The sequence below is a fragment of the Bos taurus genome, chromosome 3 (genome assembly GCF_002263795.3).
Source record: "Bos taurus isolate L1 Dominette 01449 registration number 42190680 breed Hereford chromosome 3, ARS-UCD2.0, whole genome shotgun sequence".
NCBI classification, from domain to species: domain Eukaryota; kingdom Metazoa; phylum Chordata; class Mammalia; order Artiodactyla; family Bovidae; genus Bos; species Bos taurus.
The window spans coordinates 106,194,372-106,266,460 of record NC_037330.1 but is presented as its reverse complement, the minus strand read 5'-3'; the positions used below and the strand labels follow the sequence as shown (position 1 = coordinate 106,266,460).

General features: G+C 42.8%; 1 protein-coding gene across 1 annotated transcript; it reads right to left on the bottom strand.

Annotated features, from left to right (window-relative positions):
* Positions 1–17,637: 17,637 nt before the first annotated feature.
* Positions 17,638–61,614, bottom strand: TRIT1 (tRNA isopentenyltransferase 1). Its single transcript, NM_001192840.2, has 11 exons — positions 61,441–61,614; positions 32,444–32,584; positions 29,670–29,768; positions 28,797–28,942; positions 25,358–25,500; positions 24,445–24,556; positions 23,955–24,067; positions 23,628–23,705; positions 20,942–21,051; positions 20,504–20,621; positions 17,638–18,407 (listed from the first exon to the last, which is right to left on the bottom strand). The coding sequence occupies exons 1-11, from the start codon at positions 61,612–61,614 to the stop codon at positions 18,238–18,240; spliced, it is 1,404 nt and encodes a 467-aa protein (NP_001179769.2). The 3' UTR covers positions 17,638–18,237.
* Between the last annotated feature and the right edge of the window lie 10,475 nt (positions 61,615–72,089).

Here is a 72,089-nt window from a genome sequence, read left to right as displayed (position 1 = left end):
GTAAGCATGGCAAGGTACTTCCCCTCTGTGCCTCAGTCTCCACATCTGAGAATGAGAGATGACAGTGCTGCCTACCTCAGAGAAATGTTATGAGGATTTAACAAGTTATTACATGTAAAGCTCTCAGGCCAAAGTGTGGGGCAGGGTGCGAGGCGTGGAAGTGTTTACTGAGATGGTGACGTCAATGAGGTAAATGTTAGCCCAGACTCTTGGCTGCACAGAACAAAAACCGCTCAGCCAAGTTGAATAAAAGAGAAGAATTTAATACAAGTCTACCCCAAGGGTAGGGGGCAGCCAGGCCTCAAGGGAACAAGGTCAGGCTCTTTAAGCCATGGGGCAGGGGACTTCCCTAGTGGCCAGTGGTTAGGAATCACCTTGCAATGCAGGTGATGTGGGTTTGATCCCTGGCTGAGGAACTAAGATCCCACATGCAGTGGGGCAGCTAATCCCGCACGCCACAACTACTGAGTCTGTGCACTTCCGTGAAAGATCCTGCATGACTGAACGAAGATCCCGCGTGCCACAGTTAAGACCCAATGGAGCCAAATAAATAAATAAATACTGGTGTGTGTGTGGTGGGGGAAACATGGAGAGGAGAGCAAGCTTGTCTCCCTCTCTGGGCCTCACATTCTACTTCCTTAAACACATGGCCAAACGTGACCAGCTCTCGGTTCTCAGGGCAGATGAGCTCAGAAATGGACTAGCATATCTGAAGCCCAACAGCAAAAGCAGGGCAGGGAGAACGCATTCCCTAGTCTGGGTCATGCACCCAGAGCCCATCAGCTGCAGCTAGTGCCCAGAGACGGCAGCACAAGCGGGCTGACATCCCCCAGAGCATCCACCTGCCCCCCGTGGTGCTCCGGAGCAGGGAGCATGAGAAACCTGGGCACCAGTCCTGGTACAGCCTCGGGAAATCACTATGTCTCTGGACCCCTTTCCTCTTCCATCGTCTTTTATCTCAGCGCTTGGGTTGTATTATAATGATGTGCTTGTGGATCTGTCTTCCTCGCTAAGCTGTGATTTTCATTCATTCTTTCAACATAATAAATGTCTACCAAGTACCACCCATGTGTTAGGGGTACAGTGATGACTCCAACTCAGTGCTTGCTCCTTCCCAGGGGCTCAGTCTGGCTTGGGGTGTAGCCATGGGAAATAGGTCACAGCCTCAGTGTCTGTTCTGAAGACTGTCCTACACCTCTGATACTCAGTGACAGGATCCCTTATGAGGCTTATAAGGTTCCTGAGAGTTGTGGAAAATGAGTGTCCACAGGAAATGGCTCGGTGGGGCCATGGCATGGGTGGGCCCCAACCTCCTGCTGCGTGACTGATTCCAGGGCAACAGCAGGCAGCTGTTAAGAGAAGGACTTCACCGGCAAGTGAGGAGCAGAACGGGGACTGTGTTCCTCAGCACAGTGATGGCAGCGCGGATGCAGAGCGCCATGGATGGCGACGGACGTTGGCTTGACTGTCCTAGCACAGCCTGACCCAGCCGCTGGGCAGTCTCTTGACACTGACTGTGCTCCTCTCCAAGGGGCTGCCACGGAGTTCAGTGACTAAACAACAACTGCTGATTAACAACATTGTGATGGTTTCAGGTGGACAGCCAAGGGACTCAGCCATGCATATGTATGTATCCATTTTCCCCCAAACTCCTCATATCCCTCTTTGGACTGGGTGGCAGACTTGGTCCAGATGGCAGAGGCAAACTTGACTCCTCCCAAGAGGTGCCCAGTGTGTCAGCTCTGGTGGCACAGGCAGCCTCACAGCTGCCAGGGCCTTGCAGGGCAGCCCACAGGGCAAAAGTCCAAGTAGGTGAGCTCCGTGGCGCCACACCTGCGTGAGCTCTATCGGATGCACTGGCCCACTGAAGACGCAGTGTGATGCCCGAACCGGTTCACCTTGGGGCACCTGGGGACAGAACCAAAGTGTTTCTGACAGGGACAAAAATAACTCGATGGAGTTTCCCATGAGTTAAACCAAACATTCAAACTCTGAATACAAAGTGCATAGGGTGAAAGTCACATCATAGAAACACAGCAAACACCAAAGCCTGCTCTTCCTGCAAAACAAGTGGGAGCTGAGGCCTGGGAGCTGATGAGATCATTGAGATCATTCAGGGAGGGCTTGTGGCCCTGGAGGAGAGGAGGGCCCGCGAAACCAGCTTCCGCAGGGGGTGCAAAAGTGGGGGGCGGGGGAGCCCTGACAGCCTCAGCTTATATCCCCAGGGCTGACATCAGTGGGAAGTCCACAGATGCTTGATGACTGGCTTGATTTGTGTTTTATCTTCTGTAGAATATAAAAAGAGCATGTGGGGAAATACGTGTACCAATAAAAAAAAAAACACGAAACCAAATATATACTTATTTTTCAGATAACTAAATTAAGTATGTGTGAAACTGGATTTCACTCAGAGAGGGGTTAAACTGTAAACAAGATGAATACAAAGTTATTTCAGAATAATGCCAGAGAATAATGTAAAGAATTTGCCTATGCTGCAGGAGACCCAGGTTTGATCCCTGGGTCGGGAAGATCCCTGGAGGAGGGCGTGGCAACCCACTCCAGTATTCTTACCTGGAGAATCCCATGGACAGAGGAGCCTGGCGGACTACAGTCCATGGGGTCACAAAGATTCGGACATGACTGAGCGAGTGACACTTTCACTTACTTTCACTAGTGAATGAAGTGAGTGCAAATTCAATTGCCTTAAGACAACATTATAGGACTATAAAACTAGGGGGAAAAAAAAGAGGTAAGGAAGCACAAAGTTGGTGAGGCCGTGGGGAACAAGGGCCCCATGAGCTGCAGGTGAGAAGAGCATCATGGCCATCTGGACAGCAGCAATAGGGTGCACACCCTGGAGCAGGGCTCCTTAAACTGCACTTTAAAGAAATTCACATAAGCAGAACTGGGAGTTTTCAAAAGGAAATGGAGGTGTCCAGGAACCCAGGAAGTGCCTGAGGCCCTGGGGAGGGCCAGAAACCAGGAAGTGGGTGGGAAGCCTGCAGTAAGCTCTCTCCCCTCTGGGCCTCCCTGGCACATCTGCTTTTTTCCCTCTTTCTCTGCAGATCTTTTTTGCCATGCACCCATTCATACAACCAATATTTATTTTGGGTATGTGCTCAAACATTACATTTCCGTGTTTGATATACTCAGCAAAGATTGAGTTGTAATTTGAAATCCTCGGGAGGAGGAGTCTGATTGGCTCAGCCTCGGGTCCTACACTTGTGCAATCAGCTAGGCAGGGTTTCTTATCTCACAGTGGGCTGGACTCTCTAATTCCTTTTTCCACAGAAAGATGTCTATGTAAAAGTGATCTCTAATTTACATGATCACATCTAATCATGAATGGGATTAGAAAAACTGGAAAGGGGATGTCCCAAGGCAGGCAGGCAGGTAACATTAACCATCAACCCACCCAGAACTTCTGAACTGCAGGCTTCCAGCCAGAACATCTTCCCTGCTTCCACATTCCCTATCCTTAGAGTCCATGTTCCACACAGCAGCCAAATTGATCTTTTAACTTGCAAATCAGATTATATTCTTCCACTGCTAAAATCAAACAGACAAAACAACAAAAAACAAACCACAAAGTCCTTTTCAACCCTTTCCAGTGGCAATTAGAATTAGGCACGGACCACAGCATTCCGCACTCAGGTGTTGTCACCCCTCAGAGGGTCTTCCCTGACTGTCCCACCTGAGCTAGTCACACCTCCCTCAACACAAATTCTCTCCAGGCCCAACCTGAATGTCCAGTTCCATACAGTACCTCCCATTAGGATTCTCTGCAGACAGGTCAATCTCAACAAGGTCCAAAGGGAACTCGTCCGATGCCTGCAGCCAATCCTCAGGCATTCTCTTCCTCCAGTGCTCAGCATGTAACCAGTCATCAAGTCCTGTCAATTCTACCTGGTAAATACTGACGCTAGAACCATCCCCTCGCCTCTATTACCTCTAGCTGCCTCCAACCAATTCAGAGTGATTTCTCCAGTAAACCCATTGAGGTTATCTTGGGGTTAATGGTTTACAGGGCCCTCTATGACCTAAATCCTACAGACCTCGCCAGCCTTTCTCCTAACATTCCCCTATCTGACTCACTCCTGTCACTTTTTCTGGTGTTTGCTTACATGTCATTTCTTCAGAAAGTCTCCCCAGGCTCCTCTAAACTGGGTCAGGTACAATCATCTCTATTACAGACAGCATTTATCACATTCACTGAAGCAGCCTCGAAGACTTGAACTTCTTTGAAGGCAGGAATTGTCCTGTTCACTGATACATCTATAGCACCTAAATGGGGAAGAGTAAGCACCCAATGTTGTCACCCTGCTCATTTAACGTATATGCAGAGCACATCATGAGAAACGCTGGGCTGGAAGAAGCACAAGCTGGAATCAAGATTGCCGGGAGAAATATCAATAACCTCAGATACGCAGATGACACTACCCTTATGGCAGAAAGTGAAGAGGAACTAAAAAGCCTCTTGATGAGAGTGAAAGAGGAGAGTGAAAAAGTTGGCTTAAAGCTCAACATTCAGAAAATTAAGATCATGGCATCTGGTCCCATCACTTCATGGGAAATAGATGGGGAAACAGTGGAAACAGTGTCAGACTTTATTTTTTGGGGCTCCAAAATCACTGCAGCCATGAAATTAAAAGATGCTTACTCCTTCGAAGTTATGACCAACCTAGATAGCATGTTCAAAAGCAGAGATATTACTTTGCCAACAAAGGTCCGTCTAGTCAAGGCTATGGTTTTTCCAGTAGTCATGTATGGATGTGAGAGTTGGCCTGTGAAGAAAGCTGAGCGCTAAAAAATTGATGCTTTTGAACTGTGGTGTTGGAGAAGACTCTTGAGAGTCCCTTGGACTGCAAGGAGATCCAACCAGTCCACTCTAAAGGAGATCAGCCCTGGGTGTTCTTTGGAAGGATTGATGCTAAAGCTGAAACTCCAGTACTTTGGCCACCTGATGCGAAGAGCTGACTCATTGGAAAAGACTCTGATGCTGGGAGGGATTGGGGGCAGGAGGAGAAGGGGACGACAGAGGATGAGATGGCTGGATGGCATCACTGACTTGATGGATGTGAGTCTGAGTGAACTCCGGGAGTTGGTGAGGGACAGGGAGCCCTGGCGTGCTGCGATTCATGGGGTTGCAAAGAGTCGGACACGACTGAGCAACTGAACTGGACTGAACTGAAGCAACCATTAAGTCGGTCGGACAATTTAAACATATGTTGCTAACCATAAAGCTTTTATCTGTTTATTGGATTAGGCTCCCAAAGTTCTCTACTTGCCTTCATGTTAGTCCAATTCAAATTATTGTGTGCCTGAAGGAAAATACAACTACTTTGCCGGAGTGCTCATTCCAAATAGCTAGAAGCAGCATCGAATAGTAGAAAGAACACAACTCTGAAGCCGGGAGACCAGGCTTCCAGCCACGGCTCTGCTGCTCTTCGTGCTATCTTCAGGGACCCACTTAGCCTATCTGAGCCTCAATTTTTTCATCTGTGAAATAAAATGGCTGCTCTAGATTAGTGATTCTCAAAGTGCGTTCCACAGGGGAAGGGACTGAATCAGACAGTCCAGAGTCCTCTGTGACCCACCCAGACCCTAAGCCACTCTGCTCCTATCTATATTATATAGATTGGAGTTCAGGTGACATTTTCTTTAGAGAAAGAAAAAAACAAACAAAAGGATTCACATTCAAAGCAAGTTTGAAAACTGAACCAGATGCTCACTGAATTCCCTGCTCTCTTCATGGGCTCACATTTAGAACACCTGAAAGGCATGAGTGTCATTATCAAGAAGGCAGCGTCTAAGAAGCACGTGAGGGTTCTGATTGTGAACGTCTGAGGAGGTGGACTGGCACTTCTATCTGCCATCAAAAGCTCAGCGGTCTTCACGCAACTTTACCTCATTATGCAGATCTAGCAGGACACAGATACATTTCTGAATCCACAAATAACATTTATACAATGGTCTGTATCCCTCTATCCCCTTCATAATTAACAAGGAAGCTCAGACCAAAAATATAGGCCTAAATGGTTCTCTTTCTAGTCTCACTTTCAGATGGCTCATCACTCCAAATCTGGTGGCTCAAAGGCTGACCCCAGCCTCACATGTGAGATGCACTGTCCTGGGGGCCTTGCACACAGAGGGCCTTCGTCTGCGTGAAAGCATTCAGCAGTGTGTGTGTGTGTGTGTGTGTGTGTGTGTGCGCGCGCGCGCACGCGTGCGTGTCCATGCATGTGCACCACTGAGGACCGCAGTCAGATGACCTGAGCGTCTCTCATCTACCACCTAACTTGCTCGGTGTCACTGCTGCAGACACCAACTGCTCTCTCTACTCAGCATCAATCTTTCTGGAAACCGTTTTCTCCTCAAGCCCCATGCTAGTCACGTGGTTCTGTAATGAGCTGGCATGTTCTCAGGTGACCAGTCCTCTTGATTAATCTGGAGTGGGAGGGGGACAACAGAATTCAGCTCCACTCAGAGTCCTTCCTTAGGACTTCTGAACTTGGGGCTCAGGGCCACTTCTAATGTGAGGTGTAGAAGCTTCCAGCAATCATTTGAAGAAAACTGGTGGACGTGGAGGAGAGAGTGAAGTCAGCACACAGAGAAGGGGAAGGCGGGGCAGACCGTGCTGGTGGTGCCCGGGTCCCTGGCGGCACTTGTTCCTGATACCAAAGGCACCTGACCAGCCTTTCAGGAGGGCCTTGGCTTGTCCATAGGTTCCATGAGCCAGTAAACCCTTCTTTATACCTAAATGATTTCAAATTGGCTTTTAGTCCCTCACAGCTGACACCACCCTGACATTAAGTCACTTGAACAGTGTGAGTTTGTTTCCTCATTTGTGGAAACTACTTCAAAGATTTTTGGCAAAGACTAATGAGATATGTAACTCTGTTAAGACTGGTTCCAAATAGGAAAAGGAGTACGTCAAGGCTGTATATTGTCACCCTGCTTATTTAACTTATATGCAGAGTACATCATGAGAAACGCTGGACTGGAAGAAACACAAGCTGGAATCAAGATGGCTGGGAGAAATATTAATAACCTCAGATATGCAGATGACACCACCCTTATAGCACAAAGTGAAGAAGAACTAAAAAGCCTCTTGATGAAAGTGAAAGTGGAGAGTGAAAAAGTTGGCTTAAAGCTCAACATTCAGAAAACGAAGACCATGGCATCTGGTCCCATCACTTCATGGGAAATAGATGGGGAGACAGTGGAAACAGTGTCAGACTTTATTTTGGGGGGCTCCAAAATCACTGCAGATGGTGACTGCAGCCATGAAATTAAAAGACGCTTACTCCTTGGAAGGAAAGTTATGACCAACCTAGATAGCATATTCAAAAGCAGAGACGTTACTTTGCCAACAAAGGTCCGTCTAGTCAAGGCTATGGTTTCTCCTGTGGTCACGTATGGATGTGAGAGACTGTGAAGGCTGAGCGCCGAAGAATTGATGCTTTTGAACTGTGGTGTTGGAGAAGACTCTTGAGAGTCCCTTGGACTGCAAGGAGATCCAACCAGTCCATTCTGAAGGAGATCAGTCCTGGGTGTTCTTTGGAAGGATTGATGCTAAAGCTGAAACTCCAGTACTTTGGCCACCTCAGGTGAAGAGTTGACTCATTGGAAAAGACTCTGATTCTGGGAGGGATTGGGGGCAGGAGGAGAAGGGGACGACAGAGGATGAGATGGCCGGATGGCATCACTGACTCGATGGACGTGAGTCTGAGTGAACCCCGGGAGTTGGTGATGGACAGGGAGGCCTGGCGTGCTGCGATTCATGGGGTCGCAAAGAGTCGGACACAATTGAGTGACTGAACTGAACTCTGTTAAACCATAGTGAGCTATATATCTCTGTAAGGAGTGACTATGACGGATGACTGATGGTGAAGATAAATGCAAGTGATACCCCAGTGGTTTGGACATAGCATAATCACCCCTGCTGCTTAGAAAAGCAAGCATCTTGCTGACTAGGGCACAGTTTCTCCAGTGCATTCACTGCTCGCACGTCCAATTACCCTCCCTCACAGCAACCCCCATGCTCCTCCCTCTGAAAATCACTCCACTTCCACCTACTTAGTTTCCATGGGAACTGCCGTGTTCTTTCAAGACTCCATCCTACCCTGGCTGATGGGCCGCAGGGTAAGCACCAGATCCAAGCTGAGTTAATGAACCCCTTTCCTGGGACCTTTTTTTTTTAAATTGTGGTAAAATATACATAACATAAAATTTACAATCTTAACCATTTTAAGTGTACAGTTCAGTAGTATTAGGCATTTCATAGTTTTGTGCAGCCAATCTCCAAAACTTTTTTTCCATCTTGCAGAATTGAAACTATACCCATTAAGCAACTCCCCATTTCCTCCTTGCCCCAGGCCCTGGCAACTTCCTTTTTGTCTCTATGAATTTGACTACTTCAGATACCTCATGTAAGTGGAGTTGTATAAGGTTTTTTTGGACTGGTTTATTTCATTTACCATAATATCCTTAAGGTTCATCCAGGCTGTAGCATGTGTCAGAATTCCCTTCCTTAAGGCTGAATAATATTCCATTGTATGCATATACCAAATTTTGGTTATCTGTTCATCTATCGATGGACAGTGAGGATTATTTCAACCTTTTGGCTACTGTGAATAATGCTATGAGCGCGAAGTGTACAAAAACCTCAAGATCCTCCTTTTAGTTCTTTTGGGTATATATCCAGAAATGAAATTACTGGATCACATGGCAATTCTTTTTAAAGTTTTAGGAACACCAAATTGTTATCTATAGCAGCTGTACCATCTGACATTCCCACAAACAGTGCACAAGGGTTTCAATCTCTCTACATCCTCCTCAACACTTAAAACGATTTCCTTTTAATAGAATCCATCCTGATGAGTGTAGATGTTTCAGCACTTTTGAACTTAGAACCAGAGAAAGCATCAGCAGAGTCTCTCAGATGTAAAAGCTGCAAGATGGAAAGTTTAGCTGTGATGGCAGTCCTGTCTCCTTCCACAGAGAAAGCCTGTTTGCAGTGACTGAAGCAAGGGGAACTCTGCAGCACCAGAGCAGCGGCACTGGTGCTACCTGGGGCCTTGATGCTTCTCTGTGCTTGAATTTGATGAAACACCTCAGTAATTCTATCCTAAAACTCACTTTCTTGCTAAAGGTAGTTTGAGTCTGGCCTGTTTCATTTGTAACTGTTAAGTCTTACCTAACACAAACATCTTAGTAGAAGGGTTACTTCTTCAGGAATCTTATTTTTTTTTCTTTTTCTTGATATATATATGATATATATATATATATATATGATGCATATATATATGTATATATACATACATATACACATATATATGATATTATATATATATATGATTCCTTCATATATATCAGTTCAGTTCAATTCAGTCATGTCTGACTCTTTGAGATCCCATGGACTGCAGCACGCCAGGCTTCCCTGTCCATCACCAACTCCTGGAGCTTGCTCAAACTTATGTCCATGGAGTCAGTGATGCCACCCAACCATCTCATTCTCTGTCGTCCCCTTCTCTTCCAGCCTTCAATCTTTCTCAATCTTCAATCTCAGGGTTTTTTCCAAGGAGTCAGTTCTTCGCATCACGTGGACAAAGTATTGGAACTTCAACTTCAGCATTAGTACTTCAATGAATATTCAGGACTGATTTCCTTTAGGATGGACTGGTTGATCTCCTTGCTGTCCAAGGGACTCTCAAGAGTCTCCTCCAACACCACAGTTCAAAAGCATCAATTCTTCGGCGTTCAGCTTTCTTTATGGTCCAACTCTCACATCCATATGTGACCACAGGAAAAACCACAGCCTTGACTAGACGGACCTTTGTTGGCAAAGTAATGTCTCTGGTTTTTAATATGCTATCTAGGTTGGTCATAGCTTTTCTTCCAAGGAGCAAGCATCTTTTAATTTCATGGCTGCAGTCACCATCTGCAGTGATTTTGGAGCCCAAGAAAATAAAGTCTCTCACTGTTTCCATTGTTTCTCCATCTGTTTGTCATGAAATGATGGCACCGGATGCCATGATCTTTGTATTTTGTATCTTGAGTTTTAAGCCAACTTTTTCACTCTCCTCTTTCGCTTCCATAAAGAGGCTCTTCAGTTCCTCTTCACTTTCTGCCATAAGGGTAGTGTCATCTGCATATCTGAAGTTGTTGATATTTCTCCCAGCAATCTTGATTCCAGCTTGTGCTTCATCCAGCCCAGCATTTCACATAATATACTCTGCATATAAGTTAAAATAGCAGGGTGACAATGTACAGGCTTGACGTACTCCTTTCCCAATTTAGAACTAGTCCATTGTTCCATGTCCAGTACTAACTGTTGCTTCTTGTCATGCATACAGATTTCTCAGGAGGCAGGTCAGGTGGTCTGGTATTCCCATCTCTTTAAAGAATCTTCCACAGTTTGTTGTGATCCACACAAAGGATTTAGTGTAGTCAATGAAGCAGATGTTTTTCTGGAACTCTCTCACTTTTTCTATGATTCAACGGATGTTGGCAATTTGATCTCTGGTTCTTCTGCCTTTTCTAAATCCAGCTTGAACATCTGGAAGTTCTGGGTTCATGTACAGTTGAAGCCTCACAAGGAGAATTTTGAGCATTACTTTGCTAGCATGTGAGATGACTGCAATTGTGTGGTAGTTTCAACATTCTTTGGCATTGCCTTTCTTTGGGATTGGAATAAAAACTGACCTTTTCCAGTCCTGTGACCACTGCTGAGTTTTCTAAATTTACTGGCATGTTGAGTGCAGCACTTTCACAGCATCATCTTTTAGCATTTGAAATAGCTCAGCTGGAATTCCATCCACCTCCATCACCTTACTTCTTTATATAGATGGAATATAAATAATTTGTACATTTATAAAGCCCTAAAGGAATATCTTTGAAGAAGTACAACACAATGGCTAGAGCATAAGTTTTAAGTCAGCCCAAACTGATTTCATATCCTAGCTCAAGAAACGTTTACTGAGTGCCTTTCAAGGAGCAGGCCCCTTGTAGATGCCAGGGATGAAGCAGTTAACAGTGGACAAGAATCCCCATCCTCACAGAACTTTCTCTCTAGTCCTCAGCAAGTATTTGCATGTCTACTCTGCTGGCCATCATGAAGCTCTCTGTACATGTATGCCTGGTTATAAAATGGGAATAATACACTACCCTGTTCATTTGTTTAAAGAAATCATTATGAGGTATGTACTTGCGTGGGTGCTTAGCCGCTTCAGTGGTGTCCAACTCTTTGAGGCCCTGTGGACCGTAGCCTGTGGGTCTCCTCCATCCATGGGATCCTCCAGGCAAGAATATTGGAGTAGGTTCCCAACCCAAGGATCAAACCCGCATCTCCTATGTCTTCTGCATTGCAAGTGGATTCTTCACCCGCTGAGCCACCTGGGAAGCCCCCAAGTATACACGTCCTTAACACAAAACCTGGCACACGGCGAAGCACTTAAGGAAGAGTAGCCATGTTTAGGGACTTCCCTGGTGGTCCAGTGATTAAGAATCCGCCTTGCAATGCAGGGTACACAGGGTTGATCCCTGGTCTAGGAACTAAGCTATCAAGGGGCAACTAAGCCCATGAGCTGTTAAGTTGAGTCTGTGTACCCTAGAGCCCATGCTCAGCAACAAGACGAGTCACAGCAATGAGCAGCTCTTGCACCGAAACTAAAGAGTAGCCCCTTTGCGCAGCAACGAAGACCCAGTACAATGAAGAAAAAAAAAAAAAAAAGTGTAGCCATGTTTACATTTAGATATGCAGTTGTGTCTTGTCTCACATTCGCCTTAAGACAGGACTCACACCGTGGCAGGACTTACTCTCCAAGGAGAGCAACAGACAGTTATAGGCAACATGTGCGGTAGCAGAATAATGAGGAGCTCAAAGAACATGGTGGAGAAGAACACAAGACTTTGGAGCCACCCACCTGGTTTCACATCCCAGTTTGGCCTCCAGAAAATTACTTTTCTACTTGGTTTCCTCAACTGAAAAACAGAGCTAACAACAATGATGGTACCACCTCAGAGGGCTGTTGAAGGACTTAATGAGTTATTATGTGCAAACTACTTAGAACACGACTGCTGTGTAGTACCATATAAAAGTACATGCTAATATCATGTATAAACTGCTATGGGAACATGAAGGAAGGAAAAACTAAGCCTCCCTTGAGGAGCCAAGGAAGCTTTGTCTAAGGAGAGGGCATCACATCTGGGCCTGGAAGTATGTGCAGAAGTTTACAAAGTGAAGAGCAGGGGAAACGGCATTTCAGGTAAATGAGACTGCTCATGCAAACAAGCTGACCCATGAAGAAATCATATGCATTAAAAACAGCAACAACGACGACTAATAGCTGAAGCCTGGTTGGGTGACAGATAAAGCCTGAGGCACCGTTCCTGGCCATTAGTACAACGGAACATCAAGCCAGTCAGTTTCAAATATAATCTTGCCCTGATAACTTCTGGAAACTGACAACATACCATAAATCACCACTTAAGTAGCACTAACTATTTTTTCCCCAACGAAGCAAATAAATCCAATTTATGCCTACCACTTACCATTGCAGCACCAAACACTATGCTGCTTTCAAAAGGACCTCATTTAATCCTTACAATGTCCCTTGCAATGGAGGTAGTAACATGATTTTATAAACAAGGCAACTCGGGCTACTTGAGCAGAACTTTCCCTGGGTCACACCAACATCATATTAGACAGGCGGGCCTTCAGCTGCAGGTACAAATAGCAGTTTCTTTTTTCTCATATCAGTCTGGAGGTAGATGGTTACAGCCCTTACAGTGCTATCAAAATGCCTTCTGACTTCCCTCTCCACCACCTTTAGGGCATTAGCCATTGCCCCTAAGGCTCACTCAGTCTCATGTTAACTGTAACACTTTAATACTCATTTTAAAATCTCAACAGCCAAGAACTTCTCAAGCTTTACTTTTCGAAATGTTTCAAAGGTCAGCTCCTATCACTCGCTGATTTCACAGATGGGGATAAAAGATGTGCCCCTAGCAAGCTATCAGAGCTAATTAGATAAGCCAGCGCCCTTTCCACGAGACTAATTTAGTGTAGACTGCAAGTTGCCCACCAAAATCTGTTCTCCCATTCTTTTTTGGCACATGGCTTGACTCATTTCTCAGCCTTCTTTGCAGGTAGATATGGCCACAGGACTAAGTTCTTGCCAAGGCAAAGTGAGCAAAATTACGTGTGCCGATGCAGGGTCCCAGCCTTCCTCTACACTTTGTCCCCTTCCCACTGACTGGAACCAGAGATGACCCAGCTTTAACCAGGCAGTGCTGACAACGCCCCCCAGACGATGGAGAGGCAACGTGATATAGATGGAATCAGTGTCCCTGGATGACCGCTCACAGCGGAGCTGCCCCACTGACCTGGACCGCTCACTTCGGAAATGCTAACTCCCCTCAGAGTTGTTAACGTGAGAAGGAAACAAACTTCTTTGTTCTTTAAGCCACTGCATTGTTGAGGCTCTTTGTCACAGCAGCTTAGCCTTTTACCCTAACTAATACAACCATGCAGAGGCCTTTGTATGTATTCAAAACAGCTTTACAAATGACCTGTTAGCCAGCTTTTCAGAAAACAGCCTTAACCACCCAAGTAGGTGATAATCAAATAATGAAATTCCTTTCTGTGCCTACTATCCCAAGATTTCCTTCATCCCACTTAAAGGCTATTTAACAATTAAAAAACAGATTACTTATGTAGAAACCCACTAACTTCGAGGCTTTCACACAATTCAACAAATACTGAACTTTCTAGATGCTGGGGATATACAGACAGGTTGCTGAATTTGTAAAAGCCTTCTTTCTGGTTTTTTCTTTTTTAAATGTCGTGCTAAGTGTTTTAAGCAGAAAAAAATCTTTGTAGAATGTGGAACTGAGGCTAAGACTATAAATAATTATTGAGAATTGTCAATACAAAGGTTCAAACCACAAACCTAGGCTATAGATGAAATGTTCTCTTGCTAACCAAAATATTTTCAAGACTAAAAATCCACCTCTTTCCAGAGTTAAAATATTTCCTGTCTACTTAAAACAGCATTGTCTGAACTACAAGAAGTATCTAAAGTCTCATCAAGATTCCTACTTTATCTGTCCATTCTCTCTCGAAACTGAGGGGAGGCCAATTCATGTTGATATATGGCAGAGGCCACCACAATATTGTGAAGCAATTATCCTCCAAAAATTAAGAATAAACTGAGGGGAAAGGTTTTTACTAACAGAGGTAGATGGCCCTAAATAGCTTGCTGAGAGTTGGAGCTCCCAAAGCCATTTAGACAGCACTGCCACAGACTAGACTCTAGATACCTGCACTGAAAAGTTCTGCTTGTCTAGGGATTAACTGGGGCACTTCTTATCCTCACTCTAGGCTGAACAGAATGCCCACAGGTGGTCCTCTCCTGCTCTCAAATGAGATCTGGTATGAGGCTGGGCAGCTGAGAGAGGAGACCTGAGCTTTGTGCTGGCTTTGTCACAACTTGCTCCATAACTATGAAACATCCATGTTTGGAGCCTCAGTTTCCCCACCTGTACAAGAAGGTGCTGAAGACCCTCTCACCTCTACATTTATGACAATCACTAGGCAGAACTGTTTCCTTCCCTACTGCTGCTGCTGCTAAGTCGCTTCAGTCATGTCCGACTCTGTGCGACCCCATAGACGGCAGCCCACCAGGCTCCCCTGTCCCTGGGATTCTCCAGGCAAGAATACTGGAGTGGGTTGCCATTTCCTTCTCCAATTCCTTCCCTACACACAACAGCAAAGTCATTCATGGGGCAGCAGGCCGAAAGGGGCAATCGACCTCAAGGCAGGGCCTCAGACCAGGACACCAGGCGGACTCCTAGTGAGGAGAGACTGGCTAGTGAGGATTCTGCCTTCCCCAAGGCCCTCTGCTGCGCGTACAGGAAATGTTATCTTGCTGAACTGACAGTTTCTAAGAACCCGGCAAAGAATCTGCCTGCTGACGCAAGAGATGCAGGTTCAATCCCTGGGTTGGGAAGATCCCTTGGAGAAGGAAATGGCAACCCACTCCAGTATTCTTGCCTGGAGAATCCCATGGACAGAGGAGTCTGGCGGGCTACAGACGATGGGGTCACACAGAGTCGGACACGACTGAAACGACCAAACAAGAATAGGGACAGTGGGCACAACCACACTGCTTCAGAGTGAAGTGTTTCATAAGTACTGGGTGCTTGGATTTTTCTCTTTCAAGAAATCCCTGATTGCCAGCTGCCACAGAGATAATTGGGATGGTTAGTTCAACGAGAAATTGTAGCTCCAGGTATTTCAGATGAATGGATTAAAGGCTTTTTAAGGAAGGATTGTTAAAACTAGTTTTTCCTACTTCTCCATTTAAATTTTTTTAAGGTTTAAAACATACTTAGCAACTTGAGTGAAGAGCATTTCAGAGACTAAGATTCCTCTTTAAATTCTGCCAGCTTAACACAGGGCTCAGCAGCTTGAACCCCGAATTCTGTGGCCTCGCTTCAATTCCAGCTTTGCCATGTACTGGCTTAGGTACCTTTGCTGAGCCCGTCTCCCCACTGGGAAACACACACAAAAGCAGTCTCTCTCTCCCAGGGCTGTACGAGAAGCTAATGTACATACACTGCGTGGTGCTGCCTGGCTCACAGTAAGGATTCATCTCCACTTCCAGAGGGGAGATGCCACCCCCAACCCCGTCAGCTCCTGAAGCAGTTAATACACAGACTGGGAAAATCACACCACATCTAATGTAGAAAATAAGATGATGTGGATTCAATGACAATTTCTTCTTTGACCAAAAAATACACTTATTCTTGAGATTCAAATCAGGTAATGTGGGTAAGGATCAATAAAACTCAAGGGACCCAGGACACCCCACAGACTGGGGGTGAGGGGTCGGGGGAAGGCAGTGAAGTTGTGAAATCTGGCTTCCAGATCACATGGTACTGTGTGCAGTCTTTGCTCCAGACTCGTGCTGTGCCACATGCACCTCAATACACACCTATGCACGCGCGCACACGCACACACACACACACACACACACACACACACACCAAGGAGGGGCAGGGCTGCGGATTACCTGTACTCACGGCTAGGGTCCTTTCTTTACAGCCCTTATCACAGCTGTAATTCTGTAACTATTTGACCGATGTGGGCTTTTTTAATCACTGAACCCCCAGAGTCTAGCACAGCACCTGGCTCAGTTCTAAAATATGTGCTGGCTGAATGAAAAAGCTGGCCACAGCCTGAGAATTCTCAGAGGCTAGTTTTGGCCTCACCCTGGCATCTGAATGAAGTTCAGCAAACATGAGTGAACCCTGCTTAACGCCTGGTGTCAACTGGTATCCTTCAGGAGGGTGGTAAAGAAAAGAAACAGGAGACCTGCCTGAGGAGGCAGGAGAAAGCCACACACACTCAGGTATTGCCAACAAGTAAGGAAGCAAATGAAGCCAGTGTGCACTGCTTGTTATCTTTTGGGTAAGGAGAAGAAACAAGAACACACATTTGCATTTGTTCTTATTTACTTAAAAAGACTCATGAGATATACATAAGAAAATGAATAAGTGATTATCTATAAGAGGAGAAGGGGATGGAAGTAGGAGTGAGATTTCTCAATGAATATCTCTTTTTATATCATTTTGATTTTTGAACTATATTAAAAAAATCTAAAAAATAAAACTTCTGCATAGTTCACAATACATTCACCAAGAACTGCTTCTTAAGGTCTGGTAGAAGTGCTCCTTCTTCCATGATCCCTCTTCTTTCTTCCCTCCAAGTGAAATTCTACACAGCCTCTATGGTTTTTGATATTCTCTTACCTAAATTTGTTGTTTGTGTATAGATAACAATATCTCAAGCTCTATGAAAGCAAGAATCACATTTCATTTTGTCTCTGTACCCCTCAAGCCTACTCAGGGCCTCTCATATAGTGTGCGTGTGTGCGTGCTAAGTCGCTCCGTCATGTCTGACTCTTTGTGACCCCGTGGACTGTAGCCCAACAGGCTCCTCTGTCCATAGGGATTCTCCAGCCAAGAATACTGGAGTGGGTTGCCATGCCCTCCTCCAGGGGATCTTCCCAAACCAGGGATCAATTCCAGGTCTCCCGAATTGCAGGTGGATTCTAGATTCTAAACAAATAAAATACTGCTTAAGTGGGTAGTTACTGCTTAATAGGTACAGTTTGTTCGGGATGATGAAAAAGTTCTGGTTGCACAACATAAATGCTGCTGAACTGTGTACTTAAAAACGCTTAGCTTTATGTTACATTCATCTATGGCTGGTAGCTCAGTTCACTCCAGTAAGAGAGCTTCAACTGGAAATAACAAATCTCCAATTAAAAAAGAGTCCTCCTGGGACTTCCCTGGCGGTCCAGTGGTTAAGACTCAACACTTTCACTGCAGTGGGCACGGGACTGATCCCTGTTTTGGGGAACTAGGACCCCGCATGCCAAACAAACAAATGAAAAGACCCTTTCCAGATGTTTTCCAGGAATACAATTAAGTGCTCATAAACATCTGCTAAATAAACAGACAGACATTAAGAATGCTGACTTTGAGAAAAAGCTCTCATGTTGAAAACAAAGCACACGATATGTAAGTTAGACATCACATATACATCTTTTTAAGCACTAGAGAGGCTCCTAAAAACTTTTTCTTTATTTAACTTTTAGTAAAAATAGATTCCTAACTCAGTAGGAATATACCAGTGATTATCACACAGGAGGAGCTCAACAAATGTCAAAAGTCTTCAGACTTTAAGTCCCAACCACCTCAGTCTGATTCTCTGCTTCTTCATGGAATTCCTGAAACTAGTTTGGTTCACTTGGTTATCTCACTGGGGCTGATTCTTTCCTGCCATTCACTCCCATCCAGAACTCCGGAATTGTGGCTCACAATAACTCAGTCAGCTATAAAAGTGTCTGGAAATTAGGTATTTACAGCCAGAGTCAAGGACATAAAACTGTTTTTAAAGGGATACAGTGAATCCCAGTAGTTATCACAAAGATCAAATGTTAAAAAGTGCAATCTGTGCCTCTTTTAAAAATAGAACCTCTAAGATTAAAAGAAAAAAAAAAACCCTTTCCCAAACTCATCATTACCAGACCAGACACATCAGCCATACAGGGAGCTAACAAGACCTACTGTTTCCAGGGCAGAGAACATGAGACTTTAAAACCACAGCACTGAATGAAAGAACTGGACTCTTGCCACCTTTGCAAAGGTCACTGGACAAGTCCCTTAAATGCTGGCTTTCAGCTCTTTATCATTCTGCCCAAGAGATTCCTTTTCTTTAAGCTCTTTGTCATGGTCTGGGGAAACACTCTGACTTTCTACGGTGGTGACGGCATCTGAGTCCAACCTTCTTCTTTTCTTCAGTTGGTGCAAGTGGGATTTGGATTTCATATGTGCTAAGACAAAACAAACAAAAAAATTAGGATTTTCTACAATTAATTAATTCTGGTAGCATACAAAATTAACCATACAATTCTTGTCTCTAACAATAACAGGATCAACACATGTATTGGTATAGCTGCTTAGCATTTTAAAAAGAAGAATAAGTCATATGCCCAGCTAGCTAGCAAACTAGAGTGAGCTACAGACCACGAACCACATCTATCTGCTGGGTGCTTTCTATCACTAACCTGCACAACAATCTTGCGGGACAGTATTATTCAGCTCATTTTTTTTATATAGGAGACTGAAGTTCATGGAGGTCTTATATCTTTTCCAAGGTCACATAGCAGGTAAGCTCTTTGGCTTAGCTATAGCTCAAAAAGAGATTCAATTTTCCAGAATAGGGCTCTAGACTCGATTTTCCCATATGGGGCTGCCTGTTACAGATACATTTCAGCCCACGTGGCTCAAAAGTTACAAATCCAAATTCTTGTCTGTATTGTAGGCCTACAGTACCCTGAACTGTCTTCTCACTTCTTACCAGCTCGCTCAGGCTGCCCCTCTTGGTGTGAGAACCCTCTGCCTGCGTCAGATAAGCCATCTGAATGGCTAACCCAGACACTCACACTCTCCAGCACACAATGCACAGAGAGATCACAGCGAGTATTCTTCTGATGGTCCCTTTCAAGGGGTCACAGAAGCAGTAAAAAGCTACTCTCGGCTGATATCAATTTCTGACCTTTCACCCCAAAGGCAGTTCTCAGCTTGTACCTCAAAGATGTTCCTTTTTACTAGCCTGCTCTTTTTCAAGGAAATCTTATTTGGAAATACCTAAAAGGACAGAAAGCGAGATTAAATTCTCTTTTACACTTACTCAAAACATCATTTTTAGGGATTTAGAAGCAAAGTAGGAAAGGAAGAGGTTAGAAGTCAAGGAAAAATTTACTTGAGGGAAAAAGTCAGCTTTTGTCTCCAGCTAGAGCCTAAGGCAAAAAATGACCTCTGGACTGACTCCCCATGGCAGCAGGAGATGGGAGCAAGGACTTGACAGATGGTACTATAGAAGGCTCACACAAGCTCCACTCACAAAGGCTCACAAATGTTGCTTCTCTATGGCAATCCCTGAAGGACATTCGACAAATCGAACCACTAAGTTTCCTTTAGAAAAAACAATCAGGCACTCTCTTTCTCGTCCCCTTTCATCATTATGAACCAACGATAATCGAGGCTTCTTCTGCTGCCTGGGCAATCACAGCCATCCCCAGACTCTGACAATGCAGTTCATTTTGCCAGCGTTAACAGTTAACAGAACTCATAGTTCTATTGGTTGGTATGGGGAGAAAAATCTACTTCTGTGAGAATCCCAACCATGCAAAGCAGTCCTCTGAACGGGAGGATTCCACTCACTGGGTAAAATACAAGTCCTACTTGTGCGTAAAAGGAGTGAGCTTTAAACAAGTTTCTGAATACCACGTAAATCCAAGGCTTGGCAGCTAGGGCCCTTTTGGGCTTTGCTGGATGACCGCAGAAATCCAACAGAGAACCGCAATGCGGCTGACTCTGTGGCAAAGACAGACCTAGATTCTGAAGCAAGGAGTTAGAACCCTGGGGCAGGCCAATCCTGGGTTGTTGGGAAGCACCTACTGGAGATACCACTTTTGAAGAATGGACTCAGGAGGAGTAACTGCACTTCCTGTCCCCTCTCAGCTGTTTCTGCCCCTTTGGTCTCTTGGGTGAGTTGCCCGGCTTCCCTTAAAATCCTACTTCACCCTCACTGAGGTCTAAACATGAGAGGCCATGAAACTCCTCTAAGGGAGGATTACAAAGTCATAGGAGCTCTGGAAAGTTAACTGCCAACCTCTCAGTATAAAATATCTACTCGAGGCAAAGGTACAGGGCATACAATCTTCCTTTGAAATTCAGAATACAGAGACAACTCTCCCGTTTGAGAAGGCCTCCATGAAATCTGAATACAGGCTACTAGAGGAATCTGGCCATCTTTTTACAAACAAGCAGACTCCCGCATTCAAGCTACCAAAGCCCTTAAATTTCATGAAGTCAGTGTGACCCACCCTTACAGATTTCTCTGTGTTCTACCCCAGACTCTTACCTGCCCATTCACGGTCCCCAATGATGATTCGATCACAGAGCTCACACATGTGATAACTTCTCTTGTTCTCAGTTTCACTGCCTGGCATCTTTACTGGAGTGGCTGCAGGTTTGTGGCCCTGAAAGAACAAGGCAAGGATGGGGAAGAAGCATTTGTTCAAAGAGATCTGGATATCATTCTCGGATATTAAGAGGAGTGAGATTTTCCCAAGATTCCTTTTTTTCATCCCAGAGAGCAGGTGGGCTGTGAACAGATTTTAACAACAACCTTTCTGAATGTGAAAGTAGAAACACAGCCTCCAGGGATCTAAAAGCAGCCAGCCCTTCTGCTCTATTCCATGGAAAAGAATGCTTCATTCCCCAGCATAGCAACAAAGGTGTCAGCTACACAAAGCTCCCTGAAAATCAGACAATAGACGGGACCATGATTAATAATTACCTGGATGAAACTTCGCACAATTTCAAGGGCAGGTTCAAGAACAGACTCCTCCCACTTCGAAACATCAGATACTTCTAAGCCATATACTGGGGGGACACTGGTACCAGGTCCTAATGATGACAAAGAAAAGTCGCGAGAGGTCAGCTTCCAAGACCCAATCTACTCTGCTCCCAGGACTCCAAAATCCTCAAGGGAAAGATACGGGGCCAAAGGAATAAACATTCTGACCATGCCACTCCTTTTAATCAGTAACACAAACCAAACAACTACACACAGTCCAAGAAAGACCCAGAAGGTTGATGGGTCTGGAGCCAACACGTCTGGCTGTATAATCTAGAGTCTGAGGTGTGGGATCTTCCAGATCACTCAGGAAAACAACACACAGTAACAGCCCCAGTGGCCACTGTATGGGCTGCAATATAAAAGGCAGCATGTTATAGGGGGAACTAGCAGCTTGAAGTGAACACCTGTTCTAAGGTCCATATCATCTGATGGTGATGTCACTCTGCGGCAAGAGAGTTCATAGCTTTCTTTAGAAACAGACACTAATCTCAGGTTTGTGTATCTCCCTTCAGCAGTCTGGCACTCACAAAACTCATTAATACCATACTGATAATCACGGGCTGGCAGCAGCAGGGTATCAGCCAGGGAGCTGCTGAATCTGAAAATTAGAAAAAAGCCTTGGAACTGAAGTAGTTGCGCCCTGTTTCTAAGAAACAGATCCAGAGAAGTCAGAGAAGTATTCAAGAAATACCCTATGGCGAATTACTTCTGAACAGAGGTAAGACCGGAGGTAGCCAAATGTACAGCTACAGGCATTTCATCCAACTGAGCCAACCATGTTTAGTCTCTGCTGCTGGTTTCCTCAGTCTGCGGACACACTAAATTGTCTTCCACATCTAGGTTAAGTCAGTTGCCTAAAGGCAAACAGCATCACCCCATGGACAAAAACATCAAAGTCCTCGGAATGCCAACGGCTGGCAGGTGCTGGCCTTTTGACTGTGCCAACCACAAATAAGAGTCTTCATAAACCGGACTGGGCTGCACCTGCCACCACATGGAAAGGTGAGACTGGGAGGGTGCAGGCGGCATCCACAGCACACCTGGCCGTGGCTAAGCTCTGCACCTGTTTCCAGGCCACTCTATATTTTCCTTTCCCTTCTAAGTCCTTTGTTGGGCTTCTGTGCCCTGTCTCAGCACCTTTCAACAAGTTCTCGGCTCCCAGCTGCTATTTCTGGCTCAGGTCCAAGGCCAAGCTGGGGTGGGGAAGTCCCTCTGGCTTTGTGCCAGAACCGTATCCCAGCAGACCAGCCCCTGGCCAATCACACATGGTTCCTGATTTACAGGGCAGCTGTGCCTTTCACTCCAGCACCAACGCTGTGTGGGCACACACACGAATGAGGAACGAGCATATGACGCACTGTGCCATCAACCAGGAGTGACTCAGAGATGGGGGGGCGGTTATCGCAGCTTTACCACAGGAAGAAGTTCCAAATCATTACCCCCCAAAACCCCATCTTTTGTTACAGACTAATTGTTAGGTCTGGTGAAAAAAGAGGCTGTGTTAGAAATCTGTAGTAGTGAACTTCAGTTTCGGCTGACAAAAAGACTTCTGTCTAGAAGGACGTGCAGAGAAAGCAAGGTAAGTAGAAGAAGTGCACGGAAAACGCTGGCAGAGAATGAGAACTGAGAGAGCGATCCGTCCAACATGGACCAAGGCGTTTCTGTCCATAGGCACTGGGGCGGAGGGGAGGCCTCGGCTGTACTCATCTGTAACTAACTGAGAGCAGAAATTCAATGGCAAAGGTGAACAGGAGTTGATTCAAAAGCATATTTTAAAAGTGCCCAAAAGATAAAAACAGGGTTTCATTTATGCTTAACCTCCTTTAAATTAATCTTTTAGCTCATGACCACACCATTCCTGACCCAAGGCCCAGTACTAATGGTGTCCAGCTAAAGGTATGGGCTCAAGGAAACAAGTGTGGTGGGTGTACAGCTGAGTGCGGACTTCGGAGTCAGGCCTGCATCCAGTACTCTACTGCCTATTAGCAAGGGGATTTTGAGCAAGTTATTTAACTTCTCTAAGCCTCTATTTACTTATCCTCAGAAAGAAAAGGAAAATGCCCACCTTGAAGTCCCAGTAATAAATGTATTACACCCAATTTAGTGCTAAGGATATAGTACAGGGTCCAATGAATGAGAATTTCCTTCCCTTTTCCTTAAAAGTGCTATTCAACTGAAGTTCAGAGGTGCGGCAGCCTGAAACACCACGTATCTGAACACAAAAGTAATGCTAGAAGAACTGGTAAAGGCTTTGTCTTTTTATACTACTTATCTGGCCCCCAAACCATTTTAATTAGGAAAGCCTTCCTACAGACATCTAATTGTTCTTCAACTATAAAATTTGAAGCTAAGATCAACCCCAAACACCAACTCTACTAAGAAAATATTGCTACCTTGCTCTTACTAGCTTGCAGACAGTACTCAGGTGTTCAAGGCATAACGTAGCTTCTTCCTCAGGAAGAAGTGTTTCCTGAGGTATCAAAAGAAAATACCCCTGGATAATCACTTATGCAACACCCCCAGGTCAGATCCAGAAACTAAAGTTTACTTTTTGGATGAGCTGAGAATGCCGACGTTCTATTGAAAGCAGACCCAGAGCATAAGGAAAAACAATGAGACTTACTGCTCAAAAAACGGTTTTTAACCCATCGGTTTTGCTTCCGGGCATATCTCTTAGTCACTTGTTTCAGAGCCTCAATACCTGAAAGACAAAGCAGATATAAGAAGCTCTAAGTACTTCTCACTCTGCCGCAAGGAAGGTCCAGCCAGCCTGGCATCGGAGAAAACTAGCCACATCAGCATACTGGTGGATACTTGCTCCGTGAAAATCTCTGTTCTGAGCTGAAGGCCATTTGGGACTCTTTCAGCCTCAGTTCTTTCTCAGACCATACCAGCTAGACACTCTATCACTCAAGGATGTCCAAGGCTAGGTTAGATGGAGAATTCACACCTTTCTTTAGGAGCTGGTTTCTAATCTCTGGTGTGCATTTTCCTTCAGTGATCAGGTACTCGTGAAATTCCTTGAAGCCAATTGATTGGAAGATACCATGTTGATAGTCCTGGCTGGGAACAAGAAAGCATCAGCAGATAAGCCATTGCATCTGAGAGCTAGAGGACCCTGGAGATGATCTAGCTGAACCATTTCATCTCACAGATGGAGAAACTGAGATCCTGAGCAGTCAGCACCTCTCTGAAATCCTTCCTCTACACCCCCCAAACAGCTCCCAGGTTATTTCCGTTGAAAATTAACTCCTGGGAATGTTGGTGAGATTAGAAAACTGCAACTGTAACAAGTACACCAACCCTCCTTCCCACAAGCCGAGCCAATGCCAAGGACAAAGGCTAATAAACAAGTAGATCCAAAGCCAGTATTGTGTTTATGGTCTTTTGACCATAAGCAAGGAATGAAGAGTACGTGGAAGTAACAGCCAAATTCTCACCTATTTTCTGCAACTTTCTTCTCATTATAGCGTTTGTGAAAATCTCTTAGTTCATCCAAGAGACCAGCAGCAAGCATGTTATCCACCCTCTTATCCAAGCGTTCATCTAGAACTTGAATCAAATTAACTCATCAACCAGCAAGCCTGCCGAAGGTGCGTACTATACATGATGAATGCATAAGCTGCCACAAAGAAGAGAATTTGTTCAAATGGAAGAAAAAGTTCAGAGTCCAAAGATTACCTAATAATTCATAATTATATTCAGTCACAAACTCTGCAATTCAATAAAAACAGCAAGAATGAGGCATATCATCTTATTATATAAGGAGAAAGCACTAGCCGATTCAGAGAGTCAGCCTCCTTCCACAGGGGCCTTCTCTTTCTCCTTTGGATCTCTCTGGATAGCAGCCAGTCATTTGAAAGAGTAGAGTAGGCACATCCATAAAAACCATTCAGTTCAGTTCAGTCGCTCAGTCGTGTCCGACTCTTTGTGACCCCATGAATTGCAGCACACCAGGGCTCCCTGTCCATCACCAACTCCCAGAGTTCACTCAGACTCACATCCATCAAGTCAGTGATGCCATCCAGCCATCTCATCCTCTGTCGTCCCCTTCTCCTTCCCATCCCATCTTATCTCACCCTTGGTATCTTATACTAATGCCAGGAATACCTTTACCTGCTTTCCAGACCGGTACCCAGGGAAATGACACTGTGCCTTTGGTAATGATAATAAAATTAATAGTGACCACTTGCTTAGCACTTATTATGAGCCATTCATATGCCACTAAGAATATGTTTTTTCAAAACAATGTTTTATTGAGGTATAGTTGACTTACTCTAAACATTTATATACAGCAATATATTACTATAAGCTTTATCTCAGATGGACTCTGGGATACTAAAGGACTTTTACCTGTCTGTTCCGCATGAAGCCAGAGGATGCATGGGTTAGGGAACTTCAGAGGGCCTCCAAGGGGACCACCGCCTTCCTCCGCATGTTGACGATGAAGAAATTCACTATGAGAGATTCCCGTTTCCTCAAACACTTGCAGGCTCCTAAGTCATTTGAAAGAGTAGAGTAGGCACATCCATAAAAACCATTCAGTTCAGTTCAGTCGCTCAGTCGTGTCCGACTCTTTGTGACCCCATGAATTGCAGCACACCAGGGCTCCCTGTCCATCACCAACTCCCAGAGTTCACTCAGACTCACATCCATCAAGTCAGTGATGCCATCCAGCCATCTCATCCTCTGTCGTCCCCTTCTCCTCCCGCCCCCAATGCCTCCCAGCATCAGAGTCTTTTCCAATGAGTCAACTCTTCGCATGAGGTGGCCAAGTACTGGAGTTTCAGCTTTAGCATCAGTCCTTCCAAAGAAATCCCAGGGCTGATCTCCTTTCAAATGGACTAGTTGGGTCTCCTTTCAGTCCAAGGGACTCTCAAGAATCTTCTCCAACACCACAGTTCAAAAGCATCAATTCTTTGGCGCTCAGCCTTCTTCACAGTCCAACTCTCACATCCATACATGACCACAGGAAAAACCATAGCCATTAGGAAATATTAATTCTCAAGTAACATGAGAGTGGCTATTTATCATAGAATGCCTCATTGTCATTTTCACCGTTTAAGCCCCTGAACACATGAAGGTCTAGGGTTATATGGCAATCCTATAGCTACTCAGAAAAGAGTTATAAAGAAAACTTAAATAAAACTACCCTTCTAAACATACATAAAATTCTCTGAAATCTTTAGGTTCAGAAACAACAGGTTTCTTCTACACAAACAGAATAGGACATATTCACTTTCAAGTAAGCAGTAAAAGCTTGCTGGGATACCTTGTTATAAGCCAACAAGTCTAGTCTCGCTGGAATGCCTTTCCCACAGTACAAAAGTATGTTGTATATCCAGCTCATCAACTTTCTTTTTAAATATGTCTAATGAAGAATGCTTCAGACTAATTCAGTACTCTACTACACACACAAAGATCACTGGAGAAAGAATCCACATACTTAAGCCACCATCTACTCTGTTAGTATCTACTATGTTATGCAGCACTAGGTAATTTAACTCTCAAATCTATACTCTACCACTCTGGGTGATAGCAACTTATCAGCTTGAAAGTGATCTATCCCTTCCTGATCCAATTCTACTTCCCGAAACCTTAACACAAGAGTAGAAACCCCTTGTCTTCCCCCATCACTGGTCTCGCAAAAGAGGACTTACGAGGGAAAAAAAGTAGTTTAATAGATATCTTACTTATCTGGAGGTTAGAATATACAGCCTCAAACAAAAAGAAAGATGAAAAAGGTCCTTGGATCTTCTTTTAGAGACTCTAGAATTCCTGCTCCGAACCTATTGTTCTTACTAAAATATACGCTCAACTCATTACTATTCTACAAGTAGCAAAGCAAAGAGAAATGATAAGAATTGATTAATAAAAGGAATAGATAATCATACCATAAAACAATATAGAAATGAATGTTCATTTAGTATCCCTGAGTTTTCAAAAAAAATTTTGGAAGATTTCTATTAAAATGTTTACAATAAAATGTTTGAATACTGGAAAATATATACTTCATTTATCTAGAATATGCATTATTAACAGGGTGATACTGACCTCAAGGGACAAAAAACACTTAAATATCATAATCATGTGCAGCCTTCCAAAGGGTAACCGTAACCAAAATCTTCAAGGAGAGGAGGGAGGGAGTTACAAGAGAAAAAATTTTCTAAAAAAGCTTAAAGGGCAGAGTGGATAATAGAGAAGGCTTAAGAAAACACTGATCTAGAACACTTATTTGAGTGGAGTATTTCATAACCCCTATCAATACCAAAGGTTGCTACAATATTTAAAGTGTATAAACATCCATATAGTAGATCCTCATTAGAGCCTCTACTCTGCCAGATATGGTGTCACCTCCAGCAATGCATAAAAACACACCTAAGTGGTGATCATATTGTAATGTATAGAAGTATCAAATCACTATGATGTGCACTAGCAATCAACACAGTGTTCTAGATCAATTATACTTCAAAACAAAAGAAAAAGAAATCAGATGTGTGGTTACCAGAGGCTGGGGTGGGAGAAGGGGGCACTGAATGAAGTCAGTCAAAAGATACAAGCCTCCAGTTACAGATAAGCAAGTACGAGGCATGTAACGTACAACATGATAAATAAAACTAACACTGTTGTAAGCTATAAATGAAAGTTAAGAGGGTGGCCTAAGAGTTCTCATAACAAGAAAAATGTTTTTCTTTCTTATTTTCTATCTATATAAGTACACTAAACTTATCGTGATAATAACGTAATGGTATTTGTAAAAATAATCATTACACTGTATACTTTAAACTTATACAGTGCTGTATGTCAATTATATATCAAGAAAACTGGAAGGAAAAAAGTAGGTGTAATAACTGATAAAATGAAGATGTGGTCAGAAGTGAACAGAATATGGAGTCAATGAAAATGCATATTTATGGAGGAAAAAATAAACCATCTAATACTAGGGAGGGAGGAAGAAAAACACACATAACACATGAGGCTTCAATTTCAAAATAACCTAAGAAAACATGGTTAATGAACTAAGATCATCTCTTTCTTCCCTTCAAGAAAGCCTCCATGTGTTAAGGTGAGCTGATCAATATAAGACAATTTATAAAACTCACCTCCAAAAAAAATAAATAAATCAAGTTATGGAAAAAAACAAAATTAAAACCTGCCTCCCAGTGGGCAGTGTGCTGGGGCAGAACTCAGCCACTGCTGTATGCCAGAAAAAATTTATATGAAAACTGTTATACAAGCAAAGATCAGATAGAAAATGAAGCAAGAGTACACAGGCCTTAGGGAACAGCTGCACTGTATTAGGAATTTTACATGTGACAGCAAAGTAGGGTGCAACTATTAATTGAGGGAATTGGACTAAGGCAGTAATTCAGGGCCTCCTAACCTGCTGTCGGAGAAGGCGATGGCACCCCACTCCAGTACTCTTGCCTGGAAAATCCCATGGGCGGAGGAGCCTGATGGGCTGCAGTCCATGGGGTTGCTAAGAGTTGGACACGACTGAGCGACTTCACTTTCACTTTTCACTTTCCTGCATTGGAGAAGGAAACGGCAACCCACTCCAGTGTTCTTGCCTGGAGAATCCCAGGGACGGGGGAGCCTGGTGGGCTGCCGTCTATGGGGTCACACAGAGTCGGATACAACTGAAGTGACTTAGCAGTAACCTGCTGTGCTAGAACACATCAATCTCCACTAGATGCTATTACCAAACCTGTCTCGCCACCCAGGCACCCTGAAGAACTGACTGCCCTCTACCTCTCAAGGGGCTTGGGGTCAGTGGCCCCAGCTTTCTTACCTGGCCACTTTGCGCTTATCATGTGGGTGCAGCTTGGCAGCCATTTCCGGGTCAACCTGGCTTAGGCGTTTGTGGAGAACATGGCCATCCTCCTTTTCAAGCTCAACTTTTCGGTCGATCACTTTCTCAGTGCCCATCTCCTGTGGCTATCAAACAAAGGTTTAGAGGTAAATTTAATTAAACAATTCAACAAACACTGATACCCTGTATGTGCCAGGCACTTTGCTTAAGTGTTAGGAACACAACCTAGATCAATCAGAAGGTCTTGCCATATAGTGAGAGATCATAAACAGAAAATCCCAACACACCACGGTAGTGCTATGAGGCCACAGCAAATAAAGAGAAAGAGGATCTACTGTCTAGGCAAGTACTCAGGTACACTGCTTCCTTGTCAGAAGTATGAGCTACCCTGACTAATACATCTATATTAACACATCCAGAAGTCTAGCTTCTCAACAAGTGTGATCCAAGAATGGACCAGAATTTCCAGCACATTATACTGAATAGTTTGCAAAGTCCCACCCTATGCAATACCACCTCTGTAAAAAAGGTTGATGTCAGGTATCTCCCTGACATACCAATTGTTACAGCCATGAAATGCTGAATCAGACTAACGTACTGTTAACTTACATGGTGATGCTAATTAGTCCACAGAGAAGCATCTTTCCCACATACAGCCCCTACCCTTAGGCCAGCCTAGGGGAGCACACTTCACATATGGAAATTGGCACTTGCTTCAGAATATTAGGTAGGAAAATTAGTACAGTTGCTGAGTATAAAAAATAGGCAAGAGTTAACTTTCCTCCCACTAAAATCAGCTGGCAAGAAAGAAGAACCCATTTCCTCATTGAACTATAAGGGAACTAAACATACCTTAGCATTGACAAGAACTTTCCAGAGCAGAGATTCGATGTAATAATTGGTTCCTCCCACGACAATAGGAATTTTATCTCGGGCAAATATATCTTCAATGTGAACGTTAAGAAAGACATCAAAATATTTACTATTAAGAAGAAAATGCTAACTCACTTGGAAGTAGGAGATAAGTAAGAAACCACATTCGTCATATTTTTGATACTAGTCTTCACTGTTTCTCACGAGTTCTCAGAATCATTTCCTATCAGTTCTGGAGAGATTTGCATAAACCAGAGACAGATGCATGATGGTAATTCCTTCCAGTTCTAGAACTTTCTAAGCCTTGCTACTCAAATTCAAAGCTTGCTTAGTATTCCAAATCAGCTTAACAAGCACAAGCCTAAAGAACTCTCACAGAACCAAGTGTTAGCTGCTCAGGAAGCCACAAAAATGACATCCATTATGTGACTTTGCCTTCTAAGGCAAATTATGCGCTGGTAGCTCTAAGCCATGGTTCTTAGACTCAGTCAGTCTTCACCATTCTGGGGTAGTAGTATATATTTCACACTTGAAACTCTACCAGATGACCTGGGAAGCACAGGATGTAAAGACAAACAGATTTCAATTACCAGCTCCAACACTCGGCAAGTCATTCAAGCTATCTAAGCTTCAGCTTTCTTACCTATAAAATTCTCCTGAGTTCTTATGAGCATTACATGTGACAATGCAAATAAAACCCCTAAGACAATGCTGAAATACTTTTTTCTACTGAGTAAGCACTCAATTTACTTGTCATTATTGTTCTCATACCCCTGCTACTTGGAATTCTTCTCTTTAGAATCTCTGTTAAACAGATAATATCTACTTTAAGAGGAACTGTGCTTCTGAGGGTATCTGATAAAGAGACTTTCAACCTAGATAAAGACTCATTTATACATTTCTTCCCCTTGCCAGCCACTCTGTGGGCACAGAGAGATGACCTCTTTTCTATCAGAAACCCTCTACAAGAGGTTGGGGTAGGGTGGGGAGAAAGATGTTACCAGTCAAGGATTATAAGAAATATGTCCATTTTTTAAAAAGAGAAACAAATTGTATGTCCCCCCTTTAATTAAGTATAAGATTCTTCCTCCATAATGCGTGGAACTACAACTTCATCATTTTCACTGCTGATACAGTACTTAAATAAACAAGGCACATTTTATATATTCTTCTCTAAGTAGGAACTTGGGTATTTATATGTTTTTGCTGTTAAGAGCAATAATGTTGTTAAAATGAGATCTATCACTTATCTCCTGGTATACTTGTGGCAAGGTTTCTTTAGGATAGAAACCTAGGAACTGAAATAGTTGAAATACACCCTTACCAATGGCTAGTGGCTAGCGTAAGTCACTCGGTCACGTCCGACTCTTTGTGACCCATGTACTATGGCCCTCCAGGTTCCTCTCTTCATGGAATTCTCTAGGCAAGAGTACTGAAGTGGGTTGCCATTTCCTTCTCCAGGGGATCTTCCCAACCCAGGGATCGATCCTGGGTCTCCTGCATTGCAAGTAGATTCTTTACTGTCTGAGCCACCAGGGAAGCCAGTATTCTTACCAATAAATTCTTGTATTGGTAATACAAGAATATATCCAAATCTAGCTATTTTCCTTTAAAAAAAAAAAGACTATTATGGGCATAGATGGTAGTGACAGCTGCTCAATGTGAATATACTTAAGACCACTGAACTGTACACTTATAAATGATAAATTTTATGTACATTTTAACACAATAAAAAAGAAAAAAATGAATTAAAAAAATTTTTAAAAAAGACTGTATCTACAAAGTCCTTCCCTACTCTAATCTCACATAACTACTCAATTACATGTTATTTCATTTGTTTTAAAGTTTCATTAGGAAAAAAAAAAGACATTTATTTAACTCTGAAATCCATCTGGAACTTATATCACATATAATAAGGACCTGATTTCACTTAAAAAAAAAATTAACTGCCCCAGGAAAAATTAATAACTACTGCATTATTTCTTCATTGTTTTGAAACGCCACCTTGATCATAAAATACATACATATATACATACATACATACAACTTCAAGTTGTATCTGGCTTTTCTTATCTGTGCTATAAATTTGTCTAGTATTATATAATTTTCATGCTATAACAATTATTATGAATTTTCAATATGTTTTAATGTATAGCAGTCCATATAGTAAAGGCAGTTTGGACATTAAAATATAAGGGCAGCCCTCCATGTTGTTCTTTTTTCCAAAATTTCTTTGGTGTTACCCAGAATTATTTTTTCCTACTATAATCCCGTTATATTTCTAAATTAATTTCTTGTCCCCATTTAAAGGATGGGAAACAAGCTCAGTGGGTAAATACTTTACCCAATGAAATGACATTTATATGGTCAAAAGAGGTAGTTCTAAAACTAGGACACAGATTTTCTGGTTCCTAAGTCAGTGTTCTCTCCACTAAAACAGTACTTTCCAAATTTTAATACGCCTATGAATCACTTGGGACTCTCGTTAAATGCAGACTCTGATTCAGTAGGTCTAGAATGAGGCCCAAATCCAGCACTTCTGTAAGCTCCTACGTGATGCTGACCCTGCAGTCTGAGGGCAAGATTCAGCAGCAAGGACACTGTATCTTTCAATCCAAAGAGTTCTAATGGGGATGCTACTGTTGTCTTGGGTATCTCTGCTCAGGAGAAACTGTCAGTACAAAGAAAAGTTCTTTCTTGGCTTGGACTGCCATGCAGCCACCAAGCCTAGCTGCTGTCTCCCTGAAGGATATCAGAGCAGTTGCTTTGTTCCTGAAGTCCACCACTGTGTAATTCATCACAAGAGGATCCACAAAGCTGATCATGTGGTGCTGGCACAGCCTCTGCTCTTGGGCAGAAACTTTATTGGTGATGATGTCGAGACCTTCATAAACCTAGGGGAAAGAAAATTAGCGTGAAAGTCATGTATTCCATAAGATGCACACCTTATGGGCAGAAATGATTGATGATCTATTGCTCGCTGCAGCCAAACACTTGACTGACCCAATCACCAGAGGAAATGTCTTCTAACCAGAGCACAGCCAGATGCACATAATCCAAAACAAAAGATGCAGAAGAAATCAGAACACTTTTTTTTTAATCAAATAGTGGTTACTAACTTAAACTTAAAGATAAAAAGTATATGTAAATCGGTGCCCAAATAAGAACTAACTCTGTAAGATTAACTGGAGGTTCTTCGGCCTGAACTCCGAGCCTTTAAAAGTGGGCAGGTTGCTTTATTTACTCTACTTATCACAAGTCTCCAGAAAGGTAACATGCTGTGTTGCACATAGTTCTACTTCAAATGCTTAGATATTTTTTGGATTTAAATGGCTCTGAAAGATTTTCAGAATTTGTGTGAGACTGGCTCCATTTGTGGAGAAGTGGTCTATCTACAAAGATATATATAAAACGCACATATACACACTTTGAAGTCAAAACCCCGAATACTGCTGAACTCTTAGCAGAAACACTGTGCCAAATTACTGCTTCAGGAGGCCAGCAAATACAATCTAAATACTCAGAGGCAATATCCTGTCTGTAAGCTCTTGATCTGCCAATTCAACTAAAAAGTTCAAGTGTACTTTTTCTAAATGCAAGGTCTCAGATGGAGAACAGATCTGAAAATACTAGTTTGAATATAGGGATGAATGTTTTAGATTAAATGTTCTCTCTGTAATCACTGATTCTACAGGGAGCACTGAATGAACAAATAATAAGTTCCATAGAGCCCACAAAGATGTTAAGAACGTTTTTTATCTCACATTTCCCTTTACTTAAATGGGTGTCAAGTAAGTACAACAATAAAGTATAATGGTTAAGGAGGAAGGACCCTGGCGCCAGGCTGCCTCAGATCAATTCCTAACTCTGCCACTTACTAGTTATTTGTACTTGGAGTAGTCAGTTTACAAATCTCTGTGTGCCTTAATGCTTCAGCAGTAAAATGAGGATAATAATATCTATCTTATACGGTTGTTGTGTAAATTAAATGAGTTAATACTTACTTAGTTTTTGCCTGTGCTTAGTTGCTCAGTCGTGTCTGACCCTTTGTAACCCTGTGGACTGTAGCCCGCCAGGCTTCTCTGTCCATGGGGATTCTTGAGGCAAAAATACTGGAGTGGGTTGCCATGCCCTTCTCCAGGGGATCATCCCAACCCAGGGATCAAACCCAAGTCTCCCGCATTGCAGGTGGATTCTTTACCATCTGAGCCACCAGGGAAGCCCAAGAATCCTGGAGTGGGTAGCCTATCCCTTCTCCAAGGGAACTTCCCGAACCAGGAATCAAATCGGGGTCTCCTGCATTGCAGGTGGATTCTTTACCAGCTGAAAATTCCATATAAAGGTCATTATACTACTACCATCTATATACTACTACAACAACAGAAGGAGAATGGACAGTAACTTCAGTGTCACTATCACTCTGAAGCCTCTGTGCTCTTAGCTACTGAGGTTACATAACGAACAAGGATATAAACTATCTTCAAACAAAAAGAAAACGGTTAATCAGTAAAACAGCACAAGAAAACATATAAACAGAGCCATAGAGAAAGAACTAGCTCTGCCTTTAACCCGTTTATCTGTGCCTGACAACAGAATGACGTTCTTACACCTGAGCACTGACGGAATCTTAAATTGTAGGGAGCTCTTTTCTTTGTATCTTGAACAAGACTTTCTTCAAAAGTTATAAAATGCAGTAGCATATACTGGGATCTGCTGTGCAAGATAAGAAAACTATAGGAGGGAAAAAGAATGAATAATTGTTTGTTCCTCTCCTTTTCCCACAGCCTTTAATTGGCTCTGCTGTAGTTTAGATTTCAAACGACCCAATGTTAAAAGAATTTACACAACTTGATTTTGCCAGTAGAGGACTTCTGACTATAAGTAGATTCTCATTTTTAACACTGAGATTAACATTAAGGAAATGCACAGCTGCAAATGTATAATTACCAGCCCTTACCTCCAAAAAGGCCAAAATGTAAACACAGTCTCTACCAGCACATTCTATCAGATATGTAGATAAATTTGTAGATACATTTTCATCCTATATTCTGCTTTTAGGTATATTTTCTGGAGCCCCTTAAAATGGCCAATTTTAACAAACACACATATATAAATCAATCCCAGAATTAAACTCACCTTATTTGCTGAAGGCAGTGGCTACCTATTGTACTATTTATGGTATATACACAAAAGCCAACAAATATCAGGAAGAATAGTTTTAAATAACCAGAGTTCTTGCTCACAGAGTTAACAAACTAAAAACTGTAACGGAATCTTAGTTACCAATGTAAATTGTTATCTTTGAGCAACTTGTTAGTAATCCTTTGTCTCCTGTACCAGCAGATTAAAAGAAACTGAGCATAAAGATATGGGTGATACAAACAAGGTATCTGAAAAAAGAATTACTGTTAACATTTAGGTATAATATACTTTTATAGTATAAAAATATAGAATTTTTATTATATTTTTTACTGAATAATAATTGCCAACATCCGCTGGATCGTGGAAAAAGCAAGAGAGTTCCAGAAAAACATCTATTTCTGCTTTATTGACTATGCCAAAGCCTTTGACTGTGTGGATCACAATAAACTGTGGAAAATTCTGAAAGAGATGGGAATACCAGACCACCTGACCTGCCTCTTGAGAAATCTGTATGCAGGTCAGGAAGCAACAGTTAGAACTGGACATGGAACCACAGACTGGTTCCAAATAGAAAAAGGAGTACATCAAGGCTGTATATTGTCACCCTGCTTATTTAACTTATATGCAGAGTACATCATGAGAAACGCTGGACTGGAAGAAGCACAAGCTGGAATCAAGATTGCCGGGAGAAATATCAATAACCTCACATATGCAGATGACACCACCCTTATGGAAGAAAGTGAAGAGGAACTAAAAAGCCTCTTGATGAAAGTGAAAGAGGAGAGTGAAGAAGTTGGCTTAAAGCTCAACATTCAGAAAACGAAGATCATGGCATCCAGTCCCACCACTTCATGGGAAATCGATGGGGAAACAGTGGAAACAGTGTCAGACTTTATTTTTTGGGCTCCAAAATTACTGCAGATGGTGAATGCAGCCATGAAATTAAAAGATGCTTACTCCTTGGAAGGAAAGTTATGACCAACCTAGATGGCATGTTCAAAAGCAGAGACATTACTTTGCCAACAAAGGTCCGTCTAGTCAAGGCTATGGTTTTTCCAGTGGTCATGTATGGATGTGAGAGTTGGACTGTGAAGAAGGCTGAGCGCCGAAGAATTGATGCTTTTGAACTGTGGTGTTGGAGAAGACTCTTGAGAGTCCCTTGGACTGCAAGGAGATCCAACCAGTCCATTCTGAAGGGGATCAGCCCTGGGATTTCTTGGGAAGGAATGATGCTAAAGCTGAAACTCCAGTACTTTGGCCACCTGATGCGAAGAGCTGACTCATTGGAAAAGACTCTGATGCTGGGAGGGATTGGGGGCAGGAGGAAAAGGGGACAACAGAGGATGAGATGGCTGGATGGCATCACTGACTCGATGGACGTGAGTCTGAGTGAACTCCGGGAGTTGGTGATGGACAGGGCGGCCTGGTGTGCTGCGATTCATGGGGTCGCAAAGAGTCGGACACGACTGAGCGACTGAACTGAACTGAATGGTGTTTCTACATAGCAGTATGTAACATACTGAGGTATACAGTATATTAAAGTACTGCAAATGAAAGCATACGTCTTTAAAAAAAAGAGAAATTGAAGCTGCGTAGATAAAGGATTAGTGGTTGCCAGAGGCAGGGGTATGGGGTGGGCAAAATGGGTGAAGATAGTCAAAATATACAAACTTCCAGTTATAAAATAAGTAAGTCATGAGGATGTAATGTACAGCATAGTTAATAATAACTACTACTGCATATTAACAACTTGCTAAGAGTAAATTTTGGCGTCCCTGGTGGCTCAGATGGCTCCTGCCAATGCAGGAGACCCAGGCTAGATCCCTGGGTCAGAAAGATCCTCTGAAAAAGGAAATGGAAACCCACTCCAATATTCTTGCCTGGAGAATTCCATAGACAGAGGAGCCTGGAGGCTACAGTCCATGGAGTCACAAAGAGTTGGACATGACTGAGTGACTTACACACACACACACAAAACAGTAAATTTTAAAGGTTCATCCCAAGAAAAATAATCTAACTATGAATGGTGACAGATGTTAACTACATTTGTCATGGTGATCATTTCACAATATACACAAACATCAAATCATTACATTGTTTAACTGGAACTAATATATATGTTGTATGAGAATATATTAGTTCAGTTGCTCAGTTGTGTCCGACTCTGCAACCCCATGAACTGCAGCACGCCAGGCCTCCCTGTCCATCACCAACTCCTGGAATTTACTCAAACTCATGTCCATTGAGTTGGTGATGCCATCCAACCATCTCATCCTCTGTTGTCCCCTTCTCCTCCTGCCTTCAATCTTTCCCAGCATCAAGGTCTTTTCAAATGAGTCAGTTCTTCGCATCAGGTAGACAAAGTATTGGAGTTTCAGCTTCAACATCAGTCCTTCCAATGAATATTCAGGACTGACTTCCTTTAGGATGGACTGGTTGAATCTCCTTGCATAAGAATATATATACCTCAATAAAAGAATTTTAGAAGTGATTCTAAATGTTTAGGGCTTCCCTGGTGGCTCAGCAGTAAAGAATTTGCCTGCAATACAGGGGATGTGGGTTTGATCTCTGAGTTGGGAAGATCCTCTGAAGAAAGAAATGGCAACCCATTACAGTATTCCTGCCTGGGAAATCCCATGGACAGAGGAGCGTGGCAGGTTACAGTCCATGGGTTGCAAAAGGGTCAGACACAACTCAGCACTAAACAACAGCAAAGTTATGTATATAATGATGTTGCTTCACTCTTTTCCATTCTAATATGACTTTTGGCAGTTATTGATATGCTGTTAAAATTGTGTTTACAAATGACTATGCAGCTTGTGATCATAACAACTGTGTATTGCAAAATTTTACTCATGAATAAAATTGTTAACAAGCAAGAAGGCAAGGGTAGATGAAAAGCATAGGTAAAATATATCTATATTTGCACTGTACAAGAGCAAGAATGATGCTGAGAACATATTTGTTAATAAGACACAAGAGATATGAATCATGGAATCAAATACATGGCTATGACTCAAGTAAAATTCACAAACATTATTTATAGTAATAATATTGTTTTATGCTTTGTCTTTCACAGAGAAAAAGAAAGTTTATATATTATAAATCAACTATACTACTTCGATTTTTAAATTAATTAATTAAAGTTTATGATGACTGGTGTCTGAGTTCCAATAATGGGGGAGAAAGAGATTATCACTGGAACAAGACTAGCCAAGCTTTCACAATTATTGAGCACAGGTGACAGATACATGGGAGTTCAACTACTACCTGCTCTACTTTTTTATATCAGGAAATTTCTATAACAAAAAGACTCTTTCAAAAAACCTGGATGCACTTTATTAGGATGGTTATTATTAAAAAAAAAAAAAAGTTGGTGAAGATGTAAAGAAATTAGAATCCCTGTACAATGCTGGTGGGACTATAAAATGATGCAGCTATGGAAAACAGTATGGCAGTTCCTCAAAAAGTGGAAATATCATAAAAAAGTGAAAGTGACAGTCGCTTAGTCGTGTCCTACTCTTTGCAACCCCGGGTGGCAGCCCACCAGGCTCTTCTTCCAGAAATTCTCCAGGCAAGAATACTGGAGTAGGTAGCCATTCCCTTCTCCAGGGGATCTTCCCCACCCGGATTGAACCTGGGTCTCCTGCACTGCAAGTAGATTCTTTAGTGTCTGAGCCACCAGGGAAATGCCTGATTCAGCAATTTCACTTTTAGGTATGTACTCAACAGAACTGAACGCAGGGAGTTGAACAGATATACACACACACACACACACACCCATGTTTACAGCAGCATTTTTCACAACAGCCAAAAGGTGAAAGCAACCCAAGTGTCCATCACAGATAAATGGATAAACAAGATGTGTCCTATATTTATTTACAAGGGAAGATTACTCAGCCTTAAAAAGAAAGGAAACTCTGACACTTGCTATAACATGTGTGTGAAGTCTCTTCAGTCATATCCAACTCTTCATAACCTTATAAACTGTAGCCTGCCAGGCTCCTCTGTCCATGGGATTCTCCAGGCAAGAATACTAAAGTGGGTTGCCACGCCCTCCTCCAGGAGATCTTCCCGACCCAGAGACCAAACTCGCATCTCTTACGTCTCCTGGTTTGGCAAGCAGGTTTTTTACCACTAGCACCAACATGGGTGAACCCCAAAGACATTATGTCAAGTGAAATAAGCCAGAACAAAAGGACAAATACTATATGATTCCATTTATTATATGACATATATCATATTACTAGATGATATATCGTCAAATTCTGAGACAAAGCAGAATGCTGGTTGCCAGAACAGTCCCTGTCATTCTGCCAGGGGTTTGGGGCAGAGAGGAATGGGAAGTCAATGTATAATGGGTACAAAATTTTAATCTGGGAAGAGGAAAAAAGTCCTGGAGATGGTGAATGATGATGGCTGCAGACCAATCTGAATGTGCTTAGGGCCACTGAAATGGTAAAATGGTAACTTCTTTGTTGTGTATATTTTCCCAATAACTTTAAAAAGGCTTGACAGAATTCAGACACAATGAGAAGCTAATGAATATTAGCAATACGATAAAATTTTCAAAGATTTGTTGAATTTTTCAATTCTTTTGAATATATAACCCAGAAGTAGAATTGCTGAATCATACAGCATTTTTCAAAATTATTGAGAAGGCTGGTAATGTTCTATTTCTTGAACTGAGTTGTGGTTACACAGGTATTTTTACTTGTTGATAATTTATTGAACTATGCAGTTATGAATTATGTGTTTTATGGTGTACATTATTTATCAATTAAAACCATACTGCTAGGCCAAAAAGTAAAACAGAGCAACATTTTATATATTTGCATTAAGGACAAACATGTAAACAAACCTGGAAACCAATCAGTTTTATAAATGTCACATTTGGTTCATATTACTGTAAATATCACAACTGGGCTTATAATTTTATTACCTGCCTGGAAAGCATCATTCCACCAGAATAGGTCAGGTATGCAGCTGATTGCCTGACATTCTGCCTATCTCCCAGCTTTACCTATAGTTTCAGTGAAACTCTGAAACTACCTACAGCACAGTCAGCTCCAGGTGCTAGAAGAGCTAAAGGGATCTGTGTTATCTTTTAAAGCCAGCACATCACTCTGCTCCATTTCCCATTCTCCCATTGGACACCTGTGATCTGTCCTCACAGAAATGACTGGATATAATTTTTTTTTAATTTTTAAATAAAAATAAATAAAAGAAATGATGGGATAAAACACTTCTCCACACAAATCAGATTTTGACAATACTAAGGGAACTTTGGCCTCTTTTTGAGGCCTGATAAATGAAATACTCTAAGAAACTGCAGGTTTAACCTACTTATCAAATTATCAACAAAACTGGCTTATCTCAGTAGACATTTACTGAGAGTGCACTATGAGCAAGATAATTTGCAAGATGTTAGGTGTGCAAAGACTTAGAAAAGGCCCTTGTCCTCAATCTCTCCTTGCTATTCTTTGGAATTCTACATTCAAATGGGTATAACTTTCCTTTTCTCTTTTGCTTTTCACTTCTCTTTTCACAGCTATTTGTAGGGCCTCCTCAGACAGCCATTTTACTTTTTTGCATTTCTTTTTCTTGGGGATGGTCTTGATCCCTGTCTCTAGTACAATGTCTCGAACCTCCAACCACAGTTCATCAGGCACTCTGTCTATCAGATCCAGTCCCTTAAATCTATTTCTCACTTCCACTGTATAATTGTAAAGGGTTTGATTTAGGTCATACCTGAATGGTCTAGTGGTTTTCCCTACTTTCTTCAATTTAAGTCTGAATTTGGCAATAAGGAGTTCATGATCTGAGCCACAGTCAGCTCCTGGTCTTGTTTTTGCTGACTGTGTAGAGCTTGTCCATCTTTGGCTGCAAAGAATATAATCAATCTGACTTTGGTGTTGGACATCCGGTGATGTCCATGTGTAGAGTCTTCTCTTGTGTTGTTGGAAGAAGGTGTTTGCTATGACCAGTGCGTTCTCTTGGCAAAACTCTACTAGCCTTTGCTCTGCTTCATTCTGTACTCCAAGGCCAAATGTGCTTGTTACTCCAGGTGTTTCTTGACTTCCTATTTTTGCATTTCAGTCCCCTATGATGAAAAGGACATCTTTTTTGGGTGTTAGTTCTAGAAGGTCTTGTAGTCTTCATAGAACTGTTCAACTGGGGATGTCTGGCATCGTCTAAAAACATTTTTAGTTGTCACAAATTGGTGGTGGGGGTGCCATCTAGTGGGTAGAGGCCAGGGATGCTGCCAAATACCCTTCGATACACAAGACAGCCCCTGCCTCCACAACAAAGAACCACCAAGCCCCCAAAGTGTCAAGAGTCTCAACGTTGAGAAACCAGATTCAGAGAAATTTCACCTTGGAGATACTCCTCCCCAGATCTGTACAGCCTAAGGTCCCCCTCCTTTAAGCTCCAATCTTTTGGGGCTGTCATGCTGTGGGGTGGCTCCAAGGAGTGTGCTAATCAGAAGAGGCACTGGGCAGATCCTGGAGCTCTGTCTGAGGGCCGGTTGGCTATGATGCACCAACACAGTTGTCTACAAGCAAAGGGAAAACACTGCCCCCAACCAGTTCGGTTCCATCCTCCAAGTTATCTTCCCCCTTTTGACTTCATTTACTTCCTAATCCAAATTATATGCTGAAATCCTTTCCTCACTTTCTCTGAAGGCATTTTCTTGCCTCTAGGGATTATACCTACCTTGAAAACCACAATCTTGGATTATGCGTTAATCTATAGTAACTATCCATCCATCTTCTCTGCTGGCTGATCCCCACTGCTCTGTGGATATCTCACTCACTCAGATCACTAGGAAACCCTGACTGCCAAATATAACATTTTTCTACTAAGCTCTCGAAACACATAATGGAAAATACAAAAATCTGATACACCCAAACTCTCCTTCATAAATCACCTCCTTTGAGACTTCAAATGGCACTGTCTCTTCCAGGTTTTCTTCCTATTCACAAGACCTTCCACTGATCTATTAGCAATGTCTGTCATGGGAAAAGGGGGCTCCCTCAGTGGCTCAAGGGTAAAGAATCCATCTGCAATACAGGAAATGCAGGTGACTCGGGTTCGATCCCTGGGTTGGGAAGATCCCCTGGAGGAGGAAATGGCAACTCAGCAGTATTCTTGCCAGGAAAATGCCATAGAGGAGCCTGGCAGGCTATAGTCCACAGGGTCACAGAGAGTCAGACACAACTGAGCTACTAAGCTTGTCATGGGAACAATACTGAGAAATGGCAGTCTTTACAGCATCTATCTGCCATTTCTATACTATAAACTTTCTCTGGGAGACCCCCAAGACCTCTATAACCATTTTTTGTGTGTGTTTTTAACTCCCAAAATCCTATCTACAATCTAGTTCTCTCTCATGATGTACATTTAACTCCCTCGCAGACATTTCCATCATCAGTGAGAGCTATAAAATACAGTATTGACGTGGTTAACAGTAAGGACTCTAGATCTGATTGCCAGGATTTAAATCATGGCTTCACAACTTACTAGCTATGTAACCTTGGCCAAGGTATATAACCTCTCTGTGCCTCACATTCCTTATTTATAAAGTAAGTGAAAATCACTCAATCATGTCCAACTCTTTGCAACCCCATGGGCTATACAATCCATGGAATTCTCCAGGTCAGAATACTGGAGTGGGTAGTCGTTCCCTTCTCCAGGGGATCTCCCCAACCCTGGATTGAACCGGGGCCTCTTGCATTGCAGGAGAATTCTTTACCATCTGAGCCAACACAGTAGCCCAAGAATACTGGAGTGGGTAGCCTATCCCTTTTCCAGCAGATCTTCCCAACCCTGGGATTGAACCGGGGTCTCCTGCATTGCAGGCTGATTCTTTACTAGCTGAGCTATCAGGGAAGCCCCATTTATAAAGGAACTGCTACTGCTAAGTCACTTCAGTCGTGTCCGACTCTGTGCGACCCCATAGACGGCAGCCCACCAGGCTCCCCGTCCCTGGGATTCTCCAGGCAAGAACGCTGGAGTGGGTTGCCATTTCCTTCTCCAATGCAGGAAAGTGAAAAATGAAAGTGAAGTCGCTCAGTCGTGTCCGACTCTTAGCGACCCCATGGACTGCAGCCTACCAGGCTCCTCCACCCATGGGATTTTCCAGGCAGGAGTACTGGAGTGGGGTGCCAGATAACCTTAAATCTAACCTCAAAGGATTATTGTAAAAATTAAATAAATGATACAGTAAAGCACATGGAATAGGCCACCCTATAGGAAGCAGCAATACAAAGCTATCATCATCTTTATCACCACCCCAAGCAGGCGCCTGAAACCTGCTATGTCCAAAACTGACCTCCTTACCTTTCTACCCATACCTGAGTGAACCACCCAATCACAGTAAAAACTAAATGATCCTAGTATCTCTCTCTCTCATTTCTAATCTCCCTCAAGTTCTATCCATATGAGTTCCTAAAATTATCTCAAAGCTTACCACTATCACATTGCCCACTGCCATTATCAACTGAAGGCTTTATGATTTCTCAACTGAACTGTTCCATCAGCTTCCTCATTGATCTTCCTTCCTTTAGGGTATAACCCCTCCAATTTAGTACACACTGTAGCCAGTGATTTTTCTAAAATGAAAATCTGGTCTCATGAGCCCCCAAACTCTTTAGCATCACCTCTGATGAAAGCCTGCTTTGAGATCTCTCCCCAGTTCTCCCCAATCTGTGCCTGTCCTCCATGCTCCCACATTTACCTCTATCACAGAACTTCTTGTACATGAGAAATGCATCGATCTCCTCCACTAAACTACAAGTTCTGAGGGAAGACTGTATTTTATCTCTAGTTCCAACATGTAGCACAGTGTCTAATACGTGGCATATATTCAATGGATACTCCGGGCTGGAGGTATAGAGTGCTAGATTTTATGCTAAAGTTATGCTGCCTCATTTCACCAGTGAGGAAACAGAAATGTAGACACATTAGGCAATCTGCCCAAAGTCACCCAGCTATTTAGTGGCAGAGACAAACTGTGAATCCATGTCTTCTTACTTCACAGTCAGTGTTCTTTTCCTGCTGCTGCTGCTGCTAAGTCACTTCAGTCGTGTCCAACTCTGTGCGACCCCACAGACGGCAGCCCACCAGGCTCCCCCGTCCCTGGGATTCTCCAGGCAAGAACACTGGAGTGGGTTGCCATTTCCTTCTCCAATGTATGAAAGCAAAAGTGAAAGTGAAGTCGCTCAGTCGTGTCCGACTCCTAGCGACCCTATGGACTGCAGCCCACCAGGCCCCTCCGTCCATGGGATTTTCCAGGCAAGAGTACTGGAGTGGGTTGCCATTGCCTTCTCTATGTTGCTAATCTCTGCTCCACACAAACCAGCTTTGTGAATTTGGAAAGTCAGTTTTTATTCCTGGAACCTCAAGTTCCTCACATCTAGCAACGCTTCTAGTTCTAATAGCCTAAGTTTCAAGAAAAGTTTTGGCACAGAGGGTGAAAGGAAAACAAAAGTTTTTTAAGATGTTGACACTCAATAGAAAGGGGATTTTCTTTTTTAATTAAAGTAATTTGAATTTGGTTATTCAGCTGAAGAGATGTTGAAGAGTAGACAAAAGGTCAGTCTCTTGGCTAATTTTTCTTTCTTAATAAAATGATAACTTTTAAAATAACTTACACTTTACTAGATTAGAAACAATGAATTAGCCGCAGGAATATCACGGCAGGCAACTACTTCTTTTAGCTTTGTTTAGCAGAGATCCAACTGCAAACATGCTGAATAAATCAGACAGATTAAGATGCCTCGAAAGTAGGAGAACCAGTACCTTGACATGTTTAGTCAGTCTGGTAATAGAAGTGGTTTGAAATTTATAGTGCCACGGATGGCTTTTACTTTTCTATAGAGATCTCTCTTCAAAGAAAAAGGGACTAGAATCACCATGATTATCAAATTAAAAGTGCACACATAATATGTATGTGATGTATTCTTTCAGCAAATCTATCTTTGTTGTTGTTATTCAGTCACTAAGTCGTGTCTGAATCTTTGAGACCCCATGAACTGCAACACGCCAGGCTTCCCTGTCCTTCACTATCTCCCAGAGCTTGCTCAAACTCATGTCCATTGAATCAGTGATGCCATCCAACCATCTCATCCTCTGCTGCCCCCTTTCTCCTTTTGCCCTCAATCTTTCCCAGCATAAGGTTCTCTTCCAATGAGTCGGCTCTTTGCATCACATGGCCAAAGTATTGAAGCTTCAGCTTCAGCATCAGTCCTTCCAATGAATATTCAGGCCTGATTTCCTTCAGGATTGACTGGTTTGATCTCCTTGCAGTCCAAGGGCCTCTCAAGAGTCTTTTCCAACACCACAGTTCAAAAGGACCAATTCTTTGGTGCTCAGCCTTCTTTATGGTCTAATTCTCACATCCACACATGACTACTAGAAAAACCATTTAAGAAAAGCTCTTAAAAAAAAAAAAAAAAAAACCATAGCTCTAACTATATAGACCTTTGTCGGCAAAGTGCTATCTCTGCTTTTTAATACAATGTCTAATCAATCTTACTTGGTGGCAACAAGCATCTGAAACATTTTGACATCTAATAAATACAGAGAGATCAGAACAAAGAATGCAAAATTAGCACATACTTTAAGTGAAAATATGAGAAATTTTGCAATGCAGAGCCTTTGCAGTGGGTGCTTAGAAGTCCACCTGCAAACACTGATGAAGCATGGATACAAGGAAATTCAGACATAACATAACCAGTCTAATCACCTGAACTTTTATACTGAGAATACGAGGCTCAGAGAGCAACCCTGGCCACATAACTGACGGCAGGGGAGGTAGGACTAAAGCAGGGTGCTTTGCCTATAACCCAAGCAGTTTCTGCTGCCTTTTGGCAGTGGGGGGGGGGGGGGGGGAACCATAACACATGGCATGCACAATCTTAGTTCCTCAACCAGAGATCAAACTGCAGCGGAAGCACAGTCTTAAGCACCAGACTGCCAGGGAAGTCCCCTCTGCTGCCTCTTATCAGTAGAATTTTTATCCTCATTTGACCCTAGTCTGTTTGCTTGCCTGAAGTAATGAATTTCTACTGAGGTGAAATTAAATTTGAGAAGCTGAGGAGAAAACAGTTACCATACACTGAACCCCTTCAAAGTTTTCAAGAGGAAACATGATAGGGCCTCCCTGGGAGTCCAGCAGTTGGAATCCACCTAGCAATGCAGGGAACACCTGTTCGATCCCTGATCCGGGAAGATGAGCCACACGCTGTGGAGCAGCTAAGCCCGTGCACCACAACCACCGAGCCCGAGTTCTAGAGCCTGTGTGCCGCAACCACTGAAGACCGCACACCTCGAGCCCGTGCTCCGCAACAAGAGAAGCCACTCCAAAGAGAAGCCTGCGCACCGCAACCAGAGAGAGCAGCGCCACTCACCGCAACTGGAGGAGGCAACAAAGACCCAGCGCAGCCCAAAGTTAAGAAGAAAGAGTAAGTGTGACAGAAAGCTAGAAATAGACACACAGACAATGCCATATGAATATAGTGCTAAGACAGAAACAAAAGGGCTGGTTTAAGAGAAGAAAACAGAGTTAATGATAAAGCTTCTATTCTGTGGTCATCTTTACAGCCTCAAGATTGGCCCACTCTTGATGGCTTCACTGATACTTCTTCTAAGGATGGAGAATAATAGCTGAGGTGCTCCATTATTTGGAGGTGTATGTCTAAGGCAGGGAGAGGAGCGTAGCACACTGGATCCAGAAAATCCAGGTTCAAACCTGGCTCTACCACCCAGTGGTAGCCTTCATGTGGCAGGTTTAGTCTCTAATTTCTCTTTGCCTCAAGTTTGCCTCTGTAAAATGGGGATAAAAACAGCACCTACACTCCTTGCTGGGTTATTCTGAGGAATAGAGTTAATACATGCAAAGTGTTTAGAACTGTGCCAGACAGATGGTAAGCAGCACACACAATACTCGGTATCTATATTTTCCTTGGCTTTTTGTGGTGAGATCCCTGACTAGGGTTTGAAAGAACAGAACTGCAGAGCACCAGAGCTGAAAGGGGTTTCAGACACTGTGACAAATAGATACTGTATGACCCACAAAGCGTAAAATATTTACTATCTGGACTTAAACAGTTTGCCGATCCCTGATCTGATCCGATCAGTTTCCCCTCCCTAACACAGCCAAGAGGAAATTAAAGCCTAGAGAGCAGTAGGAACTTTCCAAGGTTATATATACAGTGGTTAGTGACAAAGCTGGGACTAAAACCCAGTTTTCCCAGTAAATAAAACTGCCTACCAGGCTAAATGGGCTTCCCTGATGACTCAGTGGTAAAGAATCTGCCTGCCAACAATGCAGGAGACTGGGGTTCAATCTCTGGTCTGGGAGGATCCCCTGGAGAAGGAAATGGCAACCCACTTCAGTATTCTTGCCTGGGAAATCCCAAGGAAAGAGGAATCTGGCAGGCTACATTCCATGGGGTCACAAAGAGTCACACACGACTTAGCAACTGAACAACAACAACCAGGGTAAAATAAATGAGCAAATGAAGACCTCAGAGTAAAAACCAGGACTGTAAGTCAGGAGAGAATACTGGCTCCTGAAAAGTTAGGCAATCACGTAATCTGAATCAACAGTATTTACTGACTACCGTAAGCCCATGCATCAGCATTTTTTTAATGCTCTCTGGGTGATTTCAAAGAACAGCTGAAGGTGACAACCACTGTTCCAAGTATTGTGCTAGGCAGCAAGATGTGGAAAAAAGAGAGAGAGAAAGGAAAGTAGCTAACCAAAGGTATGCAGACCTAAGTAAGCCTGGACAATGCAGGATCATCTACATGAGACTCCAAGACGAGAGTAACAGGCAGAGTGAAGGCAAGGAGGCCCTGGATGTATTTTCATTTACACTAGAGAATCAACATCTTTTATTCACATCTGTAAATTCCAACAGCTCAATGGATTATCAACTTCAGTCATGAACTCTTTCTAAAAGAATGTTAAAGCTAACTTGTACTCCTAAAACGTGTACAAGAATATACAAATTAAAAGCCTTCATATACAAAAAAAATCATAAAAGTCAAAAGACAAATGACCAACTGAAAAAATATTTTCAATTCATGAGACTGAACAAATCAATAAACACAAAAATGAAAACCGCTATATAGAAGTAAGCACAAGAGATATTGAACAGGAAATTCAAAAAAGAAACAGACAAATGGGCAAGGCACCCTTGAAAAGACAATTTATCTCAAAATGAAATTTAAATAAAATCTATTTGTTGTCCACCAGACTGACAACCATGAAAAAGGTGGATAACACACAGAATTGCAAGGGTAAGGGGAAACAGACATACCACAGGTAAACTTTACTGAAAGCAGTCTGAGAATGTGTGTATACTCACGGCTGATTTACGTTGTGTGTGGCAAAAATGGCAAAAGCCAACACAATACTGTAAAGCAATTATGCTCCAATTAAAAATTTTTAAAAACTGATAACAAGAGAAAAAAATGTAATGTGTGCAACTCAAACAAAAAACAACAGACCCAATTTAAAAATGAGCAAAGGACCTGAACAGACATTTCTCCAAAGACGATACATGAATAGCCTACGAACACACGAAAAGATGTCCAACAGTCACTAGGGAAGTGGAAACCCAAACCACAGTGAGATACTACTTTTCGATCCACTAGGGTGGCCACCATCTTTTTTAAGGTCAGTGTTGGAGAAGACGTGGAGAAACTGAGGCCTTCATACATTGATAGTGGGAATGCAAAATGATATAGCCACTGTGTAAAACAGTTTGGCAATTCCTCAAAAAGCTACAGAATTACCACATAACCCAGCAATTGTACTCCAATCCTAGGTATATTCCCAAATAATTTAAAACAGATACTCAAATAACATGTAAACCTATGTTCACAGCAGCACTATTCACAAGAGCCTCAAGGTGCTAACGTCCATCAGTAGATGGATAAACTGTGATCTATCCATACACTGGGATATCTATTCAACCATAAAAAGAAATGAAGCACCAACACATGCTACAATCAGTGTAAGTGAAAGCAGTCAGACAGGGTCATGTGTTATATATCCCATTTATACAAAATATCCAAAACAGGTAAAATCTATCTGCTCCTAGATAAAATCCATCTGTTCCTAGATACAATCTATCTGGGAACTAAAAGCAGACTGGTGGCTCCCCGGTGCTGGGGGAAAGGGACACTCAAAAGTAATGGCTTAATGGTTATGGGGTTTTCTTTCAGGGTGATGGAAATGTTTCAGAACTAGATAGAGGTACACTGTGAATGTATTAAGTGTCAATAAATTATTATTATTTTTTTTTGGCTGCACCTCAAGGCATGCAGGACCTTAGTTCCCCAACCTGGGATCAAACTAATGTCCTCTGCAGTGGACGTGTGGTGTCTTAACCACTGGACCACCAGGAAAAGTCCCTGAATTTTTCATTTTAAAATAGTTAATATTACATTAATTTAACCTCAATAAGAAAAATTTAAGTACCTCCTCTAATAAAGCTCTTAGAAAACTGGAAGAAAGTAACATGTGCACCCACCCTCCCATCTGGCAATCCCGTTCCAGAAATTTACCCTGAGAGAGAATTACACAAATAGGAAGAGATGTGTGTGCAAAGATGTTCGTCTCAGCATCATTTATTAAGCAAAAAACACAAACAAACCCAAAATTCAACTTCTTAAATGTCCTTCAGAAGAAACATGGTTAAGTAAATTACGATACGCCTATGAAATGGAATACCACACAGAGACCAAAAACAATAATGTAGAAAGTTGTGCAGCTCACATTATCTAATCTCATGACCTGTTATAAAGGTACAGTAACTAAAGACAAAGCGATACCGGCAAAAGAGCAGACAAACAGATCAATGGAACAGAACAGAGGCCCCAGAAGTAGACTCACAAAGACAGTCAACTGGTCTTTGACAAAGGTGCAAAGGCAATTCAACGGAGAAAGAATCGTCTTTCAATATCAGATCTGGTTCAACTGGACACCCATACATATCTCAGAACCCTATATAAAATTCAAAGTAAATCACAGGTCTAAATGTAAAATGAAAAGCTGTAAAACTCACGTGTGTTTGTGTGTGTATATATATGTATGTGTGTGTGTGTGTTGTATATATAAACTTCTTTTTTAAAGAACAGGAGAAAAATTAGCATGTCTATGAGTTGGCAATGCGTTAGTGTTTTTTTTTTTTGTCTTGCTTTTTTTTCTTTTTGGTCGGGTCCCCTGCTTATGTAATCTCAGTTCACAGACCAGGGACTGAACCTGGAGCCATGGCAGTGAAAGCACCAAGTCCTAACCACTGGATTGCCAAGAACTCCCTGCAGTGAGTTTTTAATATATGACACCAAAGACACAATCCACAGAAGAAAAAATAGATGCACTGGACTTAATGAAGATATAAAACTGTTCTGTGAAAGACACTGAAAAGAATGAAAAAATAAGATACAGACTAGAAGAAAATATTTGCAAATAACATTCTATATAAAGGATTTGTACTCAAAATACATTTTTTAAAAACCTCCTAAAATTCAACAATTAGACAGCCCCTCCCAAAAAGAGATCAGACAGATATTTCACCAAAGATATACGGAGAGAGCAAATAAACATATGAAAAGATGTTCAACATCATTAACCTTTAGGGGAATTTGAATTAACCACAATGAGATTCCAGTACACGCCTCTTGAAACTGTTAAAATTAAAAGCGACAACAATACCAAATGCCGAAAGAATGCAAAGAAACAAAAATTTTCATTCACTGCTGGTAGAAATACAAAATGGTAGAGTCATTTTGACCCAGTCCTGTAAAGTTAAATCATTACCTATGTTTATAATAGCTTTTTCCAAACTGGAAATTCAGATGGCGTTTCATAGATGAAAGGACACATAATGTACAATGGAATAATACTGAACAATAAAGAGAAACAGACTCATGTAACTACACGGAAGAATTTTAAACGTATTTTGCTAAGTGAAAAAAGTCAGACCATGGACTTCTCTGGTGGGCCAGTGGTTAAGACTCTACACTTCCACTGCAGAGGGCCTGGGTTTGACCCCTGTTTGGGAAACTGAGATCCCACATGCTACCACATGGCCAAAAAAAAAAAAAAGGTCAGACCCCAAAGGTTGAGTACTGTATGACTCCACATATATGACCTTCTAGAAAGGCAAAACACAGGTGGAAAACAGATCAGTGGCTGCCAAAAATCGGTGTAGGTAGAGGAGGTGACCACAAAGAGGACACACAGGCCATTTTTAGTGAACAAAGCGGCTCAGCATATCTGATGGCAGACACCCGACTCTCTCCATTTGCAAAACCCAAAGAACTGCACACAAAAATGAATGTACTCTACCATATGCAAACTTAAAAATAATACTAACCAGAATGACTGAGGAACCAGGACAGAGTGCAGTCTGCAATAAATGAATCTAATTATATTACAGATGTATCACATAATCTCACTGAAGGGGGAGGAGGGGAGTTGACCTAAATAACTTTGAAAAACAATGTTATGGCTAGATACTATATGGCTAAAATGGCAAAATGAACTATATACACACATTATACTCTAGTTGGTAAATTTGTTTCTCACAGGATTAACTAGTTAAACTATTTTACAGGTTGTACAAAAAAATAAAATATTTGATTAAAAGGAGAGCCAGGTTTATTACTCTGAGGAAGAAGTCACAAATAACAAGAAGGAAAGATCAGAATAAAACCTGTGGTGGAAAAGAGTCAGAGATATCAGTATAAACTCAAGTTTATTTTAACATCTACATAGATAGATACAGAAATAAACATAGATATTTGGGTATGCATGAATTAGTGTATGTACATATGTTGCCTAGCTTTTCCCATTGAAGGGACTAGAAGCAATGATATCCTAGTAGCAACAAGCACAATTAGCACCCAGTACTTTGTATCTGAATACCACTCACCAGTAAAAGGAACCAAGGCTCCTCGGAAAAATGGCTGATTCTAGAACTGAAACAGGACAAACGTAAAGATGAAAGCATCTTGCAGTGCCAGAAAGTAAGAAAGTGCTAAACAAATACAGCCCATGCCAAAGGATGCTAGCATCAACATGAAAGAGCACCCAATAATCAAAGCTGAAACAGTCTGAACAGTAAAATAAATAACTCAGTACAGGATTATGGCAGAAAGCAAAGAGGAACTAAAGAACCTGTTGACGAAGGTGAAAGAAGAGAGTGAAAAAGCTAGCTTAAAACCCAACATTCAAAAAACAAAGATCATGGCATCCAGTCCCATCACTTCATGGCAAATAAATGTGAAAACTACGGAAAGTGACAGACTTTATTTTAAGGGGCTCCAAAATCACTGCAGATGGTGACTGCAGCCATGAGATTAAAAGATGCTTGCTCCTTGGCAGAAAAGCTATGACCAACCTAGACAGTATATTAAAAAGCAGAGACATTACTTACCAACAAAGGTCCATATAGTCAAAGCTATGGTTTTTACAATAGTCATGTATGGATGTGAGAGTTGGACCATAAAGAAGGCTGAGCACTGAAGAATTGATGCTTTTGAACTGTGGTGTTGAAGAAGACTCTTAGGAGTCCTTTGGACTGCAAGGAGATCCAACCAGTCCATCCTGAAGGAAATCAAGCCTGAACATTCACTGGAAGGACTAATGCTGAAGCTGAAGCCCCAGTACTTTGGCCATGTGATGCGAAGAGCCGACTCATTAGAAAAGACCCTGATGCTGGGAAAGACTGAAGGCAGGAGGAGAAGGGGATTATAGAGGAGAAGGTTGGATGGCATCACTGACTCAATGGACATGAGTTTGAGCAAGCTCCGGAAGATGGTGATGGACAGGGAAGCTTGGTGTGCTCCAGTCCATGGGATCGCAAAGAGTTGGACATGGGCTATCTTTGACATCCCTGTGTAAATCTATAGTTACTTCAAAATTTAAAAGCTAACAATAATGTAGAACAGGGTTTCTCAACCTCAGTACACTATATTGACATTTGGGGCCAGGTAAACCCTTTTTGGGAGAAGCTGTTTTAAGTATGGTAGGATGTTCTACAGCATTCCTGGCTTCTGCCCACTAGATGCCAGGAACCCACCTTTTCATTTGTTATAACCGAAAATGTCTCCAGAGATTGTCAAGTGTCCCCTGGGGTGGGGGTGGGAGGGTAAATTTCCCCAGATTGAGACCACTGATACAAAGTTATATACATTAACACATAAAGAAAACTGTAACACATTGTTAAGGGTGGGGGGGGGGGCAAAATACAGAGTAGCATGAAATGTATGAGTCAACTTATATTAAAAAGAATCACATGAATGAACCTGAGGTTAGGCTAAGTGAAATAAGCAAGTCACAAAAAAGACAAATATCATATGATTCCGCTTATATAAAACAGTAGTCATCAATAACCTCAGATATGCAGATGACACCACCCTTATGGCAGAAAGTGAAGAGGAACTAAAAAGCCTCTTGATGAAAGTGAAAGAGGAGAGTGAAAAAGTTGGCTTAAAGCTCAACATTCAGAAAACAAAGATCATGGCACCTGGTCCAGTCACTTCATGGGAAATAGATGGGGAAACAGTGGAAACAGTGTCAGACTTCATTTTTCTGGGCTCCAAAATCACTGCAGATGGTGACTGCAGCCATGAAACTAAAAGACGCTTACTCCTTGGAAGAAAAGTTATGACCAACCTAGATAGCATATTCAAAAGCAGAGACGTTACTTTGCCAACAAAGGTCCGTCTAGTCAAGGCTATGGTTTTTCCAGTGGTCATGTATGGATGTGAGAGTTGGACTGTGAAGAAAGCTGAGCGCCGAAGAATTGATGCTTTTGAACTGTGGTGTTGGAGAAGACTCTTGAGAGTCCCTTGGACTGCAAGGAGATCCAACCAGTCCATCCCAAAGGAGATCAGTCCTGGGTGTTCACTGGAGGAATGATGCTGAAGCTGAAACTCCAATACTTTGGCCACCTCATACGAAGAGTTGACTCATTGGAAAAGACTCTGATGCTGGGAGGGATTGGGGGCAGGAGGAGAAGGGGAGGACAGAGGATGAGATGGCTGGATGGCATCACCAACTCGATGGACGTGAGTTTGAGTGAACTCCAGGAGATGGTGATGGACAGGGAGGCCTTGGCGTGCTGCGGTTCATGGGGTCGCAAAGAGTCGGACACGACTAAGCGACTGAACTGAACTGAACTGAACAGTAGTTCAGGATGGTGGTTGCCAAGGCTGGGAGGATTTACTTAATGAGTACAGAGTTTTAGATTTTTTTTAATTTGAAATATCTAATTTTCTTTATTTTTTAATCATTGTTTTTTATTGAAGTATAGTTGATTTACAATGTTGCGTTTATTTATGATGTATAGCAAAGGGTTTCAGTTATATATATACACACATTCTTTTTTTATATTCTTTTCCATTATGGTTTATAATCAGATATTGAATATAGTTCTCTGTGCTATACAGCAGGGCCTTGTTTATAGTTTCAGTTTTGCAAGATGAAAAGAGTTATGGAAATGGAGAGTGGGTATACAACACCATGAATGCATTTAACACCACAGAATTGTATAGTTAAAAATGGTTAAGATGATAAATTTTGTTACATGTATTTTATAATTTTTGTAAATTGGAAAACACACATACACATACGTGTATGAATACACAAACAAAAGGTCTAGAAGGATGTGCACCAAAATGTCGAAATGGTTATCTTTGGACACTAAGATTATGGTGATATTTCCTTGGAACTTCTGTATATTATTTGGATTTTTTTAAACAAGCATGTTTTGTTTTTTCCAAACACAAAAAGGCTTTGTTCTCCATCTTTTTTCCTTACAATGCTTCCAGTTCAGTAACCAAAACCCTATTGGTTCTGTCTCCAAAACATCAAAATGATTAACCCTTTTCCCAGCCACAAGTCAACTCCAGCCCCTCTCACCCAGGCTAATGTAACAGAATCCTAAACTGTTTATCCCTCTCTAACCCATTCTCCACCCAGCCTCAGAGTTACCTTCTGAAATAGTTCCTATCATTCCCACGTTTAAAACCCCAAACCCCTTGGCATGCCTCTCAAGGGCCTCAGGGTCTGTATTTTTAGTTTCACCTCTGACTACTATCCTTCCAGTGTCTATGCCAATGACAGTTGCTGGCCATGCCTTGGAAACATACCAGGCATTTTCACCCTTCCTTTACTTTGCTCATGCTGTTCTTTCATCAGGAATATTCTTTTTCCTTCTCTGCCTGCTAAAATGTATACAGTGGTATATGGGAAAAGAATGGGATGAAGATGAATGGATAAACAAATAGGAAGAGATGGAGAAAAAAGCACAGAATAGCACCGAGGTGAGGGTTCAAGAAGTAATTTTTAGGGGTGAGATAACAATAGTGTCTACCACCTAAGGCTGCGGTGAGCATATTAAATGAGATAATACAAGACAAACTTTTAAAACACTGCATGACATATATTTTTTTATTGTTATCATTTTTGGTATAATTATTATTCATAGCACAGTGGTAAGAGCTTGAACTCTGGCTGCTATGAGGAAGGAGCAGTGGCGAAGTTCCAGCTCAGAAGCTCTGGGTAAACTGAAAAAGGCAACCTGGTCTGATTCAAATTCTCTAAAGAACCCAACAAACTACATAAGAAACCACAACCAATTCGGTTAAGCCGTACTAGAGCACATACAGAGCGCACAGGTGAGTTCTTGTGTACCCCAAATAACTGACACCCCCATATAAATACTCCTTCGTGAAGTAAGGTGTTTCAGCACCCAGCCCCCAGCACTGAAACATCAGAGCAGCACCTCATCCTCACAAATCTGAAACTGCAACCCACATGTGCTCTCTTATGTCTTCCCATTTAGCCGGTAGCCACTTCTCTTTCCTTATATAACACGGCAGATTTAACTCTAAAGTTCTTCCCACAGCTGCAAAAAAAACTAAATATATGTGTACAACCCACCCATGCTTAATAAGGTAGCCAAAGGAAAACCAAATTCATTCACAATGGAGGTGAACCCAGGGACCTAGAAATGAATATATATATATATACATATATATATATATATATACACACACACACATATACATACACACACACACATTTTTTTTAGATGATATATTTTTTAAATACCCAAAATTTTGGGTATTTCCTCTGGTCCACTCTCATGCTTAGTCCTTTAAAAGACTGCCTCTGTCAGTTGTGGCAAGGGGACTCTGGACAGCCCTCATTCCTCTCGGTTAACAGGTTTTTGTAGCTTTCATTTTCATGTCCTAGTAAGCCACTGTAACCCACTATCCCATCTCTTCTTTCATATCCCTCCCCCATGAAAGCCAGATCTCCCTTGAGCACTATCAGACAAGCAGTCCTTTGGTTTAAAAAAAAAAAAAAAAAACACTGCTCCTAAATTATGTCCCAAAGCAGACAAAGAACGCAGAAGTCCACATTTATTAGATGACACATAGCCTGCTTACTAGTCAGACTGCCAAAAATAACTGCTTCTCCTCTTGGAGGTTTAGGCAAACACAAGGGAACTGTGCTCCTATGTACGACTACTGCTTCTCCACAGAACTTGAAGAACTAATAAGGCATTAGAGATACTTCCTCTCTATAAACGCAAATAGAACACTTTGTTTATTTTCTCTTGGCATATAGTTGGCAGTCTGTATTTCCAGGCAGCCACTGTACATCTTTTGGCAAGCGCCTTCAAATTTCTCAGTACAATGTTTCATCCAGTCACTAAAGGCGAAGCATTGTACCTTAAATTTACATGCCAAGAAAAAGACTGAAAAAAAGACCTTCAGTATCATCTTCCTGCAATATATCAGACACTACACGAGTTAGAAGATCCAGATCCAATTCCCAGGTGTGCAAGTGTCTTGTAGTGTGATCTCTAGTCTGCTCTTTAATCTTTCTGCAACTCAGCGTTTCCATCCTGGAAAACAGGGATTGTGTTACCTGTCCTTTGAATTCAGACTTTTACTGCTAGCTGAGAATATGTATGCTTCTACAATTTGTGAAACTGGAGTTCGGAAAACTCAGAAAATTAAGCACAAAGGTTGTTTTTCACTTTTGTCAGACCTACCATGAAAAGTCCACAGTTGAGCCCAGAAGTCCCTAAGCAAGTGATTCCTCCGAGAGTTAGTTCTGACTTCCTACTCAACAAACCACTGACGCAAGAATGAGAGGCGAGAGGCAAGGCAGGGCCTCAGGTGTTATCTGGCTATAAAAGCAAGTCATTATCTACCACATTCTGTAACAATATTATCAGCCTAGACACAGGACCCTTAACACCCCGTGGTTTTATCTCAAAGAAGCTACCTCAATACTTAAAGCACTTACTTCTTCAATGTTTACAAAAACAAGTACTTTCCTTGGATGAAAACTGCCCTGCTGGGATTGCCTTGGGGATGACCCAACAATTAAGGTAGGACAAAAGGATGATACAAGAAGTATGAGGCGCAAGACAATTTAAGATTTAAGACAGTGTTTTACAATCCTTTCTGAGTTACTGGTATACTTCTGAGATTATTACAATTCAAATGCTGGTTTAGAAAGGTCAATCTGGAAACTTGCAAAAACTTTCTAATTGTGGCACTTTCCACTTGGTCACCCTTCAGTCTCTGTGGCTCTTGTAACAAGTAAGTTTACTGCTCGTTCTAGGCTCTCTACAAGCCCTTCCTTTCTCCTCTGTTCCAGTAAACATTCTCTGCCTTTGGTATCATCAAATTATTCACATTAAATTATGTCTCAGCTGCAGTAAGTTTTAGCCCCCTGAGCAATGCATCACGTGGCCACCACTTAGTTCAACACTCAACTTGAGGTATCATGATGAGTTCACACTACAATTCACAATATGAATCCTAAAATACATTTTGTATCTTGACCAAAATGTAACATATTCCTGTGAAGGATGCTGCTGCTGCTGCCAAGTCACTTCAGTCGTGTCTGACTCTGCGACCCCATGGACTGCAGCCCACCAGGCTCCCCCATCCATGGGATTTTCCACGCAGGAGTACTGGAGTGGGGTGCCATCGCCTTCTCCGTGTGAAGGATGAGTGTCATACAAGTTAAGAAGTACTCTCTAATGACTGACTCCCACAGCTCCTGCCTCATCCAAAAGGGAAGACAGTTTTGCATATAGATAAGGAACTGAGCGTGTTAAGTAGAGACCTATGTCCAACTCTGGGTCTGCTGCGCACTGTAAGACCTGTGAAAAGATAATTGTATCTACCTTACAAGGTTACTGTGAGGACAAAAAAGCATATATAGAAGCATTTTATAAAAAGTGCTATACAAATTTAAGTTATGATTCTGCTTGTGGATTTAACTGAAACTGTTCTTTCAAGAAGCTGGTTAATAAAAAATAAAATTAGAAAAGAAGCTGGTTAACTCCAACATTAAGAATATCATTCACTGGGACTTTCCTGGTGGCACAGTGGATAAGGATCTGCCTGCCAATGCAGGGGACACGGGTTCAATCCCTGGTCCAGGAAGATTCCACATGCCTCAGAGCAACTAAGCCCGAGAGCCGCAGCTACCAAGCCCTCGTGCCAGAACTAGACTGTGTGCTCTGGGGGCCGCGAGCCACAACTACTGAAACTGCTTGTTGCCACTACTGCAGCCCAAGTGCCTAGAGCCTCTGCTCTGCAACAGGAGAAACCACGGCCATGAGAAGCCGGTGCACCATTACAAAGAGTAGCCCCTTCTCGCCGCACCTAGAGAAAGGCTTCGGGAGGCAATGAAGACCTAGTACAACTAAAAATAAGTTAACTTTAAAAAAAAAACAGTATCACTTGCTTACAAGTTTGCCAAAAATTTTTTGAGTCAACCTCAAGTCACTGAAAAGCCTTATCTCTTTCTATTGCTTAAAAAGCAAGCAGAGAAAAAAAAAAAAAAAGCAAGCATAGTAGCACTACCCTATCAGGGGCATGGTAAGCAATGGTAGAAATGAAGAACTATGTACACCCACAGTGAATGGGGCAGAGCTACTTTATTTCATTAATTGAAATGAAAAGTAAAACTCAAAGGTCAAAGTTTTCCAACGGGTATGAGAGGAAATGTTATGAATATCCCAGGTATAATCAAAATTAAACACAATCTTCCTTGGTGGCTCAGACTGTAGAATCTGCCTGCAATGCAGGAGATCTGGGTTCAATCCCTGGGTCAGGAAGATGCCCTGGAGAAGCGGATGGCTACTCTCTCCAGCATTCTTGCCTGGAGAATTCCTGGACAGAGCCTGGCGGGCTACAGTTCACGGTGTCACAAAGAATCACGACTGAGCGACTAACTCTTTCATAGCCAGTTCAGAAAGCTCAGTTATCGTCAAAGTGTTTTTCATGCATTAATCCTCATGGCATCCCAAGGATGAAAGAAATTTAATTCTCATATTCTAGTTACTTACAACCACAGGAAGAATCTAAATGGATCAAGATGTGTAATTTTGATAAGACAGGCCAACAAATATTTCATCAAATGTTAAAGATCTACCATATCATCAGCACTGTACAAGACACAAAGTGTCTAACCGATGTGGCCTATCTTACCTTGAGCAAGACCTCCAGCAAGCTCAACCTTGTGGTACACAGATATGAGTAAAGAAACATTTCTGAATAATGGATAACAGCGATTACAGAGCAATCACCAACCCTTATTGCCAGGACCCGCCAACTTACTTCAAAACAGACGTAAAATTAAGATGTTCTATTGAGAACACTTTCCTGACAAGTGTGGTATATGAGGAAGAGGGGGAAACAGGGAGCAACAGTGTGTTGTTTTAAGTAAGATGGTCAGAGAAGGCTTCAATAAGGTGACATCTAAGTAAAGAGCTAAACAAAGAGAGTCAAAGACGCACACTTATGGAGGGGAAAGGCTCCACCAAGCAGAGGAAGCCTCTGAGCGTAGGATTAATGTGGGTCATACCTGCTGCATTCTCCACACACGTGCTAGACTTTCCCCATGGATGTAAGATCTAAAATTTGTAGTCTCTCTCCTCTCCACCTCCCACTCCCGTACCTTGCAAAGCATCATGAAAATCTCAGTTCAAACATGTATTAATTTGCTTTGTTTCATGTTCAGCTGGACTAAAACTCCTTGAGGACAAGGACTGCAGTTTTGTCTCTCCAAAAGGGCCTTGCAGAAAATAGCACCAACCATATTTCTGGACTTCCCTGGTAGATCAGGTGGTAAAGCGTCTGCCTACGATGCGGGAGACCCGCGTTCGATCCCTGGGTCGGGAAGATCCCCTGGAGAAGGACATGGCACCCACTCCAGTACTCTTGCCTGGAGAATCCCATGGACGGAGGATCCTGGTGGGCTACAGTCCATGGGGTCCTAAAGAGTCGGACACGACTGAGCGACTTCACTTTCACCATATTTTTAGCACTTACTACCTGCCTCCTATTATATTAGTGGGCTACAGTCCATGGGGTCCTAAAGAGTCGGACACGACTGAGCGACTTCACTTTCACCATATTTTTAGCACTTACTACCTGCCTCCTATTATATTAAGTGTTTTACATATGTAATCTGTTTAACCATTGCAATAATATTGTGTTACTAATTTTATTCTTCCTATTTTACAAAAGAAACAAAGACATGGAGAGGTCAAGCTAAGGTTGCATATCTTAGAAAAGGCAAGGCTGGGATTTGAGCTAAAGTCTGTCTCTCAAAGTCAGCAGAAAGTAGAGGTTGCAAACAAATATTTGTTGAATTATCCCAATCACCTGATATGTGCTGATGGTCAGTTCAGTTCAGACGCTCAGTCTGACTCTTTGCAACCCCATGAATCGCAGCAGGCCAGGCCTCCCTGTCCATCACCAACTCCCGGAGTTGACTCAAATTCACGTCCATCGAGTTGTCACCCGAAATGAACTGAGGGTGGAGACCATGCCCTAGAGGTTTATAGGGTACAGTGGGGAGACGGACTGCCCCTCCTTGCTGAGGTTCAGCAGCAGGCATTTCACACTAAGCATCTCATTTAGTCTGTAAAAACTCTTAACTTGTAATTCTTCCATCAGAGATTTGCCCCAAATGTCACCCACCCTCAGTCGAAGCACAAATCACGACCTAATTATTTAGGTCACCTTATTTAGGCCGATGGCAGATTATGGAGGAGAATCCAGGTCTCAAGACTATCCACGGTGATCCATTCCCGCAGTAGACAATCATAGATGGTAAATGATTTATCCTGGTTTCGCTGGAAATTCTAAACAGCAAAAGCTCTGGAATAATTTTCAATCAAAAGGTATGTATTGGACATCTATATGTCAACCTTGTAGGCTCAAATACCATCGCCTCCACATACTCGCTTTGTGACAACGCGGTGGTCGTTTCGCCTCCCAAGGTGAACTCCCTCATCCGTAAAAGGAAAATAATAGAACCCACACACCAGACAGTAAAGTCGTCAGCAGTAAATGAGATGTTGGCACGGTGTCTCGCGTACGGTGGGCGCCTACTAATTATGGCCCTTCCTCTGCCTCCTCCGCCCCACAAGCTTCGGAGTTCACCCACTTCCACCAAGCGACAAGATATCCACTCGGCCAAAGGCCCGCACGCGGTCTCCGGTTCCCCAGGCCGGGGACAGCCGCATTGTCATACCTGCATAGAGTCAGCGCTGACGATCTCGCCACCGAGCCGCTGGCCGAGCTGTAAAGCCAGGGTGGATTTGCCGGTGCCCGTGGCCCCGAGAATCACTACGAGAGGTAGTGTCCGCTGCAGGCTCTGGAGCCCAGGGCCCACAGACACAGCTCTTGCAGCCGCAGCCGCGGCCATCTTGGAGACGTCTGCGCTTGCGCCGGATCAGCTGTCCCCATGGCAACCGTCAGTGCGCCTGCGCGGCCCTCGGGCTCTAGAGGGAAAGGGCGGAGGGAAGGAGGAGACAAGGGACTAAGGTCCCCAAGCTCAGAAGCTCCTGCTGTGACTGCCATCAACTAGCTAGTGTGAAAACCTCAACTACCTCCTCTCTTAAATGGGAACACATCAGCCGTATCTAAAATAGATTTATACCTATTATTCTTTTTTAAACTAGCACCCACTTCTTTTTCTTCATAGCCCTAATTATAGTATGAAATTATGTTTTGACCTCTATTGTCTGACTTTGTCTCCAGACTGTTAGTTCTGTAAAGGCAAGGAACAGATTCTGCCTGGGACATTACTGTATCTCCAGTACAGTGGGTGCCGGTGTGCGTGCTAAGTTGATTCAGAAATGTCCAACTCTTTGCAACCCTACTGACTGAGCGACTTCACTTTCACTTTCCACTTTCATGCATTGGAGAAGGAAACGGCAGCCCACTCCAGTGTTCTTGCCTGGAGAATCCCATGGACAGAGAAGCCTGGTAGGCTGCAGTCCATGGGGTCGCACAGAGTCGGACACGACTGAAGCGATTTAGCAGCAGCAGTAGCAGCAGCAGCAAGAACTTCAGCCGGCCAGGCTCCTCTGTCCATGCGATTCTCTAGGCAAGGGTACTGGAGTGGGTTGTCATGCCATCCTCCAAGGGATCTTCCTGACCCAGGGATCCAGTATAGTACCTGATACCAAAAAGATACCCAATGATTTGTTAATGGAGAGAATGGCTTGCCTACTTAGTGCTAACAGCCAGTGAGCTCAGAGGTGTGATCTTCTTTAGGATCAGATCTTCCTAGTTCTCAGGAAAAGAGGGCTGCTGTTATGTTTTCATCCAACAACTCAAACTCAGACACAATCAGAAGACAAAACAAAATTTGTCATCTCTTTGGTGAAAGGATGCAAGAGATGGGGTGAGAACAGAGAGAAATGGAGAAGGAAATGGCAACCCACTCCAGTGTTCTTGCCTGGAGAATCCCAGGGACGGGGGAGCCTGGTGGGCTGCCGTCTATGGGGTCCCATAGAGTCATACACGACTGAAGTGACTTAGCAGCAGCAGCATGAATAAGTGCCTACTTCAATTGTGAATTAATGATGGCTTAAAATATTACATTTTTGCAAATAAAACTTAACACTGAGAGCTGCTTAAGAGCAGGAATACCTTTGTTTTATTCTTCTTGGGATCCTCCGGTTCTTAGTATGGCTTCTGATTTAGAGCAAGTGGAGGTTAATAAATGTATAAATGAATTTTTAAAAAAAAGAACAGAGAGAAAAATAAGCAAGTAAACAACCTACAACTTACAAAGAGGAAAAATAAGGAAAGTAGAAGGGATATAGTAACAACCCTCAGATTAAAGTAGGGATGGGGAAAAATCGGGTCCAGAGAGGACCAAAATTCTGAAGACTCCACAACCTTTAAGAAAGGGCTTTGGGGGGATTCCCTGGTGATTCAGGCATTAAGATTCCACACTTCCACCACAGGAGGCAGGGGTTGGATCCCTGGTCTGGGCATCTGGATCCTGGGCACCTGGTCAGATGAGCATGGATTTGAATTCCAACTCTGCCACTTATCAGCTGGACTTCACACAATTAGCTTAGCCTTAGTTTTCTCATCATTAAATACCTCTCAGGGTTGCCATAAGGAGAAAATGAAGTAATGTCTGAAAAGTGCCTGCTACAATGCCCTGGCACATAATAACCACCATTTGTTGAACACTTTGGGTTATTATAATAGTAACACCCCATCTGCCTCACTAAAGAGGTAAGAGCAGCCGCCTAAGGGTAGAGAAATTTCCAGTAATGTGTGAAAGTGCCTAAATACCTATTCTACTCACCCCTTGTTAGCAAGTTCAAGAGTTCTAATTGCTTTCTCCCTGGGATTACTACTTGGCTCTGCCTAGCTCTCAGGTCACGTCACCCTTGGGCCAGAGGAATCACCCCTGGATGGTTACAACATGTGATAGACCTGTCTAGAAATGACTGCCAATAAATACATTTCTCAGTCACTTGGATCACTACTGGCATAATGGCTACTCTTGCAAACCCAGCGTCAACCTTGTAGTCACATGTCCCAGGGTCCCCTGTACCTCCTTTTCTCAATCCAGCCTGCTTTGATCAAAAGCCTTGTTCTCTCCAATTTGTGGTATCCGCCTGGGGCCGGTTTTAAAATCGAGATGTGTGGCCACATATTGGCAGACAATCTCACATGATGGTTGTTAACTGTAGAGCCTTTGCCTGGAGATTTTCTGAGGGTACAGTTACCTTGACAACCACCAGAAAGAAGGAAGGCCAGAGAAATGATGCAAATAAAGCAAAAGGGAGGCTAATATCATGATGACAATCTGACCATGACAGAGGAGGCCCACTTACAGATGGGAAAGCACTGTCTGAGTCATGACCAGGTGACTGTTGTGAGAGAAAGAGAGAGAGAGAGAGGAAGGAGGGGGAAGTGGAATTTACTACTGAGAGACCAGAAGAGGGAGAGGCTGGTTACCGAGGCAACAGGGGAACAAGGAATGAAAAAATGGGGCTTCACCACAGCAGTAGAAAATTGCTTCTAACCAAGCAACACAAGGACTGTTGCTATAGAAACAAAGAGAACAGGGATCCTATAGACCATGGGGAGAACTATCACTGAAATACTGAGCAGGAATTTCATTCTGACTCCTAAATCAGAATGGAGCCTGTAGTTCTAAACAAATGAGGAGAAGGGAGAAGTGAGGGGAAAAAATAAAAATCATACTATTTCCATTCATTGTAATTCTAATTCTGCCAGCCTCACCAAAGGAGAATTGGAACATATTTTTAAATTTCTCTAGGCTGTTTTTTTGGACCTAGGTCTCCCTAATGATCTTCTGAACTCGAAACTATACTAAGAATAGTTCCTTAAAGATAACCTGTAACTTGAAATCCTAATTGGAGAGATTAAGTTCAAGTAAAAATTGGGAAATTGAAGTCTATGATCAAGAGTTAGTAAGTATTTCTAAGAAACAATGTGCTCAGACATGTCCAACTCTTTGCGACCCCCATGAATTATGGCCCCCCAGGCTCCTCTGTCCATGGAATCCTGGAATGGGATGCCCTTTCCTACTTCAGGTGATCTTCCAGACTCAGGGATTGAACCTGTGTCTCTTGTGTCTCCTGCATTGGCAGGCAGATTCTAGCACCACCAAAACCCTCTAATGGGAGCACTGCAGGGAAATAAAGAAACAAAAGGTGACAAAAGGGAGTCAGAAAAGCTATTTGTAGTCATGCCCAGGTATTAGCCCTGACCCCTCTCTGCTTTGTATGAGGCCAGATGGGAAGCAGCTCAACCTATTCAGAAAGACAGCTCAAGAGGAAAGGCAGTCTCTCACTTAAAATGTATGTGTATATCTAGAGCTGGAGGATTCAGAAGCCCATCTTCAATATATTCCACTGCTTACCGACTATTTGGAGTAAAAAAAAAATAGTTTAAAAGGCAAAAATGCAGGCTTTCCTGGGGGCTCAGTGGTAGAGAATCCACCTGCCAATGCAGGAGACACAGGTTCGATCTCTGATACTAGAAGAGCATACATGCCACGGAGCAACTAAGCCTGTGCACCACAACTATTGAGCCTGTGCCCTAGAGCCCACATACCACAACTGAAGGTCATGCACCTGGAGCCAGCATTCTGCAACAGGAGAAGTCACCGGAGTGAGAAGCCCCAGAACAGCAACTACAGAGTAGCCCCTGCTCACCCTTATTAGAGAAAAGCCCGCACAGCAACAAAGACTCAATACAGCCAAAAATAAATAAAATTATTTCTTAAATGCTGGGACAGGTTCAGTCTGGAAGAGCACGTCTAAAACGCAGAAATGAGACACTAGGGAGACGAATTACTTGGAGGAAATACTTCCTGTCTGCCCTTCTTTAAGTCCACAGTCTGCCACCTAACTGTCACTGCCTGTGTATGTGTATGCTCTGTCCTAGGGCAGATATAGCCTGGGCAACATCTATGTTGCCTTACCTTACCGTTAGGAAACTGAGATCAGTACGGGGGGTGGGATGGGCGCGGAAATGTGGCTGAAAAGGAGGAGTGCAAAAAGGTAGAGGGAAAATCTGGACAATGACCCAATTAAAACAATTTTTTTTTAAAGAAAGAAAGGTAGGGAGAAGCCATTAGAGTGGAATGATTATTCAAAATGGAGCATCCAGAAAGTTTGAACTTTCTGGAGTTCTAGAGGATGCTGCGACATTTACGACAGGAGGAGGAATGTGTCATGAAAGGCCTGAAGCATCTGTTTCTAAAGTAAAAGAAGAAAGTTGGTTCAAAGACAAACACTAGATTTTTGGTACAATCCAAAGTGCCAGAAATTCCCTGGCGGTTCAGTGTTTGGGACTCCATGCCTACACTGTCAGGACCCTGGGTTCAATCAGGGAACTAAGATCCTACAAGCCACATGGTGCAGCCATAACATTTTATTTTAAATCACAAATTAGGGGGACTTCCTTGGTGGGCTAGTGGCTAGGAAAATTCACTCCCAATGCAGAGGGCTCAGCTTCATTCCCTGGCCAGGGAACTAGATCCCACATGCCATAACTGAGACCCAGCACAGCCAAATAAGCATTAAGAAAAAAAAAAAAATCACAAATTAGGTATTTCCCCGGTGGTCCAGTGGTTAAGAAACTGCCTTTCAATGCAGGGGACGTGGGTTCAATCCCAGGTCAGGGACTAAGATCCCTCATGCCTCAGGGATCTTAGCCCATGTGCTGCAACTACTGAGTCCATGTACCACAATCCAACTCAGCTAAATAAAAAAATATTTTTTTAATCACAAATTAAAAGATAAAGTGCTTTGCAGCCTGATCCCCATCCTAAATTAAAAAAAATGTTTCCTGCAGGGATGTTTCATGATGAACTTGGTGCCTGTATTTGTTTCCTCAGGCTAGCATAACAAATTACCACAAACTGGCTTAAAAACTGGCTGGCTTAAAACAACAGAAATATATTCTCTCATAGTTCTAGAGGCCAGGAGCCCAAAATCAAGGTACTGGTAGTACGGGTAGAACACTCCGTGCTTCCCTCTAGTGAAGAATCCTTCCCTACCTCTTCCAGCTTCTGGTAGTTTTTGGAAATTCTTTATATTCCTTGGTTTTCAGCAGTGTGACTCTAATCCTGCCTGTCTCACTCTAAGATGACTGTCAGATGACTCTAAGATGCCTGTGGCCATCTTCTCTGTTGTGGGTGTGTCTCTGTCCCCACCTCCCTCTCTAGGATCCTAGTCATTGGATTAGGGACCATCCTAATCCAATATGACCTCACCTTAATTTGATGATATTTGTAAAGACTCTATTTCCAAATAAGGTCACATTCACAGGCTCTGGATAGGCATGAGTTCAGTTGGGGGACAAAATACAACCCAGTACAGTGCCTGTGAGTAATTACAACACCCTCCATTGGTTTGGTGGATGTCTGTTTCCATTACTGTTTCCATTGGTGATTGGCCAGCTCAAATCTGGGAGTATCAGAGTGCTCAGAACAAGTGAGGGGAAGAGAGTGAAATTCACCATGTTGTAGGATTTATGTTGTGTTATAGAGTTTTCTCCAGAGCACACCAGAAGAAGGAAACTTCTGACTCAGGGAGGTTGAGTGATTTGCCCAAACATCACATAGGTAGTAATCCCAAGTTCCTGTTCGCAAAAGGAGCTCACTTCCTGCCTTCCCATATCGCCAAGGGAGCCTACACATGCACAGGGATCCCCAAAGGCTGCAAAATCAGAGTAGGGAGATGCAAAAGGAGAAAAGATGCAGAGCCATCAGAGGTCCTTTCTGTTTCTAATTTCATGGCTTCTTCAAGCCCCCTCCTCTGCTTCTCTGGCCCTTTCTCCTTCCTGTGACTTAGCACTGTGGGCCTTCATCAGCTTTGTATCTTGGTGAGTCTTAAACCTGTATCTTCATTTCAACTGCCTTTCCAAAGTTTTAATGTCACATTTCCAACTTCCTGTTGGGTGCTCTATTTTGAATGATCCCACCACCTCAATCTCAACTGTGTCCCAAACCACAATCGGTTTCTTTTCTTGACTTCCCTATTTCAAAGAATCACAGAGGATGTTTGTGGTAAAAGGATCCTTTTAGAAATCTAGTGCAACTCCTCTTGTTTTACAAAAATGAGACTACCTGGCCTGAAAATCAGACCAGATCCCTCCCCAGATTTCACATAACTTGCCCAATCCTCTCTTCCCCATAGCTATTCCCTTAGCTTAGAACACCTTCCTCCTCTTCACTTAGCCAAATACTACTGGGACTTGTAGTTCCAGTTAAAGTCACAGTATCTCCAACAAGAACTCTCTTGATGACTCCAAAGTGCTCTCTTCCCCTTCTGAGGCTTGCAGCCCTTGTTTGAGACACATATTGACTTATTCTGTGATCATGTTTGCATGCTCATAAACTTCCATTAAAAAAAAAGAAAAAAGCAGAGACATTACTTTGCTGACAAAGGTCCATCTAATCAAAGCTATGGTTTTTCCAGTAGTCATGCGTGGATGTGAGCTGGATCATAAAGAAAGCTGAGCACTGAAGAATTGATGCTTTTGAACTGTGGTGTTGGAGAAGACTCTTGAGAGTCCCGTGGACTGCAAGGAGATCCAACCACTCAGTCCTAAAGGAAACCAGTCCTGAATATTCATTGGAAGAACTGATGCTGAAGCCGACGCTCCAATGCTTTGTCCACCTGATGTGAAGAACTGACTCATTGGAAAAGACCCTGATACTGGGAAAGATTGAAGGCAGGAAGAGAAAGGGATGACAGAGGATGAGATGGTTGGATGGCATCACTGACTTGATAGACTTGAGTTTGAGCAAGCTCTGGGAGTTGGTGATGGACAGGGAGGCCTGGCATGCTGCAGTCCATGGGGTTGCAAAGAATCAAACATGACTGAGCAACTGAACTGAACTGAAACTTCCATAAGGAACCATCACTTCATATATCATTGTTCTTAGTATGTGGCAGGAACTATTCTGAGCACTTACATACAATAATTTATTTTTAATCTTTTCAACAGTCCTATGAGGTAAGTATTAATATTATATCTATTTTAGAGAAGGAAACTTCTAGGACTTGGAGAGGTTGAATGATTTGCCCAAACATCACGTAAGTAGTAACCCCAAGCCCATGTTCTTAACCATTATACTATGCCATCTATAGCAACTTTTGTGAATATTTTTATATCTCCACAAGACCTGGCTCTAACCCCTTATTCCAATATTTTTCTAAGTGTGACCACAGGATTCCATCTTCCTCCTTGCTTATCAGCAAGGTAGATTCTTGGCCCTGACCTACTACATCAAGGTTTTGGGGGTTTGTTTGTTGTTTAGTTGCTAAGTTGTGTTCAACTCTTTTGCAACCTCATAGACTGTACTAGTGGAGAAGGCAATGGCACCCCACTCCAGTACACTTACTTGGAAAATCCCATGGATGGAGGAGCCTGGAAGGCTGCAGTCCATGGGGTCGCTGAGTGTCGGACACAACCGAGCGACTTCCCTTTCACTTTTCACTTTTCACTTTCATGCATTGGAGAAGGAAATGGCAACCCACTCCAGTGTTCTTGCCTGGAGAATCCCAGGGACGGGGGAGCCTGGTGGGCTGCTGTCTATGGGGTTGCACAGAGTTGGACACGACTGAAGCGACTTAGCAGCAGCAGCAGTAGCAGACCGTACTAGCTCACCAGACACATCTGTCCATGGGAATTCCCAAGCAAGAATATTGGAGTGGGTTGTCATTTCCATCTCCAGATTCTTAAGACTCACCCAGGTGTGAGGATCACTGTCTGAACAAAAATACACATTAGAGGATTTAATGACTGAATGGAGTCATTGACTTCAGCTCAGTTTGAAGACACTGCAGTGCCCAGTAAGGACAAATAGAGGGCCCATATGTGCAACAGCGTCACGGACTCCCACCGCCTGCCTGCCATGGGGCATGGAATGCTGTGGACCAGTCAGACTCAGGTCTTTGCCCTTCTTCCCTTCTCTGCTCATCTCAGTCTCCCAAAATCCTGGCTACTCCTTCCCTGATGATTTATTGCCTCTTGAGGCATTAATACATCTACCCCAGATTATTTTAAGTACTCCTTCTGGGAAGATTTCTTTTTACCAATCCCTTCTATCACCTTTTAAATATGACTAATTGGTGTTCTAGGTGGGGCTTGCTAAATGGTTTAAATAATACTAATCATTTACTAAGCACTTAGTATTGCTCACAACAACCCTAAGAAGCAGGTGCTATGGTTTATACTTGTTTTACAAATATGGAAGTTGGGACTGGGAGAAGTTAATAATTTGTCGAAGGTCACAAAGCTGGAAAATGGAGAGCTTGATTTGGAACTGAGCTCTGTTGGTTGTGGGAGGTTACCTAACCATACTACTTCCCACAAGTTTAGAGGTGATTCAACAGTTACTTCTTGGGCACCAACTTGACCCCTGGCACTGAGTATTAATTGTTTAATAACTTACCTGATTAAAGACCTTAAGATCATATTTAGGTTTACTCACCAAAAGAATGGCAATCTTAATACAGGCGCGTGCATGCTCAGTTGCTTCAGTCATGTCCAACTCTTTTCAACCCTATGCGTTATAGCCCACCAGACTCCTCTGTCTATGGGATTCTCCAGGCCCGAATACTGTGGCAGGTTGCCATGCCCTCCTCCAGGGGATTTTCCCAACCCAAGGATGGACCCCTCATCTCCTGGGTCCTCTGCATCGCAGGCCTGGTGGCTCAGATGGTAAAGAATCTGCCTGCAATGCAGGAGATCCAGATTCAATCTCGATCCCCCGGAGAAGGGACTGGCTACCTACTCCAGTATTCTAGCCTGGAAAATCCCATAGACAGAGGAGCTTGGAGGTCTTCAGTCTGTGGGGTCCCAAAGAGTAGGACACCACTGAGGGACTAACACTTTCACTTTCCTTTTTTTACCCACTGAGCCACCTGGGAAGCCCAATGTTAATACAGTTGATCCCTTTAGCAGCAGTTCTAAATAAAGACATTAAGAGCTGTCCACCAAGCTTAAAGTAGAAATGTCCACACCCCCATGGAACTTTAGCTGACGTATTTAGAGACCTCCCCTTTACCCTCCCTAGTCACCCAGTCATCAGTCATCTCCCACTGGTTATCTTATCCTTCGAGTCCTCTTTCACACTCCCTATCACCTTCCAGATCAACAAAACCATCCCCACCCCCCACCTGCCCTCACCGCCTGCCCCTCCACTCCCCCGCACCCATCCCTTCTCCTTCTAAAGTGCATATTCTGAAATATTCTGACTCCAGGGGCACTTAAGATAAATTCAGCACTTCTAAGATAGTTCAACCTGTCTCAGTCCCCCTAAAATAGCTACCAATAGGGGCAGGAGTTAAGCACTCCATTTAGCCTTTGATTGTCTAACAGAGCAGATGGCCTTTCTTTCCCATGCCACGTATGTCTTCTCAGCTGTTCCTTATTATCTACGTCCACATCTTTGGGAGGGGTATGTAGTCCCTTAAGTGTACTATTCAGAGGCAAACCTAATTTGCAGAAATTTTTCTCCGAAATCCAGGAATAAACTCCTGGCTATTTTCAGACAAAGATAGAGGTAGGAGTCTGCAGAAGTGAGCTAGGAAGGAGCTTAAAATACTTCACATTCCAGAAACACCCTTTCTTCCCCCCAGGAGATGGCTTTATTCCCACTCCTTTCTCAGCAGAGTTTCAGACTCAAAGGAACTGAAGCTTAGAGTCAGGCAAGTCAGGCAGTCTGCACTAGCTGTCTGGGCTCAGACAAATGACTTCAATATCTCTGAGCTCCAATTTGCTCACCTGTGAAATGGGGCTGATACCATCCTTTCCTCCAGGTTACTGTGAGAATTAAACTATGTAAAGCAACATTAGCATCAGCTTTAGGCCCTGTACCTAGGAGTTCTTAGGATTTTACTGAGCACTTGTGAATTTTTTCAACGTCTAGTAAAGGGAGAGAAACCCCTACAAATTTTCTTAACAAATGGCCTCAAAAGCAGAATGGGGACTTCCCTGCTGGTCCAGTGGTTAAGAGTCCATCTGCCAATGCAAGGCACATGGGTCTGATACCTAGAAGATCCCACATGCCTTGGGGCAACTAAGCCCATGCGCCACTACTAGTGAGCCCGCGCTCTGGAGCCCATGCACCGCAGCAAGAGGCCACCATGATGAGAAGCCCTCGTACTGCAACGAAGAGTAGACACTGGTTGCACAACTAGAGAAAGCCAGAGCACAGCTACAAAGATCCAGCACAGCGAAAAAAAAATATGTTATACTCAGTGGGAACAGAGCGACTATAACTAAAAGAGGGATATGGAGTTTTAAGGAAAGTATCCCAGTAATCCAAGTCTGTTTTTATCAAACAGCTATTTATGCCCTGGCTTTGGGGACCTAGAGGTC

What these genes read in the sequence shown, in the direction of transcription:
- TRIT1 (NM_001192840.2), bottom strand. Translation starts at nt 61,614, where the DNA reads ATGGCCGCGGCTGCGGCTGCAAGAGCTGTGTCTGTGGGCCCTGGGCTC. An exon ending in TTGTGCGAAGTTTCATCCAG is followed by an intron (nt 20,622 to 20,941) that starts GTAATTATTAAT and finishes TTGTTCTTTCAG; the next exon opens with GGCCACAAACCTGCAGCCAC. An exon ending in TGGGGACCGTGAATGGGCAG is followed by an intron (nt 18,408 to 20,503) that starts GTAAGAGTCTGG and finishes GTTTTGTCTTAG; the next exon opens with CACATATGAAATCCAAATCC.